Source organism: Sminthopsis crassicaudata, chromosome 2 (genome assembly GCF_048593235.1).
Source record: "Sminthopsis crassicaudata isolate SCR6 chromosome 2, ASM4859323v1, whole genome shotgun sequence".
NCBI classification, from domain to species: Eukaryota; Metazoa; Chordata; class Mammalia; order Dasyuromorphia; family Dasyuridae; genus Sminthopsis; species Sminthopsis crassicaudata.
Window position 1 is genome coordinate 633,565,556 of NC_133618.1, and position 62,401 is coordinate 633,627,956.

General features: G+C 43.1%; 2 protein-coding genes and 1 long non-coding RNA gene across 5 annotated transcripts in view; 1 reads left to right on the forward strand and 2 right to left on the reverse strand.

The window, feature by feature from the left end:
• The window catches only part of ADAMTS14 (ADAM metallopeptidase with thrombospondin type 1 motif 14), a 109,573-nt gene extending 108,827 nt beyond the window's left edge, over positions 1-746 (reverse strand). Inside the window, 1 exon segment of the mRNA XM_074296528.1 lies at positions 516-746. Within this exon segment, the coding sequence (XP_074152629.1) occupies positions 516-597 (82 nt within the window). The 5' untranslated portion in view covers positions 598-746.
• Positions 747-5,309: 4,563 nt separating this feature from the next.
• Positions 5,310-42,967, reverse strand: LOC141558792 (uncharacterized). 2 transcript variants are annotated; one of them, XR_012487144.1, is made up of 4 exons: positions 42,899-42,967; positions 41,150-41,287; positions 36,422-36,639; positions 5,310-6,410 (listed from the first exon to the last, which is right to left on the reverse strand). It is a non-coding gene; the product is annotated as an uncharacterized LOC141558792 (long non-coding RNA). The 2 variants fall into 2 exon arrangements; XR_012487145.1 differs by lacking the exon at positions 5,310-6,410 and adding an exon at positions 9,363-9,628.
• PRF1 (perforin 1) lies at positions 41,180-57,174 on the forward strand. Of its 2 annotated transcripts, none has more exons than XM_074296525.1 (3): positions 41,180-41,281; positions 48,178-48,751; positions 54,790-57,174. In XM_074296525.1, the coding sequence occupies exons 1-3, from the start codon at positions 41,254-41,256 to the stop codon at positions 55,916-55,918; spliced, it is 1,731 nt and encodes a 576-aa protein (XP_074152626.1). In that variant the 5' UTR covers positions 41,180-41,253; the 3' UTR covers positions 55,919-57,174. The 2 variants fall into 2 exon arrangements, with proteins under 2 accessions (XP_074152626.1, XP_074152627.1); XM_074296526.1 differs by lacking the exon at positions 41,180-41,281 and adding an exon at positions 45,382-45,545.
• Positions 57,175-62,401: the final 5,227 nt, after the last annotated feature.

The following is a 62,401-nucleotide window of genomic DNA, read 5'->3' on the forward strand; positions in this document are numbered from 1 at the left end:
GAGAGAGAGAGAGAGAGAGAGAGAGAGAGAGAGAGAGAGAGAGAGAGAGAGAGAGAGAGACCGAGAGAGACAGAGAGACCGAGAGAGACAGAGAGACAGAGAGAGACAGAGACCCAGAGACAGAAAGAGAGAAAAGAGATTAGGAAGGAGGGAGAGGGGAAGGAAGGAAGGAAGGAAGAAAAGAAAATGAGACGAGAAAGAGAAAGAGACAAAAAGAGAGAGACAAAAAGAGAGAGAGAGAGTTTGGAGAAGAGAGATATGCAAAGGGGAGAAAGGAAGACGGGACAGAGTGGACATATGAATAGTTCAGCCCAAAGTTTGTACACACAGCAAGGCAAGCACACATCTCTGTCTCTCTCTCTCTCTCTCTCTGTGTCTCTCTGTCTGTCTCTGTCTCTCTGTCTCTCTCTGTCTCTCTCTCTCTCTCTCTCTCTCACACACACACACACACACACACACACACACACACAGAGCCCACCTCCACTCTCCGTCCCGATCTCCCTCCCCAGCCTCACCTTGGGTCCCGGCGGCCGCGGCGGCCGAAAGCCAGCAGCTGAGCGGGAGCCAGCACGAGACGAGGACCCTGAGCGCGTCCATCTGGGCCGGGCGGCGCGGAGCCGGGCCCCGCTCCCTGGCTCGTCAGCGCGGGCCGGCCGGAGTCCGCCTCTGAGCTCGGGTAGGCGGGGAGGCGGACTGAGGGATGCGAGCGCCGCCAGCTTGCCTGGCTCTGCAGACGCCGAGACCCCGAGAGCCCGATCGTCGGCTCCTCCTCCCGCCGCCCGGCCCGGCCCCCGCTCCCGCCCCCTCGCCCCCAGTGCGCCGCCGTACCGCCGCCGAGACCCGCTGCCCCCGGAGCTCCAGAGGCGCTGGGGGAGGGGGGCCGGGGGGAACGGGGGAGGGGAGGAGCACAGACGGGAGGGGAGGGGACAGAGCGGGGAATGCCGGAGAGCTGGAGAGAGAGATGGAACTGACCCAGAGACCGAGACACCGAGAGACAGAGACCGACGGAAAGAGAAGTGGGGAGACCAGAAACAGAGACAGAAGAACCTGGGCAGAGAGACACAGAGACACAGAGAACAGAGAGAGAGGGGAGCAAGAGAGGGGGGAAAAGTGGAGAGACAGACAGACATAGGCAGAGAGAGAGAGAGAGAGAGAGAGAGAGAGAGAGAGAGAGAAGAGAGAGAGAGAGAGGAGAGAGAGAGAGAGAGAGAGAGAGAGAGAGAGAGAGAGAGAGAGAGAGACACAGAGAGACAGAGAGAGAGAGAGACAGAGAGACAGAGAGAGAGAGAGAGAGAGAGAGAGAGAGAGAAACAGAGACAGAGACAGAGACAGAGACAGAGAGAAGAAGAGAGAGAGAGAGAGAGAGAGAGAGAGAGAGAGAGAGAGAGAGAGAGAGACAGAGAAACAGAGACAGAGAACAGAGAAACAGAGACAGAGAGACAGAGAGAGAGAGAGACAAACACAGAGACACAGAGACAGAGACACAGGCAGACACGAAGACAGAGAGAAACACACACAGAGAGAGAGAGAGAGAGAGAGAGAGAGAGAGAGAGAGAGAGAGAGAGAGAGAGAGAGAGAGAGAGAGAGAGAGGAAGGGGCAGAGAGACAGACACCCTAACAGTTCAAGACAAAGACAGATGGACAGACCAAGTCTGGAGTCAGGGCAGAGCAGGGGGGGGAGGGTATAAGACAAGCTGTTTCTGGGGAGATTTGACTCTCTGGGCAGACTTGGTTGGGCACGTGTTGCCCAAGTCCCTGCAGGATCTAGTGGCTGGGGAACAGCCCGGCTCGGGCGAGGGGTGGTCTGGGCCTCAGGATCTCGGGCTCTCCTGCCCACCTATGCCCAAGCCCTCCTTCCCCTCTGCCCTCCCTGGGCTCTGGCTTTCCCACCTGGCCCTGACTCTTCCTGGGAAAGGTTCTGGAAGACCCCTCCCCTCAGTGGGCTGCCAGAGACTCCCAGCAGACTAGGCGGCATCTAGTCCCCATCCTCCCTCATTTTAGAGGAGAGGAAGCTGAGACACCCCCACCACCACCAAACTGAGTCACAAGGAGCGGGACCTGGGTGGCCAATGCTGGCTCTCTGGGTCCTGCCCCCTCCTTGTCCCAGGGATTCCTGCTTTGTGCCATTCCCACAACCACTCTCCTAAGGTGCAGGTCTGACTGAGGCCCCTGCTAGTTTATCTTAGTGGGGAGGTGTTCTTTAAAAACAATAAAATCCAAATGCACTTGCTCAGGATTCAAGGCCTTCTGCCCTATGGCTCCAAACTACCCTCCCGGCCTTACCCACCACGCTCTCCCCGGCTCAGGAATTGTCGGCTTCAACCCCAGCAATTCCCAGCAGACCTGGTTCTTCCAGGCCCTGCCCTCCCCCTGCTCTGGCCCTGGGGCAGCCTCTCTGCCTTCAAGGCCCGGCTCAGAGGCCACTTCTTTGCTGTTTTCTCCCAGCATAAAGTCTCCCCTCCATCCTGCAGTTGTCCGTCCGGAGCCTTCCTTTGTTCCCATCCACCTCCCCTTTACATCCTAAGCACTCCTACATATGTGCTATTGCCTCCGTTAGAGTACAGGCTCAGGGAAACGGGGCTGGATTGGGAAGCAAAAAACCTGGCTCCTTACTGACTGTTTGACTTGAAGCAAGTCCCTTCACTTTTCTGAGCCTCAGTTTCCTCATGTGTAAAATGGGACAGAAGAGTGCTAGGGGGCCTCTGAGACTCCTTCCTCCTCTGAATCTATGATTCCATGATCTTTGGGTTCAAGCTCCCAACGAAATTAGGCACTCAATGCCTACTGACTTGAACTGAGCCTTTAAGAGGTTGCAAGAGGCAGCCAGGTGGCGCAGTGGATAGAGCACCAGCCCTGAAGTCAGGAGGACCCGAGTTCAAATTTGACCTCAGGGCATGAGCAGCTGCAGAAAGACCCGTGTAGAAAGTGACACCAGACTGAGACTGAAAGGGATTAGGGATTTTAAGTGAAAGAGGTTGAGAAGGGAGAGCATTTGGGGACAAAGCTATGAAGAGAAGTAAGGCCAGTCCAGCTGGGTGTGGGAGACAGGGATTGATGTGTAAGAAGATTGGAAATGTCAGATGAGGTTCTATTTACTCCTGGAGGTAATAGGGAACCACTAGAGTAAGGCAGTGACATGATCCTGCTATTTTTTTTTCAGTCTCAATTTCTTAGTTGCAATGTAGGGATGCTTTAAAGAGAAAATGATCCTACCTTGGTAATTAGAGCATTGGCTTTAAAGGACTTGCATTTGGGTCTCAGCAATTATACAAGTCACTTCCCCATTACATCAGGCTTCAGTTTCCTTCTCTGGATTATGAGGGGGTTTGCCCTAAATAACCTCTAAGGTACTTTCCAGATTAAAATCCTATGATCCTCACTCACTCTTTCACTGTGGGTCCCTCCTCTACTTAGCCCTCTTCTGGAGTAGGGGGTGGGGGACAACGGGAGAGGGAAGTGAAGAAAATTCAATTGCCATAAGGAATATCCCTTGTTTGAGTCCCTGAGTCTCAGCTGGAGCCCCTTCCAAGATGGCATGGCACTGGCAGGCAGAGCTGGAAACCGCCAGCCTGGTTTTGTGGCATACAAAAATCCCCTTCCTGGGGCTACAATGACCACCCTTGTTGCTTGGTATCAAGTGTCCGGTGTGCCTTCCCAATGAGGGAACCTTTGTTCAAGAAAAGACCACTCCTCTCTTCTCGGACTATCAAAATTCTGCCTGTCCCCATGAGAACTAAGAGAGAGGGGACACAGCAAGTTTAACCCTGGGCCAGAGAGAGCCGGAGAGCGAGAAGAGTACGATTAGTCCATTTCTGAAGTGACCCGAAATCATCAGTGTGGGACAGGGAGAAGGGAATACTTGGTGGAAAGGTTTCCCTGACCTAATAGCTAGATGTCACAATAGAAGAGATCGTAGGACATAGCCCTGGACGTAGAATGTTAGAGTTGAAAGAGATGTTAAGAACTTGGAGCTATGTGAAGCACCTTAAAATCATCATACAACTTTTCTTATTGGATAAATAATAAAACTGAAGCACAGATGATAGAAGTAACTTGCCCAACATCACTGTGCAAGCCAAAATTTCAACACTGATCCTATGATCCAGTGGTCCTCAAACTTTTTAAATAGGGAGCCAGTTCACTGTAAAAACAAAAACTATGGACCTCAGCCCAGTGCCGGAAGTGTGCTTTGCTAACACGAGTTTAGGTCGAACGTCACTTCTGGTCTGATTTTGCCATAACCTGGCAGGCCGCATAAACGTCCTCAGTGGACCACATCTGGCCTGCGGGCCATAGTTTGAGGACCCCCGCTCTGATCAGTGAATGAACAAATGAATGACTCAGCATTGATTAAGCACCTAATATGTTCCCAGAACATAGATAGGATAGAGTTCAACTACAAAAGTGAAACTGTCCCAGCTCTCAAGGAACTTACATTCTAATAGGGAAAAACAACACATAAAAGAGAGGCAAAGTTCACATTCTAGGTGGGAGACCACACACACACACACACACACACACACACACACACACACACATGCGGCTGTTGGATAACAGAACAGGAGTTCATAGGATCAAAGAATCATGGGATTTGAAAGTGGAAAAAGCCTCAAAAAGAACATCTAGTCTTCATTTTCAGAAAAAGAACCTGAGAGAAACAGACTCAGAAAGGGGAAGTCTCTCAATTAAACTCAGATAGAAAGTGATGAGCATAAAGTCAGAATGTGAACTCTGGTTTTAAATAATAGCCCAAGACAAGCATTTAATGTAGTGGATGATCAGTATTCTGTGGATCAGTCCATGCTGACATGACATTTTGTGATTTACAAAGGAAGGAAACAAACATTTATTAAGCATCCTCTGTGTGCCAAGTGATTTATAAACATTATCTTATTTGATCCTTGCAATCCTGGGGGGTAGGTTCTATTATTGTCTCCATTTCATAATTGAAGAAACTGAGGCAGACAGAAGTTCACTGATTTGCTTGGGGTCACACAGTTGAAAAGCACCTGAGGCTGGATTGGAACTTGGGGGACAGAGGGAGCAGCTCCCCATCTCTACCAATGCAACAACTTCTCCAAAACTTGGGGTCTTACAGAGCTGCCAAGGGCATTTGTAACAAGTGTCCTGCCTAGGGTTACCCAATTAAAGTGCATCAAAAGCGAGAATTTGAGCCTAGGTCTTCTTGCCTCTGAGACCAGCTCTCCACGCCATAGGGCTTCTCAAAAGCACGTGGTTAGGGGGCAGCTAGATGGCACCACGGTGGGAAGGTGGCACCATGGAGTCTTCCTGACCTTCCTGAGTTCAAATGTGACCTCAGACACTTACTAGGTGTGCAACCCTGACCAAGTCCCTTACCCCCAATTCCTCCCTCCAAAAAAAAGCAAGTGGTTAGTGGGAATGATTAGCAAAATATAGGAAGCTGCCAGAGCCATTGCTTCTCTCTCAAGCACACCCCAATGGAAAGAATATCCAACTTGGAGTCCCAGACCTGTGTTTCAATCCCGTCTCCAGCATTTATTGTTCGTGCGACTTTGGACAGTAATAATAACAGCTAATATTTATTTAGCACTTCATGGTTTGCAATGCACTTACATATGGTATCTCATCTGCTCTTCACAACTTGTGGGGTTGATTACTACTATTATTATTCCCATTTTTTTGTTGAGACACAGAGTCTTCAAGGTCATATGCCTAATAAATGTCAAAGACAAAATTCACACTGAGGTCTTCCTTGCCCTGAGCCCAGAATTGCCCCTTTTGCCACCTACTGACCTCAGGCTCTCGGAGAAGGGGTTGGACTTTATGCTCTGTAAGGATTCTTCAGAGATATTGGCCCCAGCACCACTACTGGGGTCACCTTAAAATTGAGCCCCTGGGGTCTCTGTCTCCGACCAGCCGTGGGGGCATCCCACCTCACACCGCCTCAACTAAAAGTACCATTTATTCCAGGTGCAAAATGCTCAGGTCTGGCTCTGTCTAGCTCCTCCAACAACAACAAGGAAACAGTGCCTGGGGATTCGGGGTGTGGGGAGCCCATGGCCAGGTACGCAGTGGGTGCCGACATTTACCAAAGAGCTGGGAAAAGAGCTGTCTCAGCAGGACCCAAGGCCTCAGGCGGGGCTTTTTAAGCAAGCTTCCCACCTGCCAAGGCTCAAGGGAACAGGGAGAGTCCTGCTTCTTCATCAGCACTCACTCACAGCTGCTCCCACTCTCTTGGAATCATCGAATGTTTGCCCTGGAAGGGCACGAGGCAAGAGCCCAACCTCCCTTTTCAGAGACATGACACAGGAAAGGAAGACTAAAATCCAGGCCTCCTGATTTCCATGGTTCGGGGCTCTTCCGCCCAAGTGAAAAAAGTCTGGAAGTTGTCCGCTTTGTCCTCCTATCTTGTTCACCACCAACACATTCTGAAGAAGCAAAGTTCTTTCTCAGAGACTTGGCAAATGATCAGATCCATATCCCCTGCTCCCAAGGGGGCTAAATCGGGTCTATGATGGCCTGTTGTCCGTTCTTCCCTCACCCTTCTTTCAAGAAACTATCCCCCTACTTCTTTACAGGTTGAAATCCTACCTATTCTCCACATCCAACAAAACATTCAAAGCAGCGCTGTATAATAAACAGGACAAAAACAGGAAACAAAGTGGGTGCCCGTGGATTTGAGAAATGCATTAACAAACTTTAGTACCAGAATATAACCTGGGTTTTCAGCCCCGGGGCATTTTACATGTTGTTGCTTAGGTGTGACTCCAGAATGGTGGAGAGAATGCTGATCAGAGATATGATGAGAGAGGAGTGGAGTTGGTAAGAGATCATAGTCAGAGGGAAATATTCTTTTTTTATTATTTTTCAATTATTATTATTTCAAAAATGTTATTTTTCAAATTATATTATTATAATTTCCATTATATGTAGAATCATGCTGTCTTGTGGACTGACTTCACACAGATGGAGAAAGAGGGAAAAGAATACCCATCTTGCCTAATCTTTCACAACCAACTTTCCTCTTCTGCATAAAATCACACAATATTATCTCCACCAGGCAACAGTCACGCTTAAGCAGCAGCTCCCAAAATGTCCTGGGACTAACCTAAATTTTGACTAAATTTAAACTAAAATTTGACTAAACGGCTCAAATTTGAATGCAATGAAATGTTTTTGTAGTGTAAGAGATTACAAGTTTGAGAATTCAGAGAAAGCTGGGAAAGTGTGTATGAATGGATAAAGGGCAAAGAAAGCAATATCAGTTGAATAATATCTACCTCAGCTACAATAACGTAAATGAACAAACACAACAGGAAAAGACAACCAAATTCAAATTAATTGTCATGACTTAGTCTTGGTCAGTTTTCTCAGTAGAATGGTAGGAGATTCTCAGTGATAGCATGTGATGTGTTACATACATAATAAATATTATATTTATTTAAATATAAATATTTTTATTTATAAAAAATAAAATTACTAAATTTAGTAATTTAGTAAATAAATTTACTAAATAAGTAAACTGAGGCACAATGCTCTAAGCAAAGAAAATTATTAGTAAAGTGTGAATTTCTCAATAAACAAGGCCTCAGCTTCCTCAGCAAAGCAAAATCCCTAAGGTAGGGAATACTACCTTTTCAAAGTTTTTAGGGAAGAATAGAAGAAATAACAGAACTGTATAGGCAGGGAACGAGTGTTCTAATGTTATTGTTTAATCAATTAATCATGTCCAATTCTTTGTGAACTCTTTTGAGGTTTTCTTGGCAAAGACGTCCAAGTGGTTTCCATATCCTTCTCCAGCTCATTTTACAGTTGAGGAAACTGAGGCAAACAGGGTGAAATGACTTTCTTAGAGTCACACAGATAATAAGTAGCTGAGACCATATTTGAACTCGGGTCCTCGTGATTACAGAACTAGCATTCTCTCTATTGTATCACCTCGTCAGCCTGGAGAGCAAGTTATAATTAGTTAAAAGACATCATAAATGGTATATTTGGCTACAGAGCTGAAATGTAAGGGACAAGATGATTGGTTGGAAATTGGAAATGAGGGGCTAGCAACAACCCACTCCTTCCCTCCTATGAGTAAGAAATATCCATTGTCTGAGACCACCTGCTAGCTTAGAGATAGTAGAACAGACTTCTTTGGATAACAAACCAGACATCCTTGAAAGGTAGCTCAGCAGTGTAAAGACACCAGACAGACTCCCTAGTGTCCATCTGTATCCCTCAAGGATAACAGATTTTCCTTGAGGCAAGAATAGAACAATGATTAATAAGCGGACTGGATTTCTAAATTTAACTCATTGCAGGCCAGCGGAATTTCTGAAGTCACTTTAGAGACAAAGAACTGGGACTCAGGCAGTTACAGGGCAAAAATCAATTAACTGTAAATAGGATCAATTAAAAGATGGGACTGAATCAATCCAATTATTTCAGCTGTTAGAGGTCATCATGATGTCTTTAAAAGTTGCTCAAAAGGACAATACAGTGAATTTTCAGGAAGATTTCTCTCGTCCTTCAAGGACAATAAACAGTAATATCAGAAAAAGATATTTTGGTAAAAGAAACAAAAGGCCTTAATAAAAAGGGGGTTTTGTTTGTTTCATTTTTGGAGGGGGAGGGGGCTCTAATACTCCCAGTACTCCTAAAGCCCAGCACTAACTTTTTCCTCCATCGGTCCGGCTCACTCCTGCTATAATCAGTTCTTTGGCTTCCTCTGTAACCCCATCTGTAGGAATTACCAGCCACGGCTTCGTGCTGCTAAATAACTTTGCATATAATTTAACATATATACACCTCTGGATCTTTTCCCCAGTCTCTGTCCCCAGGTCCTGGAATACTCTTTCTCTAGCTTCCCGTATCATTCTCATGCCATTCTCCCAATAGCCTCCCACAGAGGGTCCTCCCCATTTATTAAGACCTTCCTCCATTTCTCCTGACGGAGGAGCAGGATGGTCCCTCACCCTCCTTGATCTTACTGTGTCCTCCCTTCCGGGATGACCCTTTGTTCACCTCTGCTTCTTCGGAGTCCCTTGTTGATGGCACCCCTCTTTCACCATATTCCCACTGCCTTCTGGGATGCTCATCCTTTATACGGTTCCATTAAAATAGTTTTCCTCACATGTGGCCAACATCTTCCTCTCCCTCACTGCCACCAAGTATTCCCACCTCAAATTCACTTCCTGCACACCTACATATGTAGGTGGAACGTACCCTGAGGACAGCGACCATTTCCATTTTGTCTTTGACCCCCAGGACCTGTCAATAACAGAATGCTTAACTTGGGGACTATGAGCTTCTTTTCTTTAAATATGTTGATAACTTTATTTCCATATTTCATTTGTAGTTGTATGTATTTTATTTTATGCATTTACAAACTTTAATCTGAGAAAGGGGACACAGGCTTCCCCAGAATGTCCAAGAGGAGCATGACAATTTTTTTAAGTCAAAAATCCCTGTCCTAAGAAAACCGTGGCTGGACAACAGTTGGTACAGAAGATCTGAGCTTTGAATTGGTGGGGTTTTTTCCACTGTAAGTCCAAGATGAGTCAGCTGTGTGTGACATGGAGGCTAAAAAAGCTAATTCACTCATAGGCTGAATTAGGAGGGCAGAATGTCCAGGACGAGGGAAGTGATAATCCCCCTGGAAAAGAGGAGACAGATGGAAGGGGACATGAGCAGCGTCCTGAAATATTTGGAGGACTGTCCCATGGGACATGGATTAGAGCTGCCCCGCTTGGCTTTGGAGGGAGGAACTGGGAATGGCAGCAGGAGAGAGGAAGATGCTGGCTCCATATGGGGAAAAACACTCGAATGGAACCGTATAAAAGTGCAGTGAGTCACCTGGAGAGGTAATGAGCTCTACTCCCATGGAAGGAAGCAGCTTAGTGCCATGGAAAGAATATGGAGAATCTGGGTTCAAATCCCACCTTTTGGCCCCGCTGAGAGCCCAAACCACCTCCCTGAGTCTCAGATTTGAGCTAGATGGTTTCTGACCCTCCTGCTCCAGAGCTAGGCCTTCAGGCAAGGGTGGGATGATCCCTTCCAGGAATCTTGCCAAAGGGACTCAGGCTCCTTGTCTTCCTTGAGAAGGAACATATTTCCTAGGAATGGCTGGGCTCAGGGAATCCCAAACATTCTCCAGCTGGATCTCAAGTGCTCCTAAGGCAGGGACTCACTGTGTCAGAAACCTTCGTATCCCCCCAGGGCCCGACGCATTCCCTCTCTATGTAGTAATGGCTCGGGAAATATCCTTTAAGCCATTGGTTGGCTACAGACAGATCCAAAGCCCTGCTCATGCAAGACATGCACTGTAGCACAGAGACTGCCCGAGCTGGAAGAGGCTGCAGAACGGAGAACAGCTGGACCACGACAGGGCTTAAATATAGGACCGCTAGTGGGGCTGTCGAAAGCTTTGGGGGGTCGCCTCCTCCTGAAGGGAAATACCTGAGCATTAGGTCGGATATTAGAGATAAAGGGCCGTGTTGAACATAGGAATGTACAGAATGTAGGAAATATGTAGAATACACAAATATATAGAATGTAGGAAATGTTGGGCTGGCTCAGTGGGGTTGTTGCAAATTCTGGATCTAGGCCCCTCCTGAGGGGTTCCGCACCTGACACTGTTTAGAATTATAGGAAATACAGGATTTTGTAGACTATAGATGATAGAGAGCTATACAGAATATAGGAATATATCGAATGTAGGAAATCTACAGAATATAGGAATATATAGAATTAGGAAATATAGAATAGAATATAGGACTATATGGAATATAGAAAATATAAGACTGTTTAGTGGGGGTTGTTGAAAGCTATGGGGTATAGGCCCTCCTGAAGGGAAATACCTGGGCACTATATAAAATTGGGGAAATAAAGGACTATATAGACTACAGGAATATATAGAATATAGGACTTTATAGGATTAGGGAATATAAGACTGGCTAGAGGAGGATATTGAAAGTTTTAGATCTAGGCCCCTCCTGAAAGGAAACACCCAGACATTGTATAGAATTATGGGAAGTATTGAACAATGTAGCATAAAGGAGATGTAGAGCTATATAGAATATGGGAATATAGAATGTCGGAAATATAAAACTATATGGAATATAGGAAATGTGGGGATAATATGTAGAATGTAGGAAATATAAAAATATATAAAATATAGGACTATATGGAATATAAAAAAGATAGAACTGGTTAGTGGGGGTTGTTGAAAGCCTCTCCTAAAGGGAAATACCCAAGCATATATAAAATTTGGGAAATAAAGGGCCATATAGACTATAGGAATATAATGTTCTATTTAGAATATAGCAAATATATAACTATATGTAATGTAGGATATATAGGACTTACATTAGAATTTAAGAAATATAGAAATATATAATATGTTCCTATATGTAGGAATATAGAAAATATAGGAAATATCTGACCATATAGAATGCAAGATACATAAAACTACATAGAATATAGGAAATATAGAAATATTTATACGTTCCTATAGGTAGGAATATCTAGAATATAGGAAATACATGATATATGTGAAGTAGGATATATAGAACTACATAGAATATAGGAATATAGAAATATATATAATATATTCCTATATGTAGGAATATATAGACTATAGAAAATCTATTCCTAAGTGTAGGAATATATAGAATATAGAAAATAAAAGACTATATAAAATGTAAGCAATACATGGAATACAGGAATATATAGGAAACACAGGAAAACAAAATGCCCAAAATGGAAGAGTTTAAAGACTGTGTTTAATTTCCTCATTTGTAAAAAGAAAGAGCTGGACTAGAACTTTCCTGAGGTCTTTCTTGTCTCTTAATTTGGTGGCCATGCTAGTTCATTCTGTGATTTGGTGATAATCTTACATCGTCCCCGCTTCCAAATGTCCTTATTTATGTTCAAAGCTCCAGCCTCATCCCCATCCCTCATCCTCCCTCACCCCACATATTCAGTCTGTTGCCAAAAGGCATCATTTCTGCCCCCCAATACCTCCCCTTTTCTCCCCCATGGCCCCACCTTAGTTCAAGCCTTAGATCACCTCTCACCTTGACCACTGCAGCTCTCTCCCACCCCTCTCCCACAGCTGCCAAATGATGTTCACATCCCTGATCCCTCAATTCCCTACCCCATAATTAAATTACAATTCCCTTTATAATTAAATACAAATTCCTCCTTTGGGGTAATGCTCTCTGCAGCCAGGTCCCCCTAACTTTCCAACCTTTTTACAGATTATTCCACGTTGCCGAACCTTCCCAAGACCCCACACTGGCCTTGCTACAGTTCCTCACCTGCCAGGCAGAACTCCCTCTCCTCCTACCTCCTAGTCTGCATTGGCTGGGCCTACACCAGACCTCTTAGAATCCCTCACTTTGTTCAAGGGCTCCTGACACCTTCCAAGGGAAGCCTTTTCCAACCCCCCCTCACTTTGTCTTTTATCTACTTAGGCCATCCCCAAAATCTTAATAAACTTTAATCATTTAAAATAAGAACCTAAAACTGCACTAAGACCTGTCTTGTATCCACATCTTCGGCGCTCCTGGACTATAAACTGCTTGCAGATAAGGACGGTTTCAATTTTTGTTTTTGTACCCACAGTCCCCTGCACAGGGCCTGGCACACATTGGCCACTTCATACATGCTTGTTAATTGGGTTTGTTTTTTTTTTAAAGAAAAACTTTAAAATTTCATTTTAGGCTCCCCTTGCTTTCCCATCCTTCCATTTTCTGGACGAAAATAAAGTGAGTCTTGAGGGGGGCCCACCAAAAGGGCAATCAGTCCCTCTGCAAGGGAGAGAGAGGTGGGGGAGCTCAGAGAATGAACAAGAGAGGGAGGCAGAGCTGGGCTAGACTGACCCCCAGGGAGGAAGTGAGATTTGGCCCTAAAGAGATAGGAGCAACAAAGAACAGCCCTGAGAAGGCATTAATTAACAAAGTTGAATAGACCCAGTCAACAAAGCACTCGGCAAAAAGTGGTACAAACTCTGCCAGAACTTGATTCTCCTTCTTTGAAGAGGATAAAAATTCAACCAGGGTGGGGGGGAATAAGGGCTGTCGACACATGCAAATTACCCCGGGGCCTAACACCAGCTGGGGCCGGCCCAGAAGCCCTCTTGAAAAAGATCAGGGTGGAGGTTCTGGTGGACACAGTCCTAGGGTCAGTTACAATGTGGCGGCCAAGAAGGCTTAATGGGATGCTTGGCTACAGTGAGAGGCGGCATCCAGAACTGGGGGAGGAGAGGCTCCTGCTCTCAGCCTCCAGCCAGACCATGTGGGAAGCAGCCGATTCCATCCTGGGTGCCATATTGGAAAGAGGGCATTGACAAGGTTGGAAAAAGTCCCAAGGGTCAAAAGCTGGAATAGACCTCGGAAGCCATTTAGTGCAATCCCTCATTTGACAGTGGAGGGACCTGAAGGCCAGAAAGAGTAAGTCATTGTCAGTAAACTTAGGCAGCAGAATTCGAATCTGGGTCCTCTATCTCCAGTCACTCCCCTGGAGATGAAAACCATACCATTAGAGGATCAGTTGAAGGAACCCAGAAATCCAGGTTCTATTGACAGCGCTAGTTCTGGGGTGATCTCACCAGGAGAGAATGAAGGAAAATAAGCTTGATTCTCTTTGAGCCTTTCCTACCCCCAACCACCACCTAGCTGTCACCTCCTGACTGTTGGCTTAGAGAAATGCTCGATAAAGAGAGAGAAAGAGATGGAGAAAGAGATGGAGAGGGAGATGGAGAGAGAGAAAGAGAGAGAGAGAGAGAGAGAGAGAGAGAGAGAGAGAGAGAGAGAGAGAGAGAGAGAGAGAGAGAGAGAGAGATATGGAGGGAGAGAGAGAGGAGAGACAGAGACAGAGACAGAGAGACAGAGAGAGAGACAGACAGAGAGAGAGACAGACAGAGAGAGACAGAGAGAGAGAGAGAGAGAGAGAGAGAGAGAGACAGAGACAGAGACAGAGACAGAGAGACAGAGAGAGAGACAGAGAGACAGAGACAGAGAGAGAGACAGAGACAGAGAGACAGAGAGAGAGACAGAGACAGAGAGACAGAGAGAGACAGAGAGACAGACAGAGAGAGAGAGAGGAAGAGAGAGAGAGAGATGGAGAGAGAGAGAGATAGAGAGAGAGAGAAAGAGAGAGAGAAGAAGAAGAAGAAGAAGAAGAAGAAGAAGAAGAAGAAGAAGAAGAAGAAGAAGAAGAAGAAGAAGAAGAAGAAGAAGAAGAAGAAGAAGAAAAAGAAGAAGGGAAGAGAGGAAGAAAAAGGAAATAAGAAGAAGAGGAGGAGGAAGAAAAAGGAAATAAGAAGAAGAGGAGGAGGAAGAAAAAAAGGAGGAGGATAGAGAAAGAAAAAGAGAAGGAGGGAGGGAGAGGAAGAGGGAAAAGGAAAGAGGTAAACCCTGAGAATGCAAATACAAGGAAAAAGCAGGGCAATCCCTGTCCTCAAGAAGTTTTTGTGCCACATTAAAGCACACATTAAAAGGAGCTTGGGGTGGAGGGAGTATCTAAGTAGGCAAAGTCCAGAAGGCTTCTGGGAGTTAGTGGGAGTGATGAGAGTCCTTCCTCGGACAAGGTTCAAGGACACATTTACCTGTCAGAGGAGGGAATGATGGAGGCGCATGTTGCCAGGTGACTGCTGGGAGGGAGGTCCAGAAGGAGGACAAGGAGTCATAAACTGAGCTGGGTTTGGGAAGCTAAGGTGCTGAGTCACTTCAGTTCAGTTGGCCCCATTCCTTTGGCAGTCCTGATGCCAGGGCAGACTGGGAGTTCTCCATGCCCCTAGCTCTTGGGCGAATTGTCCTCTCCTTTGCACAAACCCTCCTCCATAGGGGGTGCCAAAGGCCTTTCACAGACCCTGGGTCCTGGTGCAGGGCTTGGCCTGCACTCCACCCTGCTGCAGCATCATCTGCATCACATGCCCTGTGCAGGAATGTTCGCCTTGGACCCTCTTCTCACCCTAGGGGTTTAAATCACAACTGATGGCTCTCTGTCTGGGGGGGAGAATGGGCACACATAGGGAAGACCACGGAGGAGGGACGTTCGGGTGACTCGAGCTTTGATGTCACTAGTCGAGTTGGGAACATCTGCAACACACAAAATGACTCTGAGCGAGAGTGAATAGCAAATGTTTCTGTTTTGGCCAGAAAATCCTGATTTTTTTAACTAAACAAAAGAAGCCATTGCTTGTTTTATTTCTTACCTAATCTTAATCACTAAATCAGTCAAACCGAGACCTGTTAAAGACTTGGTTTAAAAAGACCAGGTCTCCCAACTTTCAGAGCTATGTCCAGCCATCCTGGGTCTATATCTGGTCCCAGATGTATACAGAGGGGGACGAGAGGTTCGTGACCTTTCCCAGCCCTCCCCACTTCAATCCAGTTTCCTTGTACACCATGACATCACCTCCCTGATGACATCACCTCAATATATTTTGAGAATAAAAGGCAAACAACCTAGAAATGATCTGCTGACTAACATCTTCTGGTCTTCGGCTGCGCAAACCCTCTTTTCTCATCTTCGGAAAGGGAGAGAGCACAGACAAGCTCTGAATTTACAATCGCCCTTATTAGGGCATCGGAAAGTGATATCTCCTTTTTTATAGTTCTTCCATTTACATTAGCACTGAAATTGTCAATTGTGTTTAACTGGCTTTGATCTGGCTGCAAACCCTCTGCCTCAGTTTGTGTAAGTCTTCATAATCATCAATTCTTTTATTTTTAAAGCTTTTTTATTTTAAAAACATATGCATGGATAATTTGACAACATTGATCCTGGCATAGCCTTGTGTTTCAGATTTTTCCCTCCTTCTCCTCATCCTCTCCCCTAGCAAGCAATCTATCATATTTATACATGTTAAAATATGTTAAATCCAATATGTGTAAATATATTTATACAAGTCTCTTGCTGCACAAGAAAAATCAGATCAAAAAAAAAAGAAAGTAAATGAGTAAGAAACTAAAATGCAGGCGAACAACAAGAAAAAGAGGGAGAATGTTACGTTGTGCTCCACAGTCAGTTCCCACAGTCCTCTCTCTGGGGGTAGATGGCTCTCTTCATCACAAGACCATTGGAACTGTTCTCAATCATCTCATTGTTGGAAAGAGCCACGTCTATCAGAATTGATCATCATATAATCTTCTTGTTACCATGTTTCCTGTTTCTGCTCATTTCACTCAGCATCAGTTGATGTAAGTCTCCCCAGGCCTCTCTGTATTCCTCCTGTTGGTCATTTCTCACAGAACAATAATATCCCATAACATTCGCATACCAGAACTTATTCAGCTAATCTCCAACTGATGAGCATTCACTCATTTCCAGTTTCTTGCCCCTACAAAAAGGGCTGCTGGGAAGTAATTTCTCCTAATTTGGATAACAGTCCCCTTGGAGCTGGAGAACTCCTCAGCTCATGCGGCTGGCTCTCACAGCACTACAGACCAGCCCCCTCAGCTATTCATTTACGAGGATCTGGTTGTCCAACAACGTCACTGTAAACAAACAGGTCAGGCTGACTCTGGGCAAATCGGCCTAGCCCGCTCTTCACTCGCCAACATCCTCCATCGTCCCAAAAATTTGTTCCTGTACAAGAAAGCAGCTGCAGAATCTGTCTTTCCCTCTTTCTTTCTTTCTCTTTTAAACCAGAGGACACAAAAAGTCAGCAGCATTTCCGAGAGGCAACGTCTCTCCTAAGCTCTAGGAGGCCCTCTACAGTCCAGCCAAAATGGCCATTTTGTCCCTCACGTAGAAGCTCCATCTCCAAAGCAATCCATCAACACGTTATTAAATGTCTATTACCCGCCAAGCCTGAGTTAGGCAGAGGGGATATAAAAACAAATTAAAAATGGTTCCTATTCTCAAGCAATTTGCATTCTATTGGGCGGGGGGGAGGGGGGGAGGTGGAGTAGAACTCACACATATAGAAATATATACAGTCAACATGTATAGAATTAATAGGGAATAAGCACAACGTAGTTACATTCAATAAGTATTAAGGTAGGTGCTTATTAACTGCTTATTCTCATCCCCAGAGAAAGTGGATGTAGCTAGACGGCCCCCGAACCACGTGGTAGAAGGTCCCCAACTCCAGCCTCCCGAATGGAGGAGCTCTTGGAAGGCTCTGGCACCCACCCTTTCAGGGGGATTCCCAGGAACTGTCTCCTTAGGGTTGCCCTGTCACCACGCCAAGTCTGAGAATTATGGAGCTCGGTCTTTTAGAGACGGAAAAAGGGAAGGGAGAAGTAGGGACAACAAGCTTTTTTATTGAGAGAACATGTGCATGGGTAATTTTTCAATACTGACCCTTGCAAACACTTCTGTTCCAGCTTTTCCCTTCCCTCCCTCCACCTCCTCCTCTAGATGTTAAACATAACAACAAGCTTTTAAGGAAAAGAGGATCCCGGAATCCAGCCTTCTCGGAGAAATCAGAGCATTTCTAAGCAGAGCCTCCTTTGGGGGAGAAGAGATTCATGACCCCGCAGGTGGGGGAGCAGTGAGAGACAACCATGATTAAAGAATTTTGTCCTCCACCATATCAGGACTTACCTGGACAGAGCAAGCCCAACAGGAAGGGGCTGTTTCTGTAGAGAACCCAAGTTCCTGTTCCTTCCATGTGTGAGCAAGTTTTTAGGTAGTATCATAAGGTTCTATAGTATCAGACAAATAAGTATTTTTATTTTTATTTTTGCTTTGCTGAGGCAATTGGGCTTAAGTGACTTGCCCAGGGTCACACAGCTAGGAAGTGTGAAGTGTCTGAGGCCAGATTTGAACTCAGGTCCTCCCGACTTCAGGACTGATGCTCTATCCACTGCGCCACCTCGCTGCCCCCCTCCATAGTACCATAGACTCCATAAGTACCAAATTGTATCCCCTGGGTGGTTGGGGACGCCTCAGAAATTAGAGGGAGTTGTCCCTCTATCAACCCCAAGTTACTTTCTCTTCTGAAGGGAATCTGGATCTCAGGGTGGTCCACTGGTCTTAGAGATAATAAGGATTCTGGGAAGAAAATGGGTCTCCAAGATGCAAAAGAATTGAATCATTTTTTTATGCACTAGGTCCATGTGAGGTGAAATAAAGGCTGTCCTGTAATCTTATACCTGGCTTCCTTGCACAGGAGCTAGAAAGACTCTTGTACTGACATCTATGGAGACCTAGACATAAACTAGGTTTAACTAAAGCTCTGAGCAGAGGCAAAATGAGCAAGATTTGTTATTGCTTGGAGATATTATTGGAGGCTCCCAAGATTGAACCTGGCCTATGTAACCCCAGGTTTGGGGTCATGGCTTATACCAGAGACTGCAAACATCTTGATATTGAGACCAGTCAGAGAAAATTACTTATTGCGGGTCACACAGCAACTAAGTGGTATGAGTGGGACTCAGATCAGTAAAGGGCTCTTTTCACCTCTCCCATGCTGTCTCTGAGTTATATTTTTTCATGTTCCCCACCCCCACCCCCTTTTTTCTTTCTATTCAGCCTTCCAGCCACAGATTTTTGGCAAATGTCTAACGATCATAGCCAAGAGATCCTGATGGGTTAAGCTAACCACAGAGATTTGTCATCTGTTAAGAAACAGCTGATACCCCATGGGAACAACTGAAAAAAGTGAAATCAGCTAGAAACAATTCTGTTTGCATGCTGTGTATAGACATTGCGTGGTTAGGAGCTAAGTGCGGCTTGGGTTTTCTGTTGCCTTTTTGTGGTATATTTTTAAAAAATCATTTTTATCATCCTAGATATTAGCAATCCCAGCAGCTTCTCTGATTCATCTCTCGCAGCCATACCCTTCCCACCTGAAACCACAGATTTCTGTCTATAACGTCAGCATTTTCCTGTCTGTTGGAACATTCCAAAGACAGGAGTCACCCCCAAGGTGGAGACGACATTGCTCACAGGATGCTCAAGAAGGGGTTTCTGTTCTGGCAGGGGGTTGTCCATGTCCTTTGAGGAGTCTTTTGGAGCTCTGAAATCCTGGGATTCCATGTGCAGAAGGGACAGATCAGTAGTCAAAGTAACGACTCTACCTGGGTGACTCCTCCCTCCTCCGGCAATGTGAAGGAGCAGGCAAGTGCTAAGGACATCTGGGTACCACTCTGGGCAATACGCAGCTTAGAATCAGAAAGACTGGAGTTAACATCTTACCTCAGATACTTAGGAGCTGTGAGAATTCATTTAATTTCTCTGAAACTTAGGTTTCTCTCCTCTATAGAATAAGGAAAATAATAGCTTGTTCTCTCCATGCCTGCTCAGTTATCAACTTTTAGCATGATCTTGGACAAATTACTTGATTTAGAGTTATTATTTCTAATAATAGAAATTTCTTGCTCATTTCTTCATCTAATAAAAGGGGTTGAGCTTGATGAGTCTGAGGTCCGTCTCAGCTTGGACAGTCTGTGATCAGTAACTTGTTTTATTGGCTCTTCGGGGCTTCGGACAGGCATGATTTTCTCTGTAGAGGGGCTCCCTCCCTTCTAGAAGATCTTGAGTTGTGGCCAAAGTGGGCTCCTGAACTCAGCATACCCACCCCTACCTCCTTATGCTTCCGATACAGTCCCCCACATCTGGAAGAAATTTCCCTTCTCGGGAAAGGGACCTGTATGTGCCAGAATGTTTGTGGCAGCCCTTTCTATGGTGGGCAGAAACTGGAAACTGAGTGGATGCCCATCAACTGGAGAATGGCTGAATAAATTGTGGAATATGAATATTATGGAATATTATTGTTCTGTAAGAAATGACCAGCAGGATGATTTCAGAAAGGCCTGGAGATACTGACAGGAACTGATGCCGAGTGAAATGAGCAGAACCAGGAGATCATTGTATACTTCAACAACAACACTACATGATGATCAATTCTGATGGACCTGGCTGCTTCAACAATGAGATGAACCAAATCAGCTTCAATAGAGTAGAAATGAACTGAACCAGCTACACCCAGCGAAAGAACTCTGGGAGATGATTATGAAGCACTACATAGAATCCCCAATCCCTCTATTTTTGTCCATCTGCATTTTTTATTTCCTTCACAGGCTAATTTTACATTATTTCAAAACCCAATTCTTTTTGTACATCAAAACAATTGTTTGGTCATGTATACATATATTGTATTTAATTTATACTCTAACATATGTAACATGTATTGGTCAACCTGCCATCTGGGGGGGGAGGGGAAAAATTAGAACAAAAGGTTTGGCAATTGTCAATGTTGTAAAATTACCCATGCATATATCTGGTAAATAAAAAATAAAAAAAAAATCCCTTCTCTTCATCACTTTTCAGAAACCTTCTCTCTTCTGAAATCACTTCTAGGGAGAACCCTACATTCACCTGGTGGTTTGGACAATCCCTTCTGGGGATGGGGGTGGGCTGCTAGGTGGCTCAGTATATAGAGCCTCAAGTCTGTACAAATTCAGCTCGACATTTACCAGCTGTGTGACCCTAGGCAAGTCACAATCTCTGTTTGCCAAAGCTGTGAGCCCCCATCTGCTGGGCTAAATCACTTACCTTGTGAACTTGCTATATTTCAGAAAGCCCTACTCCTAATGGAGTTGGTTCTCTGTAGAAAGAGCCCTACCTGTTTGGATGACATTATATGATATTCATGATAATAAGCAAATAAATGGAACTTAAACAGTACTTATTAATGTATAATGAAGCAATATCGACAAGCTTCTCCCTCTCCTAGTCTCTGAGACTAGTACTCCCAGTACTGCTATAGAGATCTCAAGACATCTAGGAAATGTCCGGTTGGATGTTTTCCAATTTCCCACTGTCGATCATCTTCAAGAAGGCAAATGAATATCCATCTAGTGCGCATGTCACTAAAGGAAAATGCAGAAACTACGATCCTGGAGACCTATGGCATGGAGAAGGTCTTGGAATGCAGATAGATTCAGGAGAAAACAAGCTTCCCACATCAGGTGATATTCTCCACCTTAATCATCTTGTCAGGGACTTCTAGTCTCATCTGACCATAGCTAGAGCGTCATAGTCCATAGAGAGTGGCCCCAGCAGGAACCCTCACCATTCACTACATTTCATCCTCCCCGTCTTCGATCCAGTTCCCCCATCTTCGATCGGGTTCCCCTCTGCCATATCCCCACCTCATATCCAGCCGCTGCTCCCAGTCAAAACCCCAATATTCTGGGTAGCAGAATGGAAGAGAGACAAAATGAGAAAGATGGATGGGTATTCCATTTCAAAACTCAATTCAACTACAATTTCCACCATAAAGTCTTCCTTCTATTGTATCTTCACTCTCCTTCCTCAAATTATCTTTTACTCATGCATTTGTTTATTCATGTTTTTATTTATTTATTCATCCCTCCATCCATTTATCTGTTTATTGTTCTTCCCAAAAGTGTAAAAATCTTAAAGACAGAGATAATTTTATTTTCCCCCCAGCAATAAAGTAAAGCGCTTTGTATACAGCAGGCATTTAATAAAGCTCTTTTTAATGGAACTGAACACTTGCCTTAATAGACTCTTTTATAAGTTGCTTGGCCAGAAAAAAAAAAATCAATCACCTGGTAGCTCATCCTCTGAGGGTGACAAGACTCACCAAACTTAACCAGTCTGGTCCTCAGGCAAGGACATGCATGGGCCCAGCCGGCCATCTTGAAGCATTTCCGGCTAGGTAGAACTACTAGAGTTCTAACACGTTTCACTGGCCTAGTCTCTGACAGTCTGCACGTACATCACAATGAGGCAGAAGAGGAGGCTGGCTGTGGAGAGCTCATTAGCCCACAAATGATAACAGTTGACATTTTTATATCACTTTATGGTTCACAAAATGCTTTCCAGACATCCTCCTATCATCCTCACATAATACCTACTCTGGGTTCATTCCTCCAAATCTAACTCTTGTGATAGGTTAACGTCTCAGACAGCAACAACATCTCCTCCTCCTCTGAATTCTAGAGGGGCTGAGATTTCTAGTGTTGTCTTCCAAGGGCCCCCATTTGCTCTGCTCTCCAATATCCATCAACCAGTTGACATCAATATACTTTTATAGGCCAGTGTATCTCACTTAGGGGGCAGCCCGGCCTGGAGGCAGAAAGATTCATCTTCCTGAGTTCAAATCCAGCCTCAGGCACTTACCAGCAGTGGAACCCTGGACAAGTCACTTCACCCTATTTACCTCAGTTTCCTCTGAATGGGCTGAGAAGAAAATGGCCAACCACCCCAGGATCTTTGCCAAGAAAACCCCAACTGAGGTCACAAAGTCGGGCAAGACTGAAACAACTGAATAATAACAACAAATGCACCCCCTGAGAGGAGGAAGGTGCAAGTATTATTGTCCTATTTTATAGATGAAAGAAATCCAGAGAAAGGAAATTACTTATTGGAGACCAAACAGCTGGAGCTTGTAAGAGCCAGGATGCCCCCTGCCTCAGACCCAGTGCTCTCCTTGAGCTCCACTGGCATGCTGGAGGATGGCATCCGTGGCTCTTGTTCCAGACATCTGGGTGTCTGTGGGGCCCCCCACTATCCCTTCCCTAGCTCGGGTGAGAGGCTCTAAAAATGCTGCAGGAGAGCTGGGCCTCCGCTCTCATGGAATGAGCATGATCTCATTCCCCAGATGTGCAGTTCTAAATGAGGCCAGAAAGCTCCAACAGCAGGAGCCTGCAGACCTGCCCCAGCCTCACGGAAACCCCAGCAAACACATGTAACCGACTGCAGAAAACCGACCTTGGGAAGAAGAGAAAAGTTCGAAGGAGGGACCTCCCCAGTCTTCTCACGTTCGACAAGGGGCAAAAAGTCCTCAAAAGAACCTCTTAGGAGAGAACTCAGACTGCACAAAGAGCGTATCATATTATACAGGACCTAGACTCAGATCTGTGCTCTGTTCCTTAGGTAATGCTCAGCCTCAGTTTCCCCACCTGCACAATGAGAAGGTTGGATGATGTGATCTCTTCCTGCTCTAAACCAATGATCCTATGACACTTCTCTCTTCAATTCCTTCTTCATTAGTAAAATGAGATTAAACTATGGTAACCCTGTAAACAGAGGAAGGTCTAAATTTGGGGGTCATGGAAAATGTCACAACAAGAACCAAGATATTCTTACAAAAAGAATCTTGATAAAGAAATAGAAAAGATAAGTGAAGGGGAATTTATGATTCTAACAATAGATTGCAGTCCCAAAAACATCTCTTCAGAGTTGGTTAATTATATACTGGATCCCCAGAATCATGGGTTGGGTGTGAGCAGAAGTTTCACTAAGCTAGGAAAAGAAGTACTTTAATAAATACACTTTTAATAATACTTTTGATTTTTACCTCACTAGGATGAATCCCTATATCTCTCTATTTCTCCCTTTCCAGAGAGTTGTCATAGAACAAATATTTCTTTAAAAAAAAAAAAAGGAAGTAGTGGGGGAAGATTAGCAATATCACTGGATATATAAAAAAATCTAAAAAATTTGCAGTGTATTACCGCTGTGCACCTCCTTCCTCTGCAAAGTATTAAGGTGGGGGTATCTTCTCTTCCCTCTTCTTTGGGGCCATGCTTGTTCTTCATAGTTTTGTAACAATCCTTTATGATTGATTTGTAGTTGTTCTTTCCATTGATATAGTTGTAGTCATCATGTTTATGGTTTTCTTGGCTCTTCTGACTTCACCACTCATCAGATTGTGTAAATCTTTCCAGGCTTCTTTATATTTCTCTTCATTCATCATATCTGTCATTTTTATAGCACAGTAATAATATTCCATTACATCCATGTGCCACAATTAGTTAATCCCTTCCTCCATCAATGAGTCTGTCTCTACTTTATTTCCAGTTCTTCGCAACCAAAGTACTGCCATGAATATTTTGATGTATGTGGGGTCTTTCTTCTTATTAGTGACCTCCTTGGGGAATAAAGCTAGTGGCAGAATCTCTGGGTCAAAGGCTTTGGACATTTGAGTTCTTCTGTTTAAGGGATCCCCATCTTTCCAGTCTCCTAGGTTTGTAACTTCAGGCTTCCCCTCGGTTCTTCATTCTCTTTCACATTTAAATGCATGCTATTCTTGTAATGTTATTATTGATATCTGGGTAGGTGATAATACAATAGTGGTGTCAAACTCACATAGAAGGTCCCCTAAACCATATAGAAAGAGATTTATGTTCTTTTGTGTTTTTATTTATTTCATTTATTTTATTTATTTCAATACATATTTCCCAATTACATTTTAAACTGATTTGGGCCATCATATTTGATACGTCTGTGTAATGTTCTTTAGTTCAGTTTTCTTGGGGTCTCAGAGCAGCCTTTGTTTCAGTTCAGTAACCACCACAAGAACAGCCAGGTGTTAAAGCCCAAATCCTTTTTTAGCTCCTTCTTGGGGCTTTCACATTTTTAGTCAATAACCTAATCTTGCTGTTTTTGCCTCCACAGCATCTCTAACATGTGACCCCTTTTCTCATCTCATACAACTACCATATAAGATCAGGATCTCATCACTTCTCGCCTGAGCCATTGCAACAGCCTCTCAATGAGTCACAGTAATTTTCCTTAATCACAAATCTCAAGTAATTCTTCCTATTCAATTACTTCAGTGTCTTCTTATGGTCCCCATTCCCCAATAAATGTCTTCCAATGGAAAACGAACTACCACTTGTTAGGTATGTTATTGGGAAGATGACTTGAATTAGATGGCTTCTGGGAAATTCTGTGTTTTTGTCAATGTGAACTTCTTCTCCAAAGGACAACCAAGTTGGCATGTTACCAGATGAATTTACCCATATAAATGGTGGCAGCTCACTATAAATGAAAACAAAACATCCAAGAATGCTGCAACTAAATAGGAGGATGGCTTGAGGGCTCTTGGAGAATTAAAGGACTTGGTAGAGTTGGTATCATTGTTGACACCAAAGCCACCAAAAAAAACTGCCTCATTTCACTGGATACCTGGTCATTTCTCCTTGCAGTACTTATGGTACAGAGCATAAATGAGCAAAAAGACCATCATGAGGGTAATTACAGCTTATATAGCAATATATGCCACAGAGGAAGAAGAAATTAAAAAAACTATAGGAAATCAGCAAAATGCTCCAAACTCCATCAACATATTTATTCAAGATGGGTGAATTCCATGAAAAGATGGACAACGGAAAGAATGGCATAAAAATAATGACTGCAATTAGAAATGACAAGGGGAAATAGCTTGTAAACCAGAGTGTTATGGGCCAGAACTCTGAACTTGAAATAAGGATGCTTACAATGTAATAACTAGGGGCAGCTAGGTGGCACAGTGGATAGAGCACCAGCCTTGAATTCAGGAGGACCAGAGTTCAAATCTGATCTCAGACACTTAACACTTCCTAGCTGTGTGACCCTGGGCAAGTCACTGAACCCCTGCCTCAAAAAAAAAAAAAAAAAAAAAAAAAAAAAAACAAGGTACTAACTAAGTGCAATTGAGGAGACAATGGTTCTCTAGTTTAGCTGCTTCAGTATGATTAATTTAATCCTACAACAAATAATGGTTTCCTAGTGATATAATGATTGGTTTATATTCAGTGTGGAGCATATAAGCAGGGGCTGAGAGCCACAGAGGACAACGCACTGGAAGCTCTAGGAGCCAAGGAGACAGAAATTCATTTCACCTTCAGTCAGGCTCCTGGTGGCTGGCCTGGCTTCCCCCACTGAGACCAAGGTCAGCCTGAAAGGCTCTCCAGAAAGCTGCCCAGCGCCAGGAAGGAGCTAATAAAGGATTTGGACTTTAACCCCTGGCTGTTCCTGTGGTGATTCCTGAACTGAAACAAAGGCTGCTCCCAGAGACCCCAAAAAACCAAACTAAAGAATAGTACACAGAGGTATCAAAGAAGATGGCCCAAATCAGTTTAAAATGTAATTGGAAAATATTTATTAAAATAAATAAAAATACAAAAGAACATATATATCCTTCTATATGGTTTATGTGACCTTGCTTCTATCTGAGTTTGACATCACTATTGTATTATCACCTACTCAGATATAAATAATAACATTACAAGAATAGCATACATTTATGTAGCACCTACTTAAGTGCTTTACAAATATCTCATTTGATACTTATAACAACCCTGGGAGGTAAATGCTATTATTCTCCCCATTTTACAAATAGTTAAAGAAAAATAAAGAAAAATAAAACAGATCTTTACTGGCAGGAAATCACTGGTCACTTATCATAGTCATTTCCGAATTCGCTATCTGTGGACAGCCACAACAACTAATCGAAACAAATGTCAGGCTCTTAGTCCAAAAAATTTGGAGGATCAGCAGAAGGATCCATCTCACTTAAGTAAAGTGGGGAGGGGGGGGTGCAGTCCAATACAGGAAATTTCCTAGCAAGCCCCACTTCAGCAAAGCAGCAAGAGATCCTGAACCCCAGAGAGATGAACCAGGCGAATGCCAACCTCAGGACAACTTGGGCAACACCAGGAGGCCCACGGGCTTCCACTCAAGTTATCAACATGTGCTCGATTACAGCCCTAAGTAAACAGGCATTCACCTGAGGCCAGACCACCTTGTACTTCAGGGTAGCCGTGGGAAAACCCAGAAACACCCCCCTAGCCTTAGCCCACACTAGACTCCAGACTAGGACCCCCAATTTAGCTCGAGCTGAGCTGCCAGATCCCTATAGTATCCAAGGTGCCAGCCACACCTTCCACCCACTCCCTCAGTCAGGACAACAGCAGTGCAATCCCAAGCAAATAGGCAGGATTTGTAGCCACTGGCACAAGAAACCTGAGACAGTATTCCTTTCTTCTGTGGAGCAGAACAGAGGAGGGGGAAGGGAGAGGGAGAGGAGGAAGAGAGAGAAGAGAGCAAAAGGGAAGAGGGAGAGAAAGAGAGGAAGAGGGAGAGATAGAGAAGGAGAGGGAGAGGGAGCATTACTGTAATCAGGATTACACAGGACTTAACAGCTGCAATATTAAAGAAGAAAACCAAAACGAAACTGAAATTTTGAATTCCAAAATCAAGACCCAAATGAAACATAAAGAGGTAAAAAGAGAAAAGAAAACATAAGAGATTCAGGAGAACTAAACTGTTTGCATTCCCTATATAGAAAAATTATAATTATAATTCTTAATAATTCAATCATTAATAGTAGAGCTAAAAGGAAAATATATAGACAGAGGGTACAAGTATAAGATGAAAATAAAAGAATGATGTAAAAAAGATTAAAGGGTGAAAAAGAGGAGTACACTGGGTGCAGAAGGAAGGGAGAGGTTAAAAAAGAGGGGAGGAGAGATGTAAATTATTTCACTTAAAAAGGTTAAAAAAAAAAAAAAGATGAGTAATGAGTCTCATCTGAACTTTACTCTCATCAATATTGGTTCAAAGAATATACATAATTAGTTGACTTTATTATAAAGTCTATCTTACCCAGGGTAGTAGGAAAGGAGCAGATTAAGTAAAGTGGGCTAGAGTAAGTGACTGATAGAAGGAAAGGTGGTAGACAGAAGCAGGGAAAGGATGGAAAGAGAGAAAGGGCAAACAGGAGGAAGAATGGCATGGAACAAGAATACACAAGCAGTTATCATAATTACAAATGTGAAAGGGATGAATTTGCCCATAAAAGGGAAGCCGAAAGCAGAGTAGATTAAAAAATAAAATCCTACAATATGTTGTTTACAAGAAACACACTGTGAAGCAGAGAGACATACACCAAGTAAAAGTAAAGGGCTGGAGAAGAATCTATTATGCTTCAGCTGAAGTAAACACACACACACACACACGAATATAAATCCTGATCGCAGATAAAACAAAAGCAAAAATACATCTAACTGAATGAGATAAGGAAGGAAACTACATCTTGCTAAAAGGTACTATGGACAATGAAGCAATATCACTATTAAATATGTTTGCATCAAGTGGAATAGCATCCAAATTCTTACAGAAGTTAAGTAAGTTTCAGAAAGAAATAGACAGCAAAACAATAGTAATGTTTTAGTATAGTTTCTCTCAATTGTTCCCTCTCAGAACTCAATAAGCCCAACCAAAAAATAAAATAGAAACTAAGTATATAGAATATCAGAAAAGTTAGATATGAAAAAAAGGATGTGGGTCTGTCACGAAGCAAGATGTGAAATAATGATAACCTGAAGGTCACTGTTCACACACTGTTATAAAACCAAATCCAGAGGAAAAACTCTAATGTTTCAGAAAGATGCTCCATAAAGGATTTATGGGAGGATATAGACAAGATGATGAGCAATGTGCATGAAGATGAAGTCTAAAGGACAGAAGAAAAGGAAAAAGAGGAAGGGAAAGAAGCAGCAGAAGGAGGACAATGAGGAGGAAGGAAAGAAAGAAGGAATGAAGGGACAAAAGAGAGAAGTTAGAACAGATGTGGGTTAAAGAAGGGACTTCCTATGACCTGTCTCCTTTCTGAATGTTAAGGTAACTGGTAGCTGTAGGTTGCAGCCTATGGAATTGCCATCACAGAGTTGATGGGGTAAGTGATTTAGTTAACACTCCCCCCTCAAAAAAAAAAACAAAAAAAAAAAACAACCTAGTCTCATTTTAAAGTAGGGAACATGATTGGTCTGCCCAACGACAAAGCCAACTTGGCCCACTTCAGCTATGACCAGTTCCCACATTAGAGCATGTATCCCCACAACAAAAATCTATGGGACCACCATCATTAATCTCAAAGACCCCCTGTAAGTGAGGCAACTGCCATCAGTCTAGATCTACAGAAAAGCTCAGCCCTGAGAGTCTCAGAGACACCTATCTTCTCTCCTTGCCCCCCAAACTCAAAAACTAACTTCATGGGGCAGCTAGGTGGCGAAGTGGATAGAGCACCAGCCCTGAATTCTGGAGGACCCTAGTTCAAATTTGGTCTCAGACACTTAACACTTCCTAGCTGTGACCCTGGGTAAGTCACTTAACCCCAGCCTCAGCGGGGGGGGGGGGGGGGGGAAGTTAACTTCACTTCCAAAATGAAAATCTTAACTTTAGCTTTTGAGCTCAAAGCTCCAGAAAAGATCACATCATAGAAGAGAGCCATCTACACCAAAGAGAGGACTGTGGGAACTGAGTGTGGATCACAACAGAGCATTTTCCCTCTTTTTGTTGTTTGTTTGCATTTTATTTTTTCTCATTTTTTCCCATTTGATTTGATTTTTCTTGTGCAGCAATATAATTGTATAAATATGTATGTATATATTAGATTTAACATATATTTTACCAGTTTAATCTATATTGGATTACCTGCCATCTAGGGGAGGGGGTGGGAAAAGGAGGGGGAAAATTAAAACACAAGGTTTTTCAAGGATTAAGGTTGAAAAATTATTCATTCATATGTTTTGAAAATAAAAAGTTTTAATTAAAAAAGAAACGGAAAGATCACATCATAAAAGAAGGTCAAGATATAAGAAATAATGGAAGGTGCATTTAGGCAATGCAGTAGATAGAGCACCAGCCCTGGAGTCAGTGGAGGGCCTGAGTTCAAAACCAGCTTCAGACAGATACTAGTTGTGTGACCCCAATTACCTTCAAAAACAGTTATGGGAATAGTTGAGAGAGTAACTGGTCTTGGGCCTCCTTGATTGGAGAGAAAGCAATTGAGTTGTGAAAGGAAAAGAACCACCTAGAAAACTCTTGTTTCTGCTCAGTCCTGGTGGCTTCATGCTTCCCAGGATCCTAGACCCAGAGCTGGATCCTGAAGATCACTAGTACAACGCCCCCATTTTAAAAATAAAAAGACAAGGTCATGTGACTTGCCTAAAATCACAATAGACAAAGGTGATGATTAAACCATTTAACTATTGAATTTCAGAGTGGGAAGAGAAGTCAATGGCCATATTGCCCAATCCTTATCTGAAAAGGAGCCCTTGCCATAACATGCCCTAAATAGTCTGCCTTCTTCTCTGCCTCGAGATATCCAAGGAGGGAGAAGCTATCAGCTCCTAAGGAAACTCCTTCTACTTCTGGATGACTAACATCAGTCTGAATGAACCTCTTGGACCAGTGGTCCTCAAACTTTTTAAATAGGGGACAGTTCACTGTCCCTCAGACTGTGGGAGGGCCGGACTAAAGTAAAAACAAAAACTCTGTAAAAACACTCTGTCTCTGCCCCTCAGCCCATTTGCCATAACCTAGAGGGCCGCATAAATGTCCTCAGTGGGCCGCACGTGGCCCACGGGCTGTAGTTTGAGAACCCCTGTTCTTAACTATCCCCCCGACATTGCTCCAACTTCCGTTCTCTGGGCTCAAACAAAACAAATTGAATCCCTCCTCCACAAGAGAGCCCTTCGGTTATTTGGGCAGCCATCCATTTCTCCCTGACTCTTCTCTTCTCCAAGCTAAACATCCCCAATTCCTTCAGACACTTCCATGAAACCGTTGTGAGGATCTTCACCATCCCAGTTGGACTCTTCAAGTTGTTCTGCAATGTCCCCCACATCTTTCTCTCCCCCCTAATATACAACCAGCCCAAGCAAGTCTCAGAAATTAATATCATACTCAGAAAATAGTCAGGAAATGTGGTGGAAGTAACCATAATCTTATCTTACAGATACCCATGATTTCCTCTGATAATGAAGACTGGCGTCCTTTTTTTCCACAGTAAGCTACTGGTTAGAGAAAGGAAAGGAAGAAAGGGAGTTTCAGCACTTCTTGTCACCCTTTCCTGGCTGCCAAACTGCCATGACTGTAGATAATAATAGCATCATGCAAGGCAGAGATCAGAGGAGCTGGGTAGGAGATCCACTCAGCAGCCAAGAAACATTCAGATGGGAATGAAAATGGCCCCAGCAGCTTCATTGATTTAGAACAGGAAGGGACCTTTCAGATCATCTGATCCAAAAGGGATCCACCAACAGATTTCAGTGGGTCCAAGAATTTGGATGGGGGGAAAAAACTTTATTTTCCTGAACCTCTCACTGAAATTTAACATTTCATTCATTTAGCATCACAAGTCATCATTTAGCGGTTTCAGTTCTGTCCAACTCTTCATGACCCCATCTGGGGTTTTCTTGATAGAGATCAAGAGATACTTGATAGACAGCTGTTTGCCATTTCCTTCTACAGATCATTTTACAGATGAGGAAACTGAGGCAAACAGAGTTTGCTCAGAGTCTGAGCCAGATTTGAACTCCAGGGCACGCTGCCACAAACACAGCGGCGTTAGCAATCCCTGTGACTGTTTCCACGAAGTCACAGATATTTTCAGCTTGCACAACAGTTGCTGCAGACATCTCAAAATATTACTTACAGTGTCATTACTTGGAAATGACTCCAGTTGTTAATAAATCACCATTAGATCACATGTGATGGCAGCCTTACTCTTTTAGACGCAGCAGAGATGGACAACTCCTGGAGTCTGTTAGGATGCAGAAATGTTCAAGAATGTTTCTAGTCCAACCCCCTCATTTCACAGAGGAGGAAGCTTCGATGTGACTTGTCTAAGGTCACAGAGCTAACAAGTGGCAGAGGTGAGGTTTTAACAGAGGTCCTGCAGTTTCAAATTTAGCACTCTTTCTCAAGCACTTTAATTAAGCTTCCACTCCAAAGTGGCAGAATTCGGTTCACTATAGCAAATGCCAAGGTACAAAGGAACCCCTGCTTTCAGGTAGACAGCATAGGGTGTCCCCAAAGTCTTAGTGCTGTTGTAGGCTTTAATAGCTCAATAGCTATTGGAGGATGTGGAGGAGGGAGTAGAGAGGAGAAAATAGAAATGGGGGAGCAATCAAGACACGATGACAAGGTCCAAGATAGAGGTAATGGGGGACTAATCTAAGGAGGGCTCTGGAGATTGAATTGACCATGATTGGATCCTCGGGAGATAAGTGAATTCAGTTGAATTCAGCCAGACGCTCAGTCCAAGTGAGAGGCAGTAGGTTCTAGGGTTCAGGGTGAAGATTGGGGAAAAGAGGAGCCTACCTCCAATGCCTTGTGGCAGCATGGAGCTGACTCTGGAGCTGAACATCGCCAAAGGTTGCTAGGCTGTCCCTTCAAAGCCCATTCTCAACCTTTCAAGTTTGGGGAGAATTGTTGGATCGTTAATATCCGCGAACCCAGAATCGCCTCCACCCCAAGCTGAGAAATCAGGGTATAAACATCACTGGATTTCCAGATCTAGAACACTCCATCTGTACCAAAGCTTTCTCTCAGTTGCAGCCTAATACCCAGCAGAAAACAAATTATGTTCCATTTCAAACTTTGCTGATTCACTCAGGAGTTAGGAGAGCAGACGAGGAACGTCAAGATAGCAAGGAGGAACAAATGATAATATTCTGAGGCTTGTATACAGCAGGCATTTAATAATTATCCAAGTCATTCAATAAATATGTAAAAAATTCAACAAATATTTATTAAACCCTTACTAAGTGTCGGGATTTGTATTAAATGCTAGGAAACCAAAGACCCCCCCAAAAAAATCCTTACACTCGAGAAATTTACATTCTATTTGAGAGATATAATGTGTTCCCATTTCAGTAAATAGAAGTAATTTCAAAGGTGAAAGAAAATGGATTCTGGAAGAAAGAAAGAAAATTTCTTAGTCAATCAACAAATAGTTATTAACTTTAGTTCAGGCACTGTGCTCTAGAGCTGGGAATACAAAGGCAGAAATGAAAGAGTTATTGCCTTTGAGTAGCTCATATTCTAATGAAAAAGACACCATGTCTGTATATTCATATAAACAGAATGAGGGCAAGATGGTTTGGGGAGGGAGGGGTGCACAAGGGAGGAAGCAGAAGCCTTCTGGTAGAGACTTGAAGGAAGTCAGGGATGAGGTGAGGAGGAGAGAAGGGAGAGTCTTCTAGCTATGGCAGATCCATAGATGGGCAATGAAAGTCCATCCTGACAGTTCTCTCTGCCTTCCACCACCCAATGCATGTCACGACCTGCATCCTGGCACCACCAGTTACTGGGTCTGGGATGGGACAAAGAAAAAAGCAGGAGAGACCAGGAGAGGAATATAGGGGGACTGGAGAAAGTGGGGGCAGTATATTAGAGCTAGGAGGGAACCCAGAAATCACCCAACTTTTTTTGTAATGTATGAGGGAACTCACACCCAGAGAATAGGAGTGACAGGGCCTCTGCTGTTCAGAGTCTTCCTCACCCCATTTGGGCTTTTCTTGGTAAAGGCAATGGAATGATTTGCCATTTTACAGCTCATTTTACAGATGAAGAAACTGAGTCAGATAGTGTGACTTTCCACTAGTAAGTGTCGAGTCTGGATTTGAACTCACGTCCTCCTGACTCTTGGTGGGATGCTCTATCCACTGAGCCAATCAGCTGCCTAAGGTGCACAAAATATGCCAGGGCTGGAATTTGAAGCTTACTTTTCTGACTCCAAATCTAGGACTAAACCCGGAGACATGAAGGAGAGAAGCAATGGCTGAGGTGGGTCTAGAGCTGTTTGCTCTGCCTCAGAAAGTTAAAGTTCTTCTCACTCCAGTCTCACCGGTTGAGGACTCAGCCCGGAACAGGGTTTTATTTCAGCTTTTTGTGTTTCCCTGATGTTAAACGGAGTGAAGAGGAGATCAGTGAATCATAGGAATCAAGCTGAAAGAGATCTTGGAGACTAATTATTCCAAAAGCTGAGATTCAGGTTGTTCACTTTGCATACAGGAAAACTGAGGCACCAAAAAAATGAAAGGACTTTCTAACGTCAGTTAGTCATCAGTCACAAACACAGAACTGGAACTCGGGTTCCAAATCCAGTGTCTTTACCATTATCTTACCATAGAACCTGGTTAATCTTTTTGGTCTTCTCAGGTTCAAACCTGACCATCCCAGGTATCCTTGGGGCAATTCCTCTATCTCTCTCCATCCCTCATGACTAGTCAGTCACCAAATCCTATTGATTCTTCCATTGCAAGATAAGTATCCATTCCCCCTGTCAACTTCCACATCCATCACACCCTCGTTCAGGTCTTATTTCCTCATGTCATGTTTCTAACCCTGCTTGGGGGAGAAGGGGACGTCTCCATTAGCTGCTGATGAACCTGAGACACATCTGACCCCTTACTGAGCCTCCCTCACCAAAGATGGAGGTTTGAACTGGGTAGGGTTGAAGGTCCTCCAAGCCCTGATAATCTACAGTTGGGATTCCTCACCTTCCCCCAACATGATTCATACTTTCTTGTTTCTGGTCATTACATTTCCTGTTGTTGAAATGTTCCCCCCATTCTTTACAAGAAGAAATTCTGACCACCCATCAAGCAATAGCAGAGGGCAACCTTCTCTAATATCAGAGGGCAACCTTCTCTGGGCAGCTGTTGCTGAGCTGAGATCCCTCCCTCCTCTGGGCTCCTCTTCTCGATTGGGCAATGACGTTCACATCATACTCTACTGGGATACGGCAAGGTGGGATGTAAGACCACCGAAGATCTGGATTTCCTTTCCAGCTCTATCACTTACTAGCTATTTGACCTTAGATGAAGGTCAGTTGCAAGGGCTGAGGGATGATGGGCACAAAGTGGCTTCAATATTCCCATAATTATCTTATTTGTCCTTGCACAAGTGATTTCACTCAATTTCTGTGAAATGGGTTTAATAACCTTCACTTCCCTTTACCTCACAGTGCTTTTGGAAAGGAAATGCTTAAGGATCATAGGCTTGTACGGGTAAAAGCAATCTCAGAGACTCTCTATACCAACCCTTTCATTTTATAGATTAAAAAAACAGGTATAAAGAAGTGATCATCTGCCCAGGGTCACAGGGGTAGCAGACATAAAGATTTTACTGGAACTCACATCCCCTGACCATGAAGCCAGTGCTCCAGACTACACTGTCTCTCCTTCTGAAAATTTCAAAGTACTTAAGAAATGCATTGCAGCTGTTTCATGTCTATAGCTCTGTAAGAGAAAAGCCCGTGCTTTACTCATCTTGGTATTGCTCCCTTCCCTCCCCCCCACATTGTCTCCCTGAGTCACCAAAATCCAAACTAAAAGTCCCTAACAGACCCCATCAGTAAGAGCTCCCATGTGTCATCCTTTTGTCCCACACTCACTCCTCCTAAGCCCCATCCAAGATGGCGCACCATTTAAAACAGGGAAGGGCTCATTACTTTTTTGACTTCCCAGACCCCTTTGGGAGTTGGCCAAAGTCTAAGGATCCCTTCTCAGAGTCATGTTTTCAAATGCACAATATAAAATTTGTAGGATTCCAAAGGAAACCAATTCTATTGAAATATAATAATCAAAAAAATTTTAATTTCATGACTCCTGGGTTAAAAACCTTTAAAGATAGCATTTCATGACAGCCCAGTCAGTGATCCTAACAAGTAAAAAGTTCTAAGAACAATTCCACTCAGGCTGCTCACATCCCTCTTAACTGGCAACAACCGCCGTGGACCTGGGTTCAAATGCCAATTCTGTTTGGCTTTGTTTATGTGACTTTGAACAAGTCCTTTCCCTTATATGGGTTTCAGTTTCCTCCTCTGTGAAATGAGTGGGTGGGTATGGATGACTTAGTTTCCACTGTATAGCTCTCAGGGGGTAAGGGTTTCAGTTGACCAGTGGAAACCTTTTCTAAACTCATTGTCAGACCTATTCATTGTCTTTTTTCCCCCATTCAGGTATAGGTCTGTGTTTCACAAGATTTACAACCCTATACAAACTGGGAGCTGATGTTACCTCTACCTACAGAAGTTAAAGAAGATACAAATTAAGTGTCTCAGGTATTTCCTTGTGTTGATGGAAAGAAATCACTGTCATCGAAGTGGAGGGGTGGTCGAAGGATGGGAATAAACATTTCTTTTTTTTTAAGTGAATTATTACACTCCATGTGAAAAAATGTTCCAATCACTAAAAATAAAAAGACTGAAAATCAAACAGTTGAGATATCCTCTTACAACCCAGCAAATTGGCGAAGATGAGAAAAGATGAGGATTCTCCATGTTGGAGAGGGCACACAGTGGCTCTCATCTTCCTATTGGTGCCCTGGTGACCCCCTCATATTAACTGCTGGCAACTCTTCAAAAATTAGATGAGAAAGTGTAATTAGGCAGCAGTTTGTCTGAATGATCACTTGAGAATATATTAGCGAATTACAAGTTCAGTATGAATGAATAGTTCTATGTGACAGATAAAAAAAAAGCTAATGGGATGTAATGAGAGTTCTAGCTTTTGCTTTCTGGGAGATGGCAGCCTTTTGGCTACCTGTCCTGGTCAGACCCCAATTATAATATTTCATTGCGGGTATGACAATTTAAAAAAGACAGTAATCATTATGTTGGAGAGGGTCCAAGAGAGAACAGCCTCAATGGGGAAGGGTCTGGAGTTCATGACATGTGACTATCAGAGTTTCTGATCTTGGAGAAGACTCGGGGAATAACATGATGGCCGTCTCCAAGTGTTTGATGGTTGACAGGTTAGATTTGGTTTTTTGGTCCCCGGTCTCCAGCCTCCTCCCTCCCTCCCCCATGGCAAAACTGGAAGTGGTGAGGAGGTGAAGCAGAGATCAATTAAAGCATGATGATGATGTGAGGAAAGACTTAAGTAGAAAGAGTTACCTTAGGATTGGGAGGGTCTCTTTCCTTGGAGGTCTTCAAGCAGAGGTCAAATGAAGGATTGATGGAGGTGGGGCAGACCCAGGTGACCTGGGAGATTGAGCACCGGATTTGGCACGGGGCATCTTGGGTTCCAATCCTTGGGCTGAGCCTCATTGAATGTGTGTCACCATGTTCTCCAAGCAGCTGGTTTCTCATTTGAAGAGTTGATTTTTTTTAACCTAAGCAAGAGTAAGATTTACACTTATTTCTATGGGATTTCACCTTCTGAGATTTAGCCATTCAGTGCTCCAATTTGTCAAGATCCTTGTGGATCCTAGCTCTATCTTCCCTGTGATAGCCAGCCCACCCAGCTGAATGTCATCTGCAAATGTGATTAGCATGCCATTTTTGCCTTTATCCAAGTCAATGATAAAAATGTTAAACAACTCAAAAGAAAAGGAGGGCCTGGGTTCAATTTTCTCATCTGTAAAATGGGACTGATTACCAGTACTGTACTACATATCTCTGAGAATGTTAGAGTTGGAATTGGTTTGAGATCTTCTGGTTGAGAGAATCTCAAAGTATGATCTGAGGATCATGGTATGGGAAATAGAACAGATGAATCTTTCAAGAGGTTTATGAGATCAAAATTATTTTCATAATAATAAGACATGTTCACTTCTAATAGAGTTGATATTATGGATATAAAACATATGAACAAAAGTTCTATGAGGTTCTCAATTATTTTTAAGAATACTGATACCAGAGGGACAGATTGGTAGTACTGTGGATAGAGCAGCAGCTCTGGAGTAAGGAGGAGGTGTTCAAACTCAGCCTTGGACATTTTCTAGAAGAGTGATCCTGAACAAGTTACTCATGCCTGATTGCCTCCCAAAAAAAAAATGGAAAAAAATTGAGATCAGGAGCCAAGATAAAAGATTAGAGTCAGCTAAGCAGCTGAACTCTGCCAATATTCCCCTCCCAAAATCTTTAAATAACTTTTCAAATAAAATTTTGGAATGTCAGAGTCAGCAAAAGGTCAGAGGGAGACATTTTTCCAGTCTGAAAAAAAAAATAAATGAGCAAATAGCACCACCAACAACAACAACAACAAAAAATAACTTGATCATATAAAGCTACTATGATATCAGGTAATACCAAGAGATAAACTCAGAAAAAGACAAGAATGTGAAAACATCTATAAGTAAAGCCTCAAGGGAAAATGCTGATTAGGCACAAACCAACAAGAATTCCTGGAAGTGTTAAACAAAGGGATAATAGTGGTAGAGGGAAAACTGGGGAAAGAAAGTAATATAAGAAAATCGTGAAAAAAGAATTAGTAGCTCAGTTTTAAAAAAAAAAGCACAAAAAACCTAAAGAAAATAAAGTCTTAAAATGGAATTGTCCTAATGGTAAAAGAGAAATACAAATTCACTGAAGGAAAGAACTCCTTAAAAAGCAGAATAGACCAAATGAAAAAGGAGGTACAAAAGCTCACTGAAGAAAATAATTTCTAAAAATTATAATTGAGCAGTAGAAGCTAATGATTACATGATACAACAGGAAAAAAATAAAGTCAAAAGAATGAAAAACAGGAGAAAATGTGAAATAGTTCATAGGAAAAACAACTGACCTAGAAAACAGATCAAGGAAAGGTAATTTAAGAATTACTGGCTACCGGAAAGCCATGATCAAAGAGACAGAGAGAAAAAGGGAAAGAGAGGAAGGAACAGAGCATAGGTATCATATTCCAAGAAATTATAAAGGAAAACTGCCCCGGTATCCTAGATTTAGAAGATAAAATAGAAATTGAAAGACTCCACCAATCACGCCTAAAAAGATCTCAAAATGAAAATTCTTAGCAATATTAGAGCCACATTCCAGAGCTCCCAGATCAAGTAGCTAGACAGAAACAATTCATATATTGTGGAATCACAGTCAAGATCACACAAAATACTAATTTAAGGAGTTCAGGGCTTGAAATTTATATTTTGGAAGACAAAGAAGCTAGAATTACAACCAAAAACAGCCTACCCAACAAAACTAAATATGATTCTTTAGGGAAAGGAGTAGGGAATGGATATTTAATGAAATAGAGGACTTCCAAGCATTATTGATGAAAAGATCAAATCTGAATAGAAATTTTGATATTCAAACACAAGACTCAAGAAAAACATTAAAAAAGTAAACACTAAAAGCATAATCATAAGGGACTCAACTAAGTTAAACTGTTTACATTCCTCTATGGGAAGGTGATAAATGTAACTCCTAAGAACTTTATCATTGTTAAGGCAATTAGGAATCTATATAGACAGAGGGTACAATCATATTAAGATGATCTCTTTGCAAAAAAAAAAAAAAATGGGGATGGGACAGCTAGGTGGCACAGTGGATAGAGCCCCAGCCCTGATGTCAGGAGGACCTGAGTTCAAATTTGATCTCAGACACTTAATACTTCCTAATTGGGTGAGCCTGGGCAAGTCACTTAACCCCAATTGCCTCAGCAAAAAAAAAAAAAAAAAAAAAAAAATGGGGATGAGAAAGAGGATGCACAGGAAGAAAATTAGAAGTAGAATGGGAAAAAAAATTTTCACATGAAAGAAAAGTGCAAAGCAGAATTTTTATATTGAAGGGGAAATGGGGCAAGGGCTAAGTAGACAATGCTTGAACTTCACTCTCATTGGAATTGGTTGTAAGAGGGAAGAGTGTACACACACACACACACACACACACACACACACACACACACACACAGTTGACATCAAAATCAATCTTGATAGGAAATAAGGGAAAGGGATTAAAGATGGGGGTAAAAAAAAGGAAAGGCAGATTAAGAGAAGCAAAACAGACTTTAGAGGAGGAACAGGATAAAAAGAGAAAGGGGATTAACAACAAAAAAAAAAATGTGATGGGAGAAAATACAGAGTAATCATAACTGAATATGAATGGGATGAGCTCACCCATAAAATGGAAACAAATAGCAGAATGGATAGAGACCTGAATCCAACTACATGTTGTTTACAAGAGATACCCTGAAACATAAAGACATGTGCAGAGTTAAAACAAAGAACTGAAGTAGAATATACTAAATGCATCAGCTAAAATTAAAAAAAAAAAAGGTAGACATGGTGATCTCAGACAAAATAAAAGCAAAAGTTGATCTAATTATAAAAGATGATCAGGAAAACTATGTTCTACTAAAAGTTACCAAGAACAGTGAAATAGTATCAAAAAATTTAAGAGCAATTTTCTCTGATAAAAGTCTCATTTTTCAAATATATAGGAAACTGAGTCAAATTTATAAAAATAAGAACCATTCCTCTATTGATAAATGATCAAAAATATGAATGGTTTTCAGAAGAAATCAGTCATCTATAGTCATATTAAAAATGCTCCAAATTAATATTATTGGAGAAATACAAATTAAAAGAACTCTGAGGTACCACCTTACATTTGTCAGAAATCACAAATGCTACATGTAATGAGAAAGAATTGGTACACTAATAAATTGTTGATGGAGTTAAGAACTGGTCCAATCATTCTGGAGAACAATGTGGAACTATGCCCAAAGAGCTATAAAACTAGGCAGACCCTTTGACCCAGAGATATCACTACTAGGTCTATAACCTAAAAAGACCCAAAAAAGGGGAAAGGACTAATATATACAAAAATGCTTATAGCTGCTGTTTTTGTGCTGGCAAAGAATTGGACATCAAAAAGAAGCTCATTAATTAGGGAAATGACTAAACAAGTTGAGCTATATGATTGTGAGCTATATTATTGTGCTATAAGAAATGGCAGGAGAGAGGGGTTTCAGGAAAAACCGATATGGCCTGATACAAAATGAAGTAAGAAGAACCAGGAGATCATTTTACCCAGTAACAATAGTGTTGTAATGATGAGAGACTGTGAAAACTTGGCTACTTTGAGCAATACAACGATTCAAGACAATTCCAATAGACTCATAATGAAAAAATGCTACCCACCTCCAGAGAGAGAACTAATGGGCTCTGAGCATAAATTAAAATATATTTTCTCACTTTCTTTATATTTCTTGGGTTTTTTTGTGATATGGCTAATATGAAAATATGTTTTGTATGATTTCATATATATTACTGATATCATTTTCTTGTTTTCCCAATGGATAAGGAAGGAATGGGAAAGAAGAAAAAATTTGGAACTCACAATTTTAAAAAGAAAATAATGTTAAAAATAAATAATAATTTTTAAAGAATTCTGAGATAAAAAAATGTTTGATAAGCACTGTTCTCTTCCAAACTCTCATTTTACAGATGAGGAAAGGAAAGGTCACAGACCTTAAGTTAATAAGTATGAAAGCTAGGATTCAGATCCAAGTCTTCTAGTTCCAAGCCCTAGCTCTCATTCCATCCACCAGTACTAGAACAAAAATGGCCATTGTCATTTCATCTGCCATTGTTTGTACCATTTCCCCTACCAAAGCTGTAGTAAAATTTCTAAGTAGCCATGGTGTCCCTGCCTCTCAGAACTAAAACCATCCCCTGTTAGAGTAGGCCCACTGACCCTGGCAGTGGAGGAAATTGCATTTTTAAAAGTGGAAATCAATAAAATTTCTTGGTTCATTTCCTCTTGGGCTATGATAGCCCCAGAAAACAGGGTGTTTGGACAGGAGGTGGGGTTGTGAAGGGAGAAAAGCAGAAAGGAAAAACAAGACCAACCACAGCCCCTAAAAGAGAAGAATAACGGGTGAGAAATGATGGGTCTGGTTACCTGGTGACAGAGTATGTGGTGAGCCTCTGCACAGGGGTGGGATGGGAAGAATGATGTCACTGAAGCACTATTAAAAGAGGCCCCACCAGAGAGCCAGGGTGACAATGCAGCCCAGGAGCAGCAGCAGTCCAGGTAAGACTACAGGGAGACAAAATGGGGAAGGGATTTGGAAACTGGACGCTGGGGCTCAGAGTATTCCACTGGAGACCTCGGTCCTTCCAAGAAGGCTTGGATCCAGAAGGAGGGAACAGGGTTGGGATCCCTGCTCTGCCTCTTACTAATTAGCTGTGGCCCTTTGGGCACGGCTTCATTTCCCTGGGCTTCCCATGAAAACATGATCTATAAAAAGGAGGGGATCATTCAGGATGATCTCTCATGTCCCTTCTGAATCTGGGATCCCCTCTAAGCCTCATGTCAGTCTTGAGCCTGTGACCCTAGGAGGAGCCCCATTTGGGACTCCCTACAAGGCTCCCTTTAAGGACTTGACCACCCCCCCAAACCCCAAACCATTCTCCATCCCTTCCAAAATTCCCCTCCTTATTAGCCAGACATTGAAACTGTAATTCCCAGGATGAAGGACACGCTGATTTAGCACTAGAGATCCCTTTTAGAATAGGAGAGTTACTGTTACAGTTGGGGGTTTTAATTGTAGCAAGGCAGTGCTGTATTCTGAATAGTCATATACAATATAACCTTGAAATCAGAAAATCTGGGGGCAAATTCTAGGCTTGTCAGTTCCTGGATAGTAATAATATCAACAGCAGCAGCAGGAAGAGGAGGAGATAGCAGAATTAGTAGTAATGACAGCAGCAGATAATTAAATAGTCTCAGCAGCAGCAGTTAGCAGATAATACAGTGCAAGTAATAGTAACAAGAGCAATGGTAGTAGCAGCAACAGCTTCCATAGTAATGATCGATAGTATTAATATAGTACTTTAAGGTTTGCAATGAGCCTTTGCATATGTTTTCTTATTTGATCCTCATTAAAAAAAAACAACAACAACAGCAACAACAACCCTGTGATGAAGCTGCTTTTATTATTTCCATTACACAGATGAGGAAACTGAGCCTGAGAGAAGTGTGTAATTTGTTCAGGGCCACACAGCTAGGTAACTATCTGAGGCAGGTTTTGAACTCAGATCTTCCTGACGCCCAAACCAGCACTCTCTTCACTACCTTATTATCTAATTACTCAGGATGAATCTCCCTTTCCTATAAAATAAAAAGAATTGTCCTCAGCCTCAGAGGACTGATGGGAGAAGATTCTTTAAAAATAGAATCTTATTCCTCAATCTCAAAGACTGAAGAAGTGAGAATGATTTGTATTTACTATTTCTGATGGGGACGACCATGGAAGTCACCACCCCTCAGTGTCCCAGCAGAGCCCCAAGGGGATGGCTCCAGAATAAGTCTGAAGAAAAGGCAGGTTCCCAGTGAGCCAGGCAGCTGAGGACCCCAGATACAGGAGGGCTGGGGGACCCCAAAGGGAGATGACATTTGCATATAAACCAGCTTAATTTATTTCCTATCCCTGCCCTCCTTGAACTCTAAGGCCCTATCTCTATAATCACGTAGGAAGTCTCATTTTTGGCTCCAAGGTGGTTCACCATCTGCCCCTTCCTATTTTCCCAGTCTTCTTTCTCACACCTCCGTGTGCCCTGTAATCCAGCTCCACTTACCGACTGCTGTTTTGGGACCATGACCCTTCATCTCTGACCTCCCCGCCTTTGCAATGCCCTCCCCACTTACCTGGGATGCTCTCCTCCTCCATTGCAGGATGCCTTTCCCAGACCCAAGGCAGCTACTGTCTGCTCTCTGATATGCCCTTCCACATGCTCCATATTTATCTTGTACCGGACAGTTATTTGCATGCTTCAGGAGGGCAGGAACAGTTGTTTTGGTTTGGGCTTGGAGGGTTTTCTGGCTGTCGAGATTGTTATTGTAGTTGTTTGCCTTTTCCTGTATCCCCAAGCTTAGCCCAGATCTGGCACAAACATCTTAATGCTTAAATGCTTGCCGATCCACTGACTGGACTCTAAGGGGTCCCAGGAGGTTCTCTGAGACAGAGATTTAGTACGTCCTAGAGTTCTCTGGGATTCTATTACAGGATATTTGCTGATGGACCTGCTTAGGGGAATTCCCTCACCAGGCTAATAGGAGAGAGGATCTCCTTCTCAGTCCCTGCACTTAGGAAATCACAGATTCGGTCCCCAGGAAAATACTTACCATAAAATGTGTTGTAGGGATCTATGTTTGAATCTTTTTCCCTTGCTAGATTGTAAACTCCCTGAGCATTGAAGGTTGTCTCTTAACTAAACCATCTTAGGATCACAAGTTTTAGAGATGAAGGTCCAGTCCCATAATTTTACAGGTGAAGAAAGAAACTAAGGAAGTGATTTGGCAAAAATCACTCAAGTAGCAGAGAGAACAGTCAGGATTGAACCTTCTTCTCTTGCCCCACTTTATTTCCCTGTCCCCAAAGCTACTGTCCTCCAGGATGGTAGTCAGCCTATTTTAAGCTCTTATTAAGTGTTTGCTGAATTGATGAATAGTGCCATAAATTTCCTTGAGGATGGTTCTACCTGTGATATTGGTTCCTTCCAGCTCTGAGATTCTAGGATTCTGTAAATATGCTTTTACTACTCCTGAATCTCCAAATCAAGAGACACTCTCTTATGTGTCACATCCACAAGTCATACCTAGGGTGGGACAAAGAGGGTTATGTATCAGAGCATTAAAATTTAAAGAGTTCAAAAACCCTAACATGCTCATCTTGAATAGCTGGAAGTCACCATAGTAACTAATTCCCACACACATGCACACACACGCTCTCCCCTCGATTTGTCTTAATTACTTCCTATATTAGTTTCACTTCATGAATTACAAAATTAGCCAGATGGCACAATTTGTGGTGTTTGCCCCAGCCACAGTAGCTTTTGAGCTGCTTGTCCTTTGGTGCCAAAATTCCAAAGCTCTGGTTCTCCCAATACGCTTAGGCCCCTTCCCAGAACAAAGTCCTTCACCTAGAATCATGCAATCTCCGCATGGGACCTTGGATTGCCGGCCTTTGTGAGGCAATTCAGTCCATTCAGGGACAGCTCCAACTGTTAGAAATGTAGCCCTTCCTTCTCCGGAGCCGAAATATGTTCCTCATATCTTCCACACATTGTTCCTTGTTCAGCCTGCTGAGAGCAAGCAGAACAAGTCACAGAGTCATGGAATAATAGAGCCAGTAAGGGCCACCTAGTCCATTAAGACCAATCTCATTGTTTAACAGAGGAAAGAAACTGAGGCTGAGGAAGGTAAAGGTCAGAAGGAAGAGCCAGAATTAGGACTTGAGTCCAGATCTTTTCACTCCAAATCCAGAGCTCTTTTTAATCACCCGTCCACAGACACCCTCCCCACATAGAAGTCACCCTCTGTATTTTAATCCCCTGGGACACAGCCATGATCTCAGCACTCCCCCTGCCATAAGGGGTGGGAGACAGTTTCCCAAAGCCATTGGGCTGAGTCCCCAGGCTGCCGACAGTTCTACTGAGCTGTGAGATGGGAGTATGAGCAAAGCAGGGTCCAAAGCCTGATCGCCAAGTGTCGTGTGTGTACATGGCCATCAGAACTGGTCGCTAGTTTCAGACTTTTGTACCCAAGTGCAGTCACAAAGTAACAAGATCACACTGATGACGTTCATCATCATCATTCCTGGCACCCCGAGTTTTTACATCCCTTTTATTTCCAGACATATTCCTCCCCCAATCCCTTACCCTAAACCTGGAACAAATAATGAAAAATAAAGAAGGGACAAAAAGCAGTTCAGGCAAACCAAGCAGCGCCTCCTCAGCCAAGTCTGACAGCAGAGGCGATGTCCCTCCTCTGTAAAGAAGGGAGGGAGATAGACGTTCTCGTCTCTTCCCCGGGGTCAGACTTGATTTACAATCATGCTGTATAAGAGTGAAGCTTAAATAAACAAGTCAGATGTTCACACTGACATGGATGATACCTGGAGGCTATGCTAGAGCTCACTCAAATCGGCCACTGTCTAGAGCCGATCGTTAAATGTTCAGAGTGAGAATTCACTCCTCAAAAATTGACAAACATTACGAATCAGGGGCAAGGTTTGTTGTTTTGTTGATTGTCTACACTGGACAAATACACTTAAGAAAGTGATTGGGAAAATGTTAATAATGCAAGTGTGCCCCATGAACACTTCTTGTTTTTGTTCCAGAGAGCTGATAAATATTTACCAGTACATGCCTGCTGTTGTCCAGAAGTGAGACAGACCCTAAACCACATAGACTTTGATCCTGAGCTCCTCTGGTCCATGTCCTCCCATGCATTCTCCAGAGGGGGCCCAATCCAATTTGCTAGGGAAAGTTCTCCAGTTCTCTTAACATTTCAGGTATCAGCAAGGCACAAGAGCTGTGCATTTTTATTCCTCATGCTCATCAGAAGCTCCCTTTTCCCTAGCATTCATGGGGCAGCTAGGTGACACAGTAGATAGGGTGCCAGGCCTGGAGTCAGGGAGATCTGAATTCAAATTTAGACTCAGATGCTTTTAGCTTTTAGCTGTGTAACCCTGAGCCAATCACTTAAGTCTCATTGCCTCAGTTTCCTCATCTGTAAAATGAGCTGAAGAAGGAAATGGCAAACCATTCTAGTATCTTTCCCAAGAAAATCCCAAATAGGGTCACAAAGAGTCAGAGAAAATGGAAAAATGGCTGAATCACAAAAAAGTTCACAAAGCACCTTCTTTATCCAGTGAGGTGAGGAATCCTATTATATGGGTCAGAACTGAAGCCAGACAAGAACTGGCTTTGCCCTCATTACCAATACAACCAACTGAATGTTATCTGGCTGTATACTTATTCTACCAGAGATGGCACTGCTCAAAAAACTTTGTGAAGTATTTCCCAAATACACTTTAATCTGGCTCCCGTGCCCTTGACGCCGCTGTTCTAAGGGATGTATCCTTAAGCACATGGGACAAGTGTGGTTCAGAAGAAAACCCTACGAATGCCTGCTATCTAGGGGAGGGGGTGGAGGGAAGGAGGGGAAAATTCAGAACAGAAGGGAGTACAAGGGATAATGTAAAAAATTACCTATGCATATGTACTGTCAAAAAATGTTATAATTATAATTTTTTTAAATAAAAAAAAAAGAAGAAAATCCTACAATCTTTGCTGAGAGGTTAAGTGGTTTTTCCTAGATCTCACAGCTAGTTTTCCTTGATGGACATCTTTTCAAGATAGATTTGATATCTGGAAACAAACAGGCTGGTGAGAGAGCTCGAAGGGTGCTTTACAAAATCAATAGAACATAGATCAGGTTAATGTGTACTTTTCTAAGTCAATACACAGCCTACAGTGATCTTTATGCATGGTCCAGTCTGCCCCTCAGTGACTTAGAGGTATAAAAGCTATCCCTACACCCTCCTAGATCTATCACCAGCCAAGAAAAATCACTTAACCTCCCAGCAAAGCGGTTTTTAAGCATCTGCTTTGTTCCGGGCTTTATAAGTGGTGATAGGAATCCAAAGACAAAGTAATTCCTTGAGACTACAAATTACATGGAAGATGTCAACTTGCATAAGTAAAGAGAGTTTGTCTTCCTGGGAGTTCTCTTTACATTTAAATCACAGGCTCAGTCTTTTCCCTGTCCTATTATTGTTATTATGTTATTATACAATACAGCCTCAGAAGGCAGTTCCCAAAGGGAAGCTCTCAAAATGTTTTGAGTAATGGAAGGAGAAAATACTCAATTGAATTTTAAAGTTCTAGTGTATGTGTTTTAAAAAAAGAGTCTCCTTACTACATGTTGTTGTTCAGTCATTATTTAGTTGTGTGCGACACTCTGTGACCCCATTTGGAGTTTTCTTGGCAAAGGTACTAAAGTGGTTTGCCATTTCCTTCTTCAATTCATTTTGTTGTTTGTTATCATTTGTTTTCGAAGAGGACCAAAATAACACCATTATGTTAGTCACGTTGCAGTGTGTCCAACTGTGGCTGATCAGACCAATAAGAGTCCACAATGCTGTACCACAGGTCAGGCACAAATAGTCCCTGTGAACATTTGGGGTGATTCTCTAACTTTGCACATCTCGAGTTACTTCTGAGCTACTTCAGTTCTGCTTTGCCCCTTCTCTAATGAGGGCACACCATGCCGGGAGGTCCGTGCCAGTGTCTCCCATTTGATTTTACAACATGGAGACCAGGTCATTTTACACATGAGGAAACTGAGGCAAACAGGGTTAAGTGACATGCCTAGGGTCACATAGCTAGTAGACATCTAAGGCCAGATTTGAACTCAGGGAGTTGAGTTTTCCTGCCTTCAGGTTCAATACTCTATCCACAGTGACACTTAGCTACCCTGAAGCCTTACTTCATATCCAGATCTCATTCTCAGGGATGTATGGGAACCTGGAAGTCAGAAACTCTGTAGTCTAATTCAGTCTCACTCTTTGCTCAAATTGATGTTCTCAGGTGCCTGCAGCTCTGACAGGCTATAGCCTGCTTCTAATGTTCTCCCTCTAAAATTCTAGGTTCTAAGGAACCTCTCCCAGTTGCTGTTTTTTGCTCCGTGTTCTCTGAACCATCCTAACTTTGATATTCTGTTCTTGCAGATCCCTACCAGCTCTGACATTCTATGCTCTGTGTTCTAGAGTTCCTTCCATCTTTAAAATTCCATGTTCTATGGGTCTTCTGAGCTCTGGTTTTTTTATTTTGAGCTCCCTTTTCTCTCTGACATTTTAACTCGGTGTTCCACAGGAAACTTCTCAGCTTAATATTTTTTATTCTGTATCTTAAACTCTTGCTCAGCTCAGCCATTTAATGCATAAGAGTGATGTGGAACTTTCATATCCCCAAAAGCCAAATAATTTCTCCCTCCAGACAGAACCTCTGATAATGAGCTGTTCTCAGACAGCAGACAGAAGAGTCTGGGGACCTTCTCCCATACCACAGAGACTCTGAGTTCTTTCACGGCCTCCCCACAGAGACTCTGAGTTCTTTCACGGCCTCCTCTTTTCTCCACAGGCAAGATGATCTGGTCCTCCATCTCCTTGTCCTCCCTCCTCTTCCTCCTCCTCTTTCATCTGCTGATCTTCCTCCAGCTGGCCCAGCCTAAACAAGCCCCCTGCCGAACGGCCACCCGTGCGGAATGCCGCCAGCAGCAGAAGTTTGTGCCAGGCTGGGAGCTGGCAGGGGAGGGGATGGACGTCACCACCCTCCGCCGAACAGGCTACTTCCCTGTGGACACTCACAAATATGAGCGACCCGATGGCACTTGTACCCTGTGCCACAATGATATGCTGGAAGGCCAGCTCCAGCGCCTTCCCTTGGCCATCACGGACTGGCGGACCCAAGGTGCAAATTGCCTTCGGCATGTGACCAAGAGCCAGGCCTCCTCTGTGGTGCAAGTGGCTGACGAGGCCGCCAAGAGCATCCGGAATGACTGGAAGGTGGGCCTGGAAGTTCAGCCCCATTCCACCAGCAAGGTCCAAGTGTCTGTGGCCGCATCCCACTCGGAGGAAGCCCAGTTTGCCGCTGAAAAGAGCCACCAAGATGCATACACTTTCACCAGGGAATCCATGCAGTGCGGTTACTACAGGTTAGTGGGTGTTACTATAGGGTTGGGGCCGTCCACTCACAGAATGGGCCACACCTCAGCACAGAACAAAGCCCACTGAGCTCAGGGGAAGGAGAGTCAGCAGTATGAGAGCTAACAGTTTGAAAAGAGGAAGAAAGGAAAGAAAGAAGGAAGAAAGGTGGGAGAAAGGAAGGAAGGAAGGTGGGAGAAAGGAAGGAAAGAAGGAAGGAAGGAAGGAAGGAAGGAAGGAAGGAAGGAAGGAAGGAAGGAAGGAAGGAAGGAAGGAAGGAAGGAAGGAAGGGAGGGAGGGAGGGACGGAGGGAGGGAGGAAGGAAGGAAGGAAAGCAGGAAGGAAGGAAAGCAGGAAGGAAGGAAGGAAGGAAGGAAGGAAGGAAGGAAGGAAGGAAGGAAGGAAGGAAGGAAGGAAGGAAGGAAGGAAGGAAGGAAGGAAGGAAGGAAGGAAAGGAGGAAGGAAGGAAGGAAAGGAGGAAGGAAGGAAGGAAAGCAGGAAGGAAGGAAGGAAGGAAGGAAGGAAGGAAGGAAGGAAGGAAGGAAGGAAGGAAGGAAGGAAGGAAGGAAGGAAGGAAGGAAGGAGGAAGGAAGGAAGGAAGGAAGGAAGGAAGGAAGGAAGGAAGGAAGGAAGGAAGGAAGGAAGGAAGGAAGGAAGGAAGGAAGGAAGGAAGGAAGGAAGGAAGGAAGGAAGGAAAGGAAAGGAAAGGAAAGGAGGAAGGAAGGAAGGAAGGAAAGGAGGAAGGAAGGAAGGAAGGAAAGGAGGAAGGAAGGAAGAAAGGAAGGAAGGAAGGAAGGAAGGAAGGAAGGAAGGAAGGAAGGAAGGAAAGGAGGAAGGAAGGAAGGGAGGGAGGAAGGAAAGGAGGAAAGGAGGAAGGAAGGAAGGAAGGAAGGAAGGAAGGAAGGAAGGAAGGAAGGAAGGAAGGAAAGGAGGAAGGAAGGAAGAAAGGAAGGAAGGAAGAAAGGAAGGAAGGAAAGGAGGAGAGGAGGAAAGAAGGAAGGAAGGAAGGAAGGAAGGAAGGAAGGAAGGAAGGAAGGAAGGAAGGAAGGAAGGAAGGAAGGAAGGAAGGAAGGAAGGAAAGGAGGAAGGAAGGAAGGAAGGAAGGAAGGAAGGAAGGAAGGAAGGAAGGAAGGAAGGAAGGAAGGAAGGAAAGGAGGAAAGAAGGAAAGGAGGAAAGAAGGAAGGAAGGAAGGAAGGAAGGAAGGAAGGAAGGAAGGAAGGAAGGAAGGAAGGAAGGAAGGAAGGAAGGAAGGAAGGAAGGAAGGAAAGGAGGAAAGGAGGAAAGGAGGAAAGGAGGAAGGAAGGAAGGAAGGAAGGAAGGAAGGAAGGAAGGAAGGAAGGAAGGAAGGAAGGAAGGAAGGAAGGAAGGAAGGAAGGAAGGAAGGAAGGAAGGAAGGAAGGAAGGAAGGAAAGGAGGAAGGAAGGAGTGAAACACTATGTACCAAGCAGAGGGAGTCTCTGCATACCAAATTCAGAGAATACAAATAAAGGTAAAAGGCAGTCCCAGTTCTCAAAGAACTCACGCTCTAATGGGAGAGATAAAATACGAGCATCTATGTTGAAACAAGATAAAACAGATATCCAAGAAGCAGATATCACCACTATCACACACACACACCACTATCACAGATTGTCACTACAGTACAATTGACAGACCCCGGACAAAGACTGGAGGAGAAGGCCTGGGTGGCTCAGAGGACAGTGGTGCCCTTGACAACAATAAGGAAATTCAGAATGGGGCTGGGTTGGGGGAAAGATAAAGAGTTCTGTTTTGAATGTGTTGAGTTAAGTCAATGGGACATCCATTTTGCAATATTTAATGATCACTGGAGATGTGAGTCTAGAGATTAGGAGAGAGAAGGCTATTTAGGGATAACCATTGAAACCACCAGAGCTGCTAAGCAATAGGTAACAAACAAAAAACTGGAGGCACTCCTTGCACTCAAAGAGCAGACATTTAACCAGTGAGGCCGGGGGACATAGAACCACATATCTAAGAAAATGGTGATCTAAGAGAAGGGAAGTTTTCATTAGAAAAGTTACCAGAATAGAAACACCACTTTTCCAGAAGCAATGACTGAATTCATTTGCTTAGGTTTCCAGAACTAGAAGAGGGATGGAGGGAGAAAATCAAAGCAACAGGAGTCTGGGGCGTGAAGAGAAATGAGGCTGGTAGCGGGCAATGATGTGGTAGTGAAACTCTTCACTGGGACCTTCAGGACTTCCAGCCAAGAAGATTGTTTCATTTGCTCCTCAGACCAAATGTTTTGCCCAGGACCACATTGTGAGAAAGTCTCTGAGACAGGATTCCAACTCAGGTCTTCCTAATTCCAAGTTCAGTGCTCTGTCTACTCTACCACCCAGTAGGATGAGCAGGGACCCCTTGTCAACCAAGGAGCAGAAATAAGTGATAAGGATAATAGTCAAAATCAAGGAGGGAGTACGGTCCAGTGGCTTGGGAATTAGTGAACCTGGCTTCAGATCTGAGCGACACCATTTAGGTGACCTTGGACAATCTCATTTAAGTCCTCAGTTTCATCATCTGTAAAAATAGTTGTTTTTTGAGCTCCATTCCAGTTTGAAATTTATGATCTCTTGACATCCCAGAGATAATAGGAAGCTACTGACACTTATCGATCGGGGATCATAGGAACATAGAAAAGGGACGGGGTCAGATCTTTAGTTCAGAAAAATCACTTTGGCAGTGATGTGGGGGATGAATTAGAGGAGAAACTGGAATTAGGGAGGCCAAATTAAAAAACTGTTACAGCAATACAGTCATGATGTGATAGGGATTGAATTAGGACCAAGCCCATTGAGGGGATTACAAGAGATGTGATGGGGGCAGAATTGACAGATGTGGCAACCATTGGAAACATGGGGTGAAAGAAAGTAAAAAATGGTTGAGAGGTTGTAAAGCTGAGTGATTGGAAGGAGGAGGAGGAAGAGAAGGATGGTGATGATGATGATGATGATGATGATGATGATGATGATGATGATGGTGGTGGTGGTGGTGGTGATGGTGGTGGTGATGATGATGATGGTGATGGTGATGATGGTGATGATGATGGTGATGGTGATGATGGTGATGGTGATGGCGATGGTGATGATATTATGATGGTGGTAGTGATGATGATGGTGATGGTGATGATGACAATGGTGGTGGTGGTGGTGATGATGGTGATGGTGGTGGTGATGATGGTGATGGTGATGGTGATGATGATGATGGTGATGGTGATGATGGTGGTGGTGATGGTGGTGGTGATGATGATGATGGTGATGGTGATGATGGTGGTGGTGATGGTGGTGGTGATGATGATGATGGTGGTGGTGATGGTGGTGGTGATGATGATGATGGTGATGGTGATGATGGTGGTGGTGATGGTGGTGGTGACGATGATGATGCTGATGGTGATGATGGTGATGATGATGGCGATGGTGATGATATTATGATGGTGGTAGTGATGATGATGGTGATGGTGATGATGACAATGGTGGTGGTGGTGGTGATGATGGTGATGGTGGTGGTGATGATGGTGATGGTGATGGTGATGATGATTATGATGGTGGTAGTGATGATGATGGTGATGGTGATGATGACAATGGTGATAGATAATATTTACATTATACTTTAAGGTTTGCAAAACATCTCATCTCCACCACAACTTTGAGAAATAGATATTACTATTATCTTCATTTTACAAATGAGAAAACTGGGACAGTCAGAAGTCGTAACTTGCCCAGGGTCACGGTAGTAACTTTCTAGTTAATAATAACTGGTAATGAAGCTAGTAACTTTCTAAGATTAAAGCTTCAGACTCAGACTCTAGTTCTCTATCCACTGTGCCACCCAGATATTCTGATGCTCTGGACTGAAATAAAGATTATGAAGCAGGATGGTTTTGCTGGGAAAATAATGAATTTTGCTTTGGACACCTTGAGTATGGGACAACCTTTGAGGTAGGTCGATTATGTTAGCATGGTGGGATTATAGATTTAGAGCTGGAAGGGTCCTTAGACATGATCTAGCTCTATTCCACCCCAATTTTACAGCCTTGTAAAATTTACATTTTTTTTTCTTTTTTGAGGCTGGAGTTAAGTGACTTGCCCAGGGTCACACAGCTAGGAAGTGTTAAGTGTCTGAGACCAGATTTGAACTCGGGTCCTCCTGAATTCAAGGCTGGTGCTCTATCCACTGCACCACCTAGCTGCCCCTAAAATTTACATTTACAGAGGAAAAGTGGGATGATTTGGCCAGGGTTACCCATGCCATAAGCAGCCAAAGAAGAGACTTGAATTCATGTCCCCTAGCTCTACATCCAGCTGTCTTTCCATCATGCTCTCTCTCCTGTCATCATCCCCTTTTTATGAAGGAAATGATACTTTTTATGGAGGGAAGTCATCTAGCACCCAAAGCAAGGGCACATGATTTGCTCAAAGTCCCATAATCAGAAAGTCAAGGGCCAAGCCTTGAACTGAAATCCTATGACACAATTGAGGACACTTTCAACCATATCGAACTGGAGAAATCATCGGCCCTCAGAGCAGCAGGGCAGTGTTCTGCCTTCCCTTCCCTTGATTTTTTGAGCTCTAGTGACTGAGACATTACAATCATTTGGAAAAGAGAACAGCTGCTGAACCTGGGAATAAGGGGAAAGGAATTATAGCAACTCTGTTCAGCTGAGAAATTCAAGAATGGAAACATAAAGCCTCTAGAGCCAAAGTCTGTAAGGTCCCTTTTTTCTTCCTTTTTCTTGCTGTGTGATCTTCAGCTCTATGATATCAGGAGATGTGTCAAACAAATATGTCTGCATTTCCCCAGTGCCCAGCACAGACCCCTGACTGTAGCAATGCCTGTTGAATTGAATAGTAAGAGGTGTCTGTGTACAGCAAATAGGGCACTGGAAGTCAGGAAGATCTTCACATAATTAACTGTATGACCCTGAGCCAGTCAATTAATCTCTGTGAGGCTCAATATTTTCCTCTCCAGATTGGATTAGATGGCCTCTAAGACCCTTTCCAGATAATAATAGATGGCCTGGTGATATGGCAGCTCAAATTAAGGAGATTTTAGGTTGCATTAGTGTCCTGAATGGAGGTGGACTTGGCAAACCACTTGCGCATCTTTGCCAAGAAAACCCCAAATGGAGTCACAGACTGGCAGACATGACTAAAAAATGACTAAACAACGACAAAGTATCCAGAAAAGGGGAAGTGATGGTCACACTGTCCTCTGCCCTGTCAGAACACAGCTAGTGCTGTTCTAGGTATCACATCTTAGAGGGGAACATAGCCAGAAAAAAAGGAGGTGAGGGTTTTCAAGTATAAGAAGCAGGGGAAAGAAGCCATTTTCTTTTAATCTAGAGAAAAAGAAGACTTCCTATGGACACCTTCTTTAAGTATTTGAAGAGCCATGAAAATCATGTGAAAAAAGAGAAGTGTTCTACTTAGAGAAAACTAGATAAGTAAAAAGGGCAGAAAAGTGACCAAAATGAGATCTATTATCTCAATAGAAAATTAAAACAAAACCCACCTAACAAATGGAGCTGTCCAATGGTGGGATGAGTTGCCCTCTCGGGGATCAAAGGACCATGTTGGGGCATCCTAGGATCACCAGTTGATTCAATGCAGAAGGAACCTTAGAGAAATCTAGGCCAATTTAATAAATGAGGGAAGGGAGGCTCAGAAGGAAGAAATAACTTTCTCAATGACTCACAGGGAGTAAAATAGAAGAGCTGGAATTTGAACATGGGGTGTCTGCCCTGAGTCCAGGGTTTTTTAGCCCACACCAGAGTAGAAATAAAAGACTTCTAAGGAGCAGTAGAAAGAGCTCTGAACCTGGAATTGAATCCCTGCTCTGTCCATTGCTACATGGGGGACCTCCGCTAAACTCCAGATTGCAATTTCCCCATCTAAAAAAGGGAAGGGGATTTGGATCTGACGACCGTTGGGGTCCCTCCTTAGTTCTGAATCTGTAAGACTATGTGAGATACGTTCCACTGGTCATTTCTGTCTCTGGGATTCTTTGATGGTTTTCTTTCCCTCACAGATTTCATCTGGTAGAGAACCCCCCTCTGAATCAAAATTTCCTTCAGGCTATCAGAGCTCTGCCCCACAGATTCAACGCCTCTACTAGATCGGATTACTATCAGTTCATCTCCAATTTTGGCACCCACTTTCTCAAGTCCGTGGAGCTGGGGGGTCGGACCACAGACATCACGGCGCTCCGTACCTGCCAGTTGGCCCTGAATGGCTTGAAGGCCAACGATGTGAGCGACTGCCTCGAGGTGGAGGCAGAGGTGAGCGTGGGTAATGTGGTTTCCTCGTCAAAACTCAACAAATGTAGGGAGGAGAAGAAGAAGAAGAATATCCAGGGCTCCTTCCACACCACGTACAGCGAGCGCAAAGTGGAGGTGGAGGGAGGGAATCTGAATGAGGCTTCAGCTGACCTGCTCTTCTCCGATCAGGATGGCACCGGGAAGTTCTCAGAATGGTTGGCAACAGTCCCCAGGAAACCCGGCCTGCTGACCTATAAACTGGAGTCCCTGCACTTTCTCCTGGGCTATAAGAATCCCTGGAGAGAGCAGCTGAGACAGGCTGTGAGCCACTATGTGAGCCACAAAGCCCGCTGGAAGGACTGCAGCAGGCCGTGCCCTCCGGGGCAACATAAATCCAGCAAAAATCCGTGCCATTGTGTGTGCCAGGCGAACTCCTTCACCAATGAGGACTGCTGCCCAAGGGAGAAGGGGCTGGCCCATCTGGAGCTGTCCAACTTCAGTGCCAAGAACTTGTGGGGAGACACCTTCACATCAACCGACGCCTACATCAAGGTCTTCTTCCACAACAAGGAGCTGAGGAGCCCTGTGGTGGAGAACAACAACAATCCCACGTGGAGAGTGAAACTGGATTTCGGGACCGTGCAGCTGGCGGCTGAGGCGCCCTTGAGGGTACAGGTGTGGGACAGAGACATGGGCTGGGACGATGACCTCCTGGGCTCTTGTGACCGGCTGCCGGTCAGAGGGGAGTGGTGGGAAAATTGCTACTTCAAGTACGGCCAGCTCACGTTCCATTACCAGGTCACATGCCTCCCCCATCTCAAGGGGGGCCACTGTATGGAGTATGCCCCTCGAGGAGCTCTCGGGGAACCCGTGGGAAACCGGAGTGGAGCCGTCTGGTGAAAGTCCCAACAAGAGGGCCAAATGGCAGGAAGAGGGCTGTATCCAAGACTTAATAGACTAAAAAGTTGCATGGTGCAATGGGAGAAGTCATAAATCTAAAATGAGAAGAGACGTGGATTCAAATTTCGCCTCTTTTCCTTATTACCTGAGCTACTTTAAACAAATCATCGGCTCAGTTTGGTTTTTTTAATGAGTGCATTGGATCAGATAATGTCTAAGATCCCATCCAAATTTAACATTCAGTTGTTTATTTAATAATCATAATCACCTATTTTAACATAAAATGATTCTCCCTTGAGCCCTCACCCAATCCTGATACTGGTAGGGTGTAACAGGGCTCTTTGAAAAAGCAGTGAAACAGGTTCCAGGGGAGTGAGTAATTTCCCCCTGAAAAGGCTGTCAACCAGCCCAAGGGATGAGCCTGCCCTGAGCCCAGTATCCTACAGATTTGGATTACAAAATAGGAGGAAGATCCTATGTTAATCCAGAGCCATTTTTATGCCCAGAGCAAGCAGTAAAAAAAGCATTTGATTGGTGGAAGAAAAGCACTGCCTCCCAATGGAGCAAGAAAGGGGTTCAATCCCTAATAGCTTCCTATTTTAGTAAATTTGTCCAGCTAACTAGTTACTACAGCACCATTGCTTCTATGGCTAAAGGACTTCAAGCACTTTCACCATTCTCTAAATTTGCTGCCCTTGGCCAATGCTCCAGTTGCCCTGCTCTAGTTATAACTGATTCTATTTGGCTCACTACTTTCTTGACCATTGAATGTAAGTTTCTCAAGCTCAGAGACTATTTTATTTTTGTCTCTGTGTATCCAACTTCTAAAACAGTGCCTAGCACATAGTAGGTGCTTAAAAATGCTTTTTGACTTATGATTGAATTGCCTGAACACCCATGTGATGGTTGTGTCAGTTCTTCTGCCTTTAAGAAACATTCAATTCAAACAACATTTTTTCACTATCTACTATGTGCACCAAAAGCAGTACCTGCTTTAAAGGAACTCATTGGCATTAAGAAGTTTATGCCAGAGCTTCTTAAACTTTTTTCCACTTGCCCCCTTTTTGTTCAAGAAATTTTTACATGACCCCAGGTATATAAAATAGGTACACAAATCAAACCTTTACTTGTAATAAATTTACTTGTATTTACTTGTAATAAATCATAAAGAAATTTATTTTAAAACAATTCTTTAGTTTATATATATATATAAAATTTCACCATTTATTAATGATTAAAAGAAATTTGAATACTAATGAGATATGTGTGCTTATGTATTTTTATGTAAAGGATTAAATCTTGAAGGATTATACATTTATTGGCATATAATTGAGCAAAATAATTCCTAACAATTGCTTTGATTTCATCTTCTTTAATGATATATACACCCTTTTCATTTTTGATAATAGTAATTTGGTTTTCTTCTCTCTTTTTAAATCATATTAACCAATGCTTTGTCTATTTTATTGATTGTTTTCATAAAACCAACTTCTAATTTTACTGGTTTTCATACATTTAATTTTACTAATCTCACCTTTAATTTTTAGAATTTCCAATTCAGTGTTTAATTGGGAATTTTAAATTTGTTCTTTTTCTATTTTTTAATTGCATACTCAATTCATTAGTCTATTCTTTCTCTATTTTACTGATGTAAGCACTTAGAGATATGAATTGTCCTCTGATTACCACTTTTACTGCATCTCGTAAGGTTTTGATATTCATAATTATCATTCTCTTTAGTAAAATCACTATTGTTTCTGACTTGTGCTTTAACCCACTCATTCTGTGAGATTAGGTTATTTAGCATCCAATTAATTTTTAATCTGTTTCCATGGTCCCTTATTAAATATGTTTTACTGTATTATCATCTGAAAAGGATACAGTTAATATTAACAATAGAGTTTTAGGTACAAAGTTTTTAATGCTCTAATATATGGTCAATTTTTATAAAAGTATCATATACCTCTGAGAAAAAGGAATACTCCTTTCTATTCCCATTCAATTCTGTCCAGATATTTATTATCTCTAACTTATTTAAGATTCTATTCATCTTTTTGGCTTCTTTCTTCCTTTTTTCCTTTTGTTAGATTTGTCTAGTCCTGAGAGGAGGTTTTGAAGTCTCCCACTATTAAAGTTTTTCTATTTCCATTTGTAATTCATTTCACTTTTCCTTTAAAAATTCAGAAACTATAGTATTTGATGCTTTTAGAATTAGTATTGATATTATTTCTTTACCAGTGGTATCTTATCATAATGTAATCTCCCTGATTAATTCATTTAATAAATCTATTTTAGCTTTGACATTGTCTGAGATCATGCTTACCTTTTTTGCATCAACTGAAGCATAATAAATATTTCTGATTTCTTGTCTTCTCAAAGAATGTGAAGTTAATGCAAGTGTTTTACCCAAGTTAATACAATTATTTTCCCCTTTTCCTTTTATATGCTCCATTGAGACATCGCACTCCTAAAAATGGCTCTGGAACAGAGTCAGAAGTGGGACTCCTGGCTAAGCCAGTGCCTTCGTGGTTCAAAGCTAGTCAGGAGCAGAGGTGAAACTCTGCAACTGAGGCTGCTCTGTGCTTAGGCAGGACATGATTATCGATTTCAAGGAGAGAAGGAACTGTACATGGAAAAGAGATTGGACTTGCTCCCCTTGCCCCCAGAGAAGAGAATTAGAAGCATTCATTTATTCAATAAGCTCTGATGGCACTATTGATGATATTATAGAAACGATTAATTTTTTTTAAACAGTTCCTGACCTCAAAGAATCAACTCTTTGAAAAATACCTATACATGGACAGGTCAATACACCTCATATTCTAAAGTGCTTCCTCCCAGTGCTCCCACCCCCAAGGTCTGAATTAAAGGTCCCACTTAAGGGCACTTTCTAGTTTACAATGTATTTTCCAGATGTGATTCCGTAGTCACAAGTATGAGCTAGTAATAATGAAGCAGTTAAAACAACCTGGATTCAAATTGAGCTTTTGGCACATATTGGCCGTGTAGCCTTATACAAGTCACTTTACCCCAAAATACTAAGCTACAGAGTAGTCTGTGGTCTGCCCTGTTTAAGAGAATTTCCTACATCAGAGAAATCATAATTTTTGTCCCAAAACCCCCCCCAAATTCAATTGAGACAATTATTATTACTTAGTGTCTTCATTATTTTACAGATATTTTTCTCTACATATATTGTCTCATTTGATTCTTACAACCACCTGGGAAGTGCTATTATTCAATCTCTTTTCCAGATGAGGAAATTGAGGCTGAGATAAGAGAAAGAACTTCCCAGAGTCATACAGCTGGTAAATATTAGTGCTAGGACTCAAACTCAGGGCTCTTTACTCTTAAGAGCACAAATGCGCGCGCACACACACACACACACACACACACACACACACACACGCCTCTGTCTATGTCATTTCTTTCAAAGCTTCTCGATGCTGGTGACTGCTGGGCTCTCCGGAGCTTCCTCCCTCAACACTTGGTGAGACTGGGAGCCCCCCAGCAAGGAGTGCTCGCACATGCTCCTTCTGCTGAGGTGAGACCAAATGATCACCAGGATGTCTTTGAAGATCCTATACAAGTGATTCCCCCATCTTAGACATCTGGGGGTCTGTGGTCATAACAACAAACCATTGATTTCCAGCCTCTGTGCTCTTCTCTTTCCTCTCCATCCTCCACTAAGAAGCCAGGTCAGTCTTCCTGGGATGGAGCTTGGCCATATCACTTCCCTGCTCAAGAAGCCCCAGGAGCTCCCTCTTGCTTGCAAAATACTGATTCCTCTGTTGATATTTAAAGCCCTTGCACCCACCGAACCTTCTGGCTTACTGCACACTGACTCCTTCGCGCGCTTCAGACTCCATGTTACTTCTTGCTCACGTTATTCCGTTCTCATCTCTGTCTCTTGGAATCCCTGGATTTATTGGCATTCTAAAGCCCGTGAGCCTGTGGGCCTCCACCCTGATTGGGGTCAAGCCTCTCCCCCAAATTTTCACCCAGTGATCCCATAGGGGTTAGCACTTGGAAGGGCCCAAGTCAGAAGGGACCTCAGGGATGGTCTGATCCAGTTCCCTCATATTACCAAGGAGAAGAGACATGATCTTTATTTCTCCCTGCAAGTATGAACTGAGTTTTGCCTTTTTAGATACAAATACGCAAGTTCCCCAGATCACCTTGGATTGGGAGTGAAAGATCCCAGGTGATGGGCTCTGAGACCAAAGCCTGCCTGCCCTCCCTGTCCAGAGCTAGCCATGGTGGGGGAAAGCGGATGGGCCCTCGGGGTCCTGTCCTGATTATAGAGCTGGGATGGGAGGGAGCAGGATGTTTTATGTGGACATCTGGCTACTAATAGCAACTCAGAGCCCAGCCCTCATCTTCAAAGCAATCGTGGAACCGCCCATCCAGTCTGGACCAGGAGCCGGGCGGGGTCTAAGGTATAGTGCCCGAGGCCTGCTCCAGTGGGGGCAAGAACGCTCTTGGAGCTGGAACCAAGTGGATCTAACAAGGCTCTGGCTCAGTCCATTCCAGCTCAGAGACCCAGGCAAGACTCAGTTTCCTCCTCTTTAAACTGGGGATAATAAGAGTATACAAATGTTTAGCATTGTGAGGCCCAAATGAGATGATATTTGTAAAGCATTTTGCAAAACTCAGCTTGTTATATAAATATTAGCGATTACTTTCAAGATCAGGAATTGGCTTATAGGAACCGATACTGAGTAAAACAGGCAGAACCAGGAAAACATTGTACACAGCAACAAGATAGTGCTATGATCAACTAAGATCTTCTCAGCAATTCGGTGACCCGAGGCAACTCCAATGAACTGGACACAAAACACCATCCACATCCAGAGCGAGAACACGGAGACTCAATGAAGAAGGAAGTACACTATTTTCACCTTTTTTTTCCTCCTCGGGTTTTTTTTTTCCCTTTTGTGGTTTTTCCCTTTTGTTCTGATTTTCTCTTCCTACATGATTCATATGGAAATATGTTTAAAAAATGAATGTACATGTACAACCTAAAAAAGATTTTAAATAAAATAAGAATATTAGGTGGATTTGGGATGAAAGATTTTTTAAAAGGGTAGGAACCATCTCACTTTCCTGCTTAGATGTTAAAAGCTTAGCGTAAGTCTAAGAGCAAGACCTGAATAAATACTTTTCCATTCCTACCTATATTAGAGGCACTTTAGCTAAGAACAGGTTGTCTTGGGAATCGGGATTGGGAAGCAGGGAAGGTTGGGAATAGGGAAGGTCAGCGAGAGGAAGCAAAAATAGGCAGATTAAAAATTAGCCCTTGACTGTCGTTCCCTTGGGTTGAGCTAAGATCATCTGTCATATTAGTCCTCGTGATATCTACATTAACATATTCAAGGCATTTTACCTACCTGAACTCATTTTTTATCCTTACAACAATCCTAGGAGATAAGCACTTTTATTATCTCCATTTTGCAGATGAGACTACCAAGCCTGGGAAGTTAAAGTGTCTGAGAAGGGCTTTGAATACCGATTCCAAGGTTTTTCCCAATTTCCCCTCCTGCTAATGACTTTCTGTCCTTAAAACAAGACCTCTGTTGTTATCTCATCCTAAAATCACTCAGTGCCTGGGACCTCCTCTCCCTGGTCCAGCCTGCCACCTCTGGAATATCTCAACCTCCCCGCTTTTTTCTTATGGTAGAGTCCCTTGAGAAGACTCCATTTCATAGAGGGGGCCAGGATGGGCTGTCTTTGTCGTGACTTTCTGGATTTCCAAACCTTCCCCAGTCTTGGAGTCCCCACTTTTCTGTGTGCTTTGTGGGTAGTTTTCGGTAAGCTCCTTCAAGAGCGAGCTTTCTTCTGTGTTTGTACTGTGTAATATTCCAGCATGATGCCTTGCACACAGTCAGTGCTTAATAAATGCTTGTTTATTATTTCCTTTTTTCCAAAGACAGTTTTATATATTGCACCAAGCTGCCATCCCCAAACCCAAGCTTTCTTCTGTGTTTGTACTGTGTAATATTCCAGCTCTTAGCATAGTGCCTTGCAAACAGTCAGTGCTTAATAAATGCTTGTTTATTTCCATTCTTCCAAAGGCAGTGTTTTATATATTGCACCAAGCTGCCATCCCCAAACCCAGGCAGAACAAGAATAATTCCTCCCCAACATGAGAGGCCTTTGAGTCTTGGGAACGTTCCCTTTTTCTCTCCACTCAAGTCTTATCTTCCCCATGCTTGCAACATACCCAGGTTTTCAGATATTTCCTTGTAAGGCAAGATTGTGAGACCATTGTGCTCACCCCCCTCTGGATCCTGTCCAGCTCATTAATGTTCTTCCTAAAATGGGAAGCTCAGCACTGAACCTAATCCTTCACTTGTGATCAGAGGGCTCTCCACCTCCTCCTCGTTCCTGGGCTCCCTTCAAGCAGTAGCTTCTGATGGGTCAAATCTCATGGATGACTCATGCTGAACCTACGCAGTCCACTCAAACCCTTCCAGGGCCAAG

Bases quoted from the DNA above. Each gene is read 5' to 3' on its own strand.
- PRF1 (XM_074296525.1), top strand. From the start codon at position 41,254: ATGCAGCCCAGGAGCAGCAGCAGTCCAG. The intron at 41,282-48,177 runs GTAAGACTACAG...TTTTCTCCACAG, and splicing joins CAGGAGCAGCAGCAGTCCAG to GCAAGATGATCTGGTCCTCC. The intron at 48,752-54,789 runs GTTAGTGGGTGT...TTTCCCTCACAG, and splicing joins ATGCAGTGCGGTTACTACAG to ATTTCATCTGGTAGAGAACC.